Source organism: Emys orbicularis, chromosome 7 (assembly GCF_028017835.1).
Source record: "Emys orbicularis isolate rEmyOrb1 chromosome 7, rEmyOrb1.hap1, whole genome shotgun sequence".
Taxonomy (NCBI): domain Eukaryota; kingdom Metazoa; phylum Chordata; order Testudines; family Emydidae; genus Emys; species Emys orbicularis.
In genome coordinates, this window is record NC_088689.1 from 131,508,269 (window position 1) to 131,579,941 (window position 71,673).

Below are 71,673 nucleotides of genomic sequence, written 5' to 3' on the forward strand. Positions count from 1 at the left end.
GACAGCACAGAGGCTAAGTGACTTGTCCAAGGTGTCACAGGAAGATTTGAGAGAGCAGGGAAATGAATCCAGGTCTCCCAGTACCCTAACCACTGAACCATCCATCCCGCTCCAAGTTATGAACCACTAAATCTAAGTACTTAAGCTTAGAATTTCAGGATTTTTGTACATTTATGATTTCCAGAACAATGTTCACTAGAACATATTGCACAATCTATTCTATAAGGTTCACAGCTGCAAATGTTAGTGATAAAGTTATGTACAAATTTCCAATGTAACTTGTTTTCACTTTCTGAAAATTCCTCCTTTGGGGGCTATAACTTTTCAATCTTGATCTCAGCCCTTAGAAGAAGTTTTAAAAAAAATCCCTTTAGCCACTTTCAAGAGTAAAGGAAAATTATAACCCTACTCCAATAACTGAAAATTGGCTGAACAAAAAATCTCCAGACTTGCCACACAGTTCATCCTCCAAGAGGAAGAATGCATCTTTGATAATTACAGAAAAAAATTAGAAACTGGGAGCAGCTGAAAAATTGTTTCTTCAGCATGCTCAGTGGGAATTAGCTAAGATTTCAGCAGCTTAATAAGCCCCACCCCTTTGTAACTCAGTGAGGAGGCCAGGCAAACTGCATATTCTCCCTGCTCAGTAGGGACAGGAGTTGCTGCTAGGAAGACTTGCTGTAGGAATACTGGAAAAGTGCCACTGAAAGAGCAAATTCCTGCAAAACAGCAACTTCAGCAAGGAAAGGAGAAAACTGAAGACATGAAAAATTGTAGATTCCACAATTTCTAGGTGTCTAATTTTTGCTGCATTCCAGTTACCTGCAAATTCTAATATTTCATTTTTTAAAAGTTCCCTTTTCCCATTGTCAAGATACTTTCTGATGTAAACAGTGTCACTGCCATATTACCCCAGACTTGTACTGTCTACAAATGAAATAACAAGCAGCAAAGGTGCTACAAACTAACTGCTGCCACATCCTATTCCTTTAAATGAAGCATGAACTTTAAAGTCTATATTAGCCTAATAACCATATGTAAAAGACCAAAAAAATTAAATACAAAAGTTGTTAATGTAATATGTTTATTTAATGGTGAATAAGTGAAGACAGAACTGTTAAGGTTTTCATATTAATCATTTGCCCATATCATACGTGTATTTATTTAAATATATATTCATTACTTGCTCACAATACTGATTATGTTACTACTATAAAAACCTTCATACTTATATCCTGATTTGTGTACTAAAAACTTATAATCTTAATATTTCATTAGCATATTTTACGTATATTAAGTTATGCATTTAACAACTCAAAGAATGAGTCCAATGTGCATGCACAGGAGCAGAATAACTTTTCGTGAACCTTGACTTTTGAATTTCCTGAACTTTGTGCATTTGTTATGTTTGTATTACCACAGCGCCTTAAAGGAACACCGTTCAAGATATTTAAAATCCACATTTTTGTCTACTATCACATTAAAAAAATAAATATTTTTAAAAAGTTGACTTGCTGCATTTCTCTCAGCTGGGACACTAAAGACAGACAAGTCAGTCTGTCAATTTCATTTTCCGGTTATCATGCACTAAACCTCAGTATTTCAGCTACAGAAAGTGCAGGGGAATGTTTGTATTTTAAAAAAACCTGTTTCCACTGGAAATACTTGCATATTTCATGTAATATTTCTACTAATCTGAAATTTTCTAAGGGTTTGTTTTTAAAGAGCATAAACAGGGTGAAATCTGATCCAACAGTATCTCTTTAATATTGCACTAATGAGCTTTTTTCTAACTTAGCTTGAATGAAAACAATGCCTCTCAAAATGAGAGTTGGCTGCAAATGACAGCTAAGTATATGTAAAATGAGGTCATGCCATCTTGGACTGTAATCTCAGATATCATTAGCTAATCAGTATTACATTCAGGTCAGGACAACTCCAACAAATCCCAGGGTGGTCTAGAAAGTGTTATCAGTTATGTCTTCCCACTGAGTCAGCAGTGAATTAATGCCCCATTTATTGTGTTGGGGGCACTGCAAAATAAAGGCTGACTTGCAACTAGTGAAGATCCCTTTATACTTTTTACACGAGCAAGGAAGTAAGACCTGGTGCCCTGGCGAAATTCTAAATCGGGTAATTACTGCTGTCCTGTTGTAGTGTACTATTAAATAACTGCCACGTTCCACCCACAAGGTGGCTGCATTTCAGTTGTACGTGCAGAGATTACTCTAAGTTTACTTTCTAAAATACTGTGGAATCTACATCTCAAATATAAGATGTTGTGCACCAATTATATTGTTTTGGAATAAGAAAATGATTCCTGACAGTCAAGCAAATTTATTACAAACATTAGTTCAGATAAAATGTACAGTTAATCAGAAAACTACAAACTAACATGATATTTTATGAAAAAAGCCTAGTAGTTATATTTTGTTAGCACAAACCAGATGGGTGTTTGCAAAGACTATGACTGTTTTAAAACACTTGGGTACACTTGTTTTACATATTGCTTTATCATTTTGTTACATGAATTATGTATACAAATTTCAAGTTTTCAGATGTACTAATTTTTAAAATATATTTTTAATCGGGGATATATTTTTATCGGTTATTCAACATGGTACAGACAATGTCCAACACAAGATGTATCTCAAAAAGTAGAGTAGTTAGATTTAAATAGTTTTTTAAAAGTCAATTATTTCTCCTAAAAAGGAAATCTCTATTAAAACCAATTAGACAGTCCACTGCAGTGTGGTGCCTGCCAGCTGCTCTTCACACAATACACAGTCGTGGCAAAAATGGCCCTTTGCCACAGATCCTGCAAATTGTTGCTAAATTAAATATTGGAGGCAGAGTGACATGTTTGCAGAGGTGGCATTTGCCATATATTTCACTATCTACAGCAGGGAAAATGGCTCAGTAACCGAGGGAAAGTATTTCCTACATCTTTTGGTAGGCATCCAAATGCAGAAGAGGCTATATGCTATACATTTTGCTGTGCGGGTACAGCAAAAGGGGGAAAGTTCTTTAGACTGTGTTTTGTTGTTAGTTCCAAAGTTGAGCTGGGCCACTATTTTGACTGTTCTCTGCTCTGTGAATGGAAAATCCCCTCTCAGCAGCAGCAGGCTGGTGTCTGCAGCACACACCCACTGCACACAGCAGAAATTCCAGTCAATAAGGCAAATGGGGCCCAGCCGATGGAAGGGGAGGAAGGAGACATACGAACAATAAGGAAAGCATCTGGCTGTATGACTAACTGGAAAGGAGACTGGAGTCAGATGTAGATTGCAGTCCCAGATCCAAGGCTACAACTGTCTCTCTTGCTATAGGAAAAGAATATCAATTCTCACTGTCCTAATTTTGCATAGAGAGAGACAAGATGGGTGAGGTAATACCTTTTACTAGACAACTTTCAAGCTCCATCGAACTCTTCAGTTCTCTGGAGCACAAAAGCTTGTCTCTTATTGGACCAACTTCTGTTGGTGAAATAAAAGATATTACTTCACCCACCTTGTGTGTCTCATATCCTGGGACCAACACAGCTACAACAAAGTGGAAACTAGTTTTGAACAGACTGGAAACAACTAAAAAAGCCAGCTCAGGGTTTCCAGCCCACATCCTACTGCAATTCTATGAACCAAACAATGAAATCCAGCCTGTAGTTTTATCCAGCTGGAGCAAGATTTACACACTTCTGCTTCAGAGCTGTGGATGCAAAAGCAAAGCCCTTTCTCCGAACAGGAACCAGCCATCTCCTAAGCACAGTACTAATGGAGGCTGCTCTGCTGTCCTTCCCTGGAGACAGCAGCCAACACTACTGAAGCTTCTCACGTAGCAACCAGAGCTCCCGAGCCAACTGCAGCTGCTGTCACTGCCTTGAACACTTACCCACAGGATCCACAGCAAAGCAACACCCTCCTTACTTCCTTCACCTTTGTGCTTCAAGCCAGAAGGCTGGAAACAAAATGACTTCCTGGGCCAGTTACAGAAAAATTCCTAGTACCTCCTTCATAGGTGAAAAGGGAAACTCCTACTCCCTATTAAGGAAATACTGAACTCTTTGTCTAGCCTTAGATTTTTGCTTTTAACAGCAGCACCTCCAAAGTGTCAATTTGGAATTAAAAAAAAAAAAATGCTGCCAAAATCATGGGTTTTGCAACAATAGTCCCATCCCCCACAAGATAATATTAATTCACTCTCCTGCCCACAACCTCTGCCTGAGTGAACCTTAAACACTCCAATTACATAATGGGACAGAGAGAGACTGCAGGAGGCCACTGCAAGGCCTGCAAAGAGCTATTATCTCCTTAAAGCATCATTGGCCTCTGCAGAGAGCTGGAAGAATCCCAATGGTATATTTTAATCACTGTACAATAAAATCCCAGGACCCCTCTGCACAACAGACTATCTGCTGCCTGTTGAGAATCCCCTTCATTACATCAATTTTCCCTGCTTAGAAGCACAAGGAACCACATCTCAGTTCCTTCCTTCTGTCAGAGAACAGGAACGTGAAGTTCTTCCCAGAGCCACTTTCCAGCTTAGAGAGCCAAGCCCAACATTTTACAAGACATATGACATACAACAAAGGAGCTCTGTTTGAACAGTAGGCCATTGGCATCCAAGGACGAGCTGCTGGAGACACAGGTGACCTTGTCACAGTTGTATGCTGTTAAAAACATGAACTGTGTTTTAGTTAGGTCCTGAGCCTAAACAGCCAGGTAGGGAGGCTGGGAATCCACCCAGCAGGAGAAACACGACAGACAACCAAATGCAGGAAAATCCGTGCTGCAGCCTCCAGCACAAGGCAAGAAAAGAGGAGAGGATTATTAGTGAGCACACTGTACAGGCACCATGAGAAAGCAGAAAATGCAGGTCAAACACCTCCTCCCCCATACCCTGAAGGGACCAGCAGCTCAGAGCTGACAGCAGGGACAGGAAAGGAAACAGCAGCCCAGAGCAAGCTGCTTCAAGACAGAGGGTGATCCTCTCATTCCTGTGAAGCAATAATCTTGGAGTGGAAGTGATTAGCACAAAAGGGGGCTTTCCCACAATAGTGACTTTCCCCTCTCCTCTCTACAAGCAGCTCAAAGGCAACTGACAAAGCTCCACTGTACCGACCACCACCCACACAGAGACTTGCCTGGGAACCAAAACAAACTGAATTAATCAGAATCTCTCTCTCTCTCTCCCATGATAGCCACAACTCTGCCCTCCCAAGACAGGCAGATGCACACACGGAGGAGAAACGCCATGATTCCCTCTGGCAATTAGCTAGGAGTCCCCGTCCTCACCAACCCCAGAGCTGGGTAGTCCCCAATACCCTGGCTGGGGCTCCCATCTGTACAAACACCTCCCCACATCCAGACGAGACACTCCTCCCACTTGTTCCCCCACCCTCCTCAGGGCTTAGCCAGGGCTCCCCCCCACACGCATTCGTTTCCACCCCAAGGGCTCGTGTCCCCCCCCGGGGCTCGGCCAGCCCCCCCGCCCCACTCGGTCCCCTCAGACTCGGATAGGGGTCCCGCGGACTCGTCCTCCTCCCCGCGCTCGGCTAAGGGACCCCACCCCCCCTCGGCTAGGCTGCGGGTCCCCCGCGGCCCTCCCCGTTCATCACCGCCCCCTTCCCATCCCAGGCCCGGCTGCGAGGGCCCCGTGCGCCGAGTTTCTCTCGCGCAGTCCCCTGGGAACGGAGACCAGGCAGCGAGCGGCGGCAAGAGCGATCCCTGGGCCGAGAAGAGAGGCAGGTAGGGAGCGGCTGCAGCCGGCCGGCACCCGTGAGGTGCTGCCGGGGACGCAGGCCGCGGGCCCGTCACCCCGCGGGGCGCCCCGGGGCTCCCTTCCCCCAGAGCCCGCCCCCTACCTGGCCGGCCCGTTGCCCGGGCCCCCGCGCGACACTAGGCCCGGCTCGGCGCCACGGCGTTTCCTGGGCAGCAGACGGGACCGAGACCCTCTGCGGCGGCGGCAGCCTCGGCCCCTCCCCCTCAGCACCACTGGCTGCGCCTCTTCCACGGGCCTGGCGGAAACAGCACTGAGCGCACGGGGCGCCCCAGCGCTGGCGCCAGGGGCTATCCGGACACGCCCACCGCCACTCCCCATTGGCTGCACCGTCGCCTGGCTCCACCCATTTCAACCATATCCTGGCAGCAGCACCCCTTCGAGCCTCACCTATTCACACTTTCGATTGGCCCCTGGTCGAGCAGGCCACGCCCATGCCCACATCGCATTGGCTACAATTGGCCCGCCCAGTCGCTCTCGCCACAGAGGCGGCTTCCTATTAGTGTCCCAAGCTGCCACTGCGAATGGAGTAGCGACGACAGAGAAGACGCGCGAGCGGCTGCCTTACGGCTAGTACAGGAGCCCCGCTGCAACTTCGAGGGCGGCTCCTATTGGCTATAGGGTGTATCAGGCCGTCTTGAAAATATGCTCTGGTTGGCCGATCCTCCCGTCAGTTAGGGACAAGTATCGGCGTTGGGCATGGAGTTAGCCGCTCTACGTGACCGGGGGCGGAGCCGGCCTATGATTGGTTCGGCGCCGCTTGCACCACGTGGGGGCGCCTCTCTGCCGGGGTGTAACTCCCGCCTCGGGACACGTGGCAGACAGAAGGGGTGGGGCTGCTTGCGAACCGGAGTCCTGGCGCTCGCAGGGCACGCGCACGCAGCCTTCCGTCCAGCCGAGGAAGGGGGGCCGCGCCACCCGAGGAATGCCCCCTGAGGGCTCCCGTAGGGCGCACGGCTGTGCCGGGCCTGGCTGCAGGTCACGCGCTGGTCTGCGGCGCCGCCGCGAGCCCGAGGCCCTGGGACGCGCCCAGCGCTGCGGTGATGCAGCGGCCGAACTCACCTGACTGCTGCACTGAGAAACGCCCCCAGCATCTCTCCCGGCTCGCGCCGAGACCCGGCCTTCAGCACCGGCCAAACGGCTAGACTCGATCCAGTCAGCCCAGCAGCGGCCACTACCCGGTGCAAGAACGAGTGGGGGGGAGGCTAAGAAACCCCCGGAAGCAAAAGGCTTCGTGCCTTTTTAAACCTTTTACATAACTGTGGATATTCTTAGGCAGAAGAACATCCAATCCTTCTTTCAATCTTGCTAACATTCTTGGCCTCAACAACATCCCCGGGCCAAGAGTTCCAAGCTGAGAGTAGTCCTGAAAAAAGCTTGGCAGCAGATGATTCACTGTTAAACTCCTCATTTAGTGAAGCACATACTAACTGAAGGTTAGTTGCTGGCCCTTTATTTATTTTTTTACACCATGATTGTGATAAGGAGAGTGTGACAAATTTGTTTGCCCCTCTAAAAAAAGGAATGACCTGTCCTAGGCAAACAATTTTCCAAGACTGGCACAAGGCAATGATTTGCTCATGGGCCTCTGCATGAGGAAGTCAGCTCACAGAGGGAAAGGCACATGCACCTGTTGACTAGGCTATGCCCTCTAAACTCAGTCTCCTCTTGCTGTAGGAAAGTGAACACTAATTCCTTGATGCTTTGAGGGAGCCTAATTATAACATAAAGTGTGCTAGGGTCACCTCCTTGCACCTACAATTAGTCTCATTCCTAGCTGCAGCTGAAGGATGAGTCTGGTTGAAGCATGTTCCTCACTGACTTCTCAACTGAAAAAATGGCCTCATCTACCCCAAGGTCTTTGTGGTGGTGTCTCTAGTACAAGCTACCTTTTCATGTTACTTTTACTGAACATTGTAGCATAGAATATCAGGGTTGGAAGGGACCTCAGGAGGTCATCTAGTCCAACCCCCTGCTCAAAGCAGGACTAATCCCCAGACTGAAATTTGCCCCAGATCCCTAAATGACCCCCCTCAAGGATTGAACTCACAACCCTGGGTTTAGTAGGCCAATGCTCAAACCACTGAGCTATCCCTCCCCCCTTTGTTGGCAATGCATTTTTTCCTCATGGCTTTGTTCCTGTGCCAAATGGAGAACATCTAATAGCTGTGCAGCCAGCATGCTTCCTGTCACTTTAGTCATTGCACTAATCTCAAAGATGTCAGCACAAGGCTAGAAAAATTTTTATTAAAAAACTCAAGCCTGATTCACTTACAATTAGGCATATAATGCAACAGCCTAACTCCTCCCATCCTCTTGCAGGATCTAGAGAACATAAAGAACTGATGTAGCTTCCGAGTCTGATCTGAAATACAATCGAGGGCCATCTTGTGGAGGAAATGCAGTATCTGCACACACTGTAGGACAAGATACATATTGTAAAGAAGTCATTTTGGGCACTTAGGGCACAGCAGGAAGTGGCATCTTACTCCCCTCTATACTGCAACAAGTCTATTATGTTCTTTAATTCAGAGTTTATTCAAGCTTTGCCTTGACCCTTAGGATTCTCAGTGAGTCAACTCATGCTCAGCACTCTCCAGTGAAATCCGCATCTCCACTACAGCAGGCACCCTGCCCCATTTTCCAGTCTAGCTACCTTCACTCTAAGGGGATACTGCCCTGGCCTGCTCTCCCCATGACACTTTCAAATGCCATCTCCCCACCCACACCTGGCCCACAACAGACAGTCTCAATATCTTCACCTACCTACTGCCTCTTTAGCAAAGTTGCTGTGGCAAAGGGTTTTCCACCTCATCACTACTGCTGCTTTGAAGATCTCTCTGTTGCTGCATCCACTGAGAGTAGCAGACAGGACACAACAGGAGTGCCACCTAGAGCAGCAGGAGCCAGATGAGACTCTGGGGTGAGATTGTCTGCAATCTCTCCCACCTCTCTGGTGCAGTGCCCTGCCAAAAAATCTAGGGAAACTCTGGAAGTTGGAAGGTTTCCTAAGCATTAAAATTCTCTAGCTGCATCATCATGTGATGTCACGTGGAACAGTCTCAAACTCTGGAAGGAGACACAGTCTGGCACTGAATATCTTGAACTGCTGTGGGCCACATGTCCTCCTGGTTTTACCTAGAGCACAAGGGTGACTATGCAGAGCTTTCAGCATCTCATCTGATGGTTCTTCCAAAGCAGATGTTGTAACCAAATCATACCCGACAGCTGTGCTCACATTTTACCCAGGAAAAGCCTAAACAAATCTGATATCAGCAGGCAAGAATTCAAGTGCACTTTTTTCTTATCAGATATGTTCAAAACAGGCAGTCATTCAAATTATCATTCAACATGCAACTGCTTCAGGACCCCACTGAACTAGTGGGTTCTCTCCTTTTCCCAGAGTCTTAGCCAAAGCAAATGGAGAATCTACCACAAGAGCATTTCCTGTACTACCCCCGAGTCATACATCAAAGGGAGTGCTGAATAAGCCAGGCAACTATAGGAACCACTCTCCCTTCCCCCATGAAAAGGGAAGTGGAAGAAGGAAAGCAGCAGTGGAATATTCTATTCTCTTCCTGAAGGCAAATAAACAAATTGTAACCAAGCCAAACCTGAACAGTACAACAATCAGGAAATACCTCTTTTGGGGCAGGGACTCTATCAGGTTTGTACCGCACCGGGCATAATGAGGAGCTGCTGAGAGCCTCTGGCCACTAGTGCAATGTAAGTTGCACGGTTGTTCTGCAGCATCGCTTTGTAAATCTAGGTACTTTTACACCCTCTATTTCTATAGATAGTGAGCAAACAAACAGGGAGAAAGTGGCAGAACCAGGCACTGGATCCAGATGTCTTGAGTCCTGGTCTAGTGCTTAAATTGTAATGCTATTCTACCACTCTAAAGGGCACCTCCAACTCTTACAGGTGGAGTATCTTATTCAGATTGCACCCATCAGTTCCCATTCACAAACCTTCGATCTTCCCTCCTTAAATGAACATATGATGCAGAACACAGATCTACCAGTTGTTAGGCAGCTACAGTTAACTATAAATATCCAACGTTACTTATGTACTCAATAATTGTGTGCTTAACAGCATTGTTTCCATTAAAAGTCATCCCTGACTTCAGGGAGTTTGTGACTGCCATAAAAATTCTGTGTCACCTCTACTCCAGCAAAGGATCTTAATACCATAACAGCTTGCGTGTTCTACTGCAATCTGCAACATGGGCACATGCCTACAATTTGATGAAAAGTCTTAAATTTGCTATGCAGGTGAAGTACAAACAGATAATAAGTGCTGTTAGTGAACTTTAAGCACCTACACTACCAGAAGCTGGGAATGGGTGACGGGGGATGGATCACTTGATGATTACCTGTTGTGTTCATTCCTTTTTGGCCACTGTCGGAAGACAGGATACTGGGCTGAATGGACCTTTGGTCTGACCCAGTATGGCCATTCTTATGTTCTAACACCGACACTACAGACAAGCATGAGGATTTACCCCCAAGAAACTATTCAGGCACGTCAACACCTTGCTTATTAACAAGCATCCAAGTTTAACGTGGAGACCATATCCTGTAAGCCAAAAGCCTCTCCATAGGAATACAGGAGGTCTGAGCAGGTTCTGGTCACAAGCCTAATGACAAAGCAACGCCTCTGCTTCTTTCCCCCCTCAGTACATGTAACATTTAAAAACAAGGTGTCTTGGAAGTTCAGGCCACAGGTATTAAGATCCAGTTCATGGGACAGCCAGTTTCACCTCTTCCCATTCCGGAACCGTGTGTACGGTGTACTGGGAATGGAGGTGTTATGGGAGGAGAAAAAAAAAAAAGAACCCATTATTGAACCATGCAAACTTGGATGCTGCCGCCATGGGCCAGTACCTACAGACAGACACAATCAGCCAAGCCTACACATAACTAAAAGCCATTACTGTCGCCCAAAACACCCAGGGCTATTTTCTACCAACTGGATTGAATAAAGTTCACTAGAAATTCCACCTAAGCACATGTGCTACAAAACCACAACCAAGACCTAAAAGCAGGATGTTAGGGCTGGGGGGGGAAAATTACCTCCCTCCCCTCTTGAATGTGAAATATTAACCCTAATTTAATGCCCATTTTCCTCACCTAGAGTAATTATTTCAACAGTACATTTCATAATGAGATCAAGCCTGCATCCGTGCCACTGTTCAGTTTATACTGCCAGAATAGTCTTTAGAAGGATAGGAATTGCCAAACCAAGGGTCTATTTAGTCCTATATCCTCTCTGACAATGGCCAGTCTCAGATACGTAAGTGCAAGAAATTCCTGTAGAAGGCAATTATGGAATAACCTGCCCATAAGGGAAATTTCTTCCCAGCTCTGAAACAGGAGGGTTTATTCTCCCTTCAGATCTAGCTGACCCCCATAAACCTACCTAGTACAACTGGGTATGTTCTTAGTCATTTAATCATCCAATATTTGAAACCCATTTTTATGCAAGAGATTAAAGGACATACACCTCCCTCCACAAAAATAAAAAGCCCTCCCATCCTAAGCATGGCAGTGCACATTCCCTGGATTTCAATAAAACTCTAGAATTTCAGGGTGTATCAACAGTGGGAATGAACAGAGCCACAAGCTCACCACAGAGACTTCAAGGAAAGGCAAGGTATCTGTCAGAATTTCATCTTGTTCATAAGCATGTTTCAGAAAATACAAGCCTTGTTTTTCCAAGACAATTTCTAGGGAAGCTAGAGGTAGAAATGTGCAGCAGTCTCTCTAATCCACCTGCAGTAGAGCAGCAATACTACCTCTCACAGTCCTGGTCTAGCAAGACAGACTCCTTCAAATGGAAGGAAGAGTGCTGCCTCCTCACCCTAGCATCATGCTTCCCCTGCAGCTTCAGCAGGCAGAAAGGGGAGTAGCTGTCTGGTTCCCATGACTCGATGAAGGACCTGAGATGCTGTTAACAGGTGCTTCTTTCTCCACATTGCATATAGGTTGCTTGCAAATTCCACGGCATGTAGTCAGGTACAGCACAAAATAATAGGCTTTGGTGCTGCTCTCAGTTCAACAGCCTCAGCTTCCCAGTCACCTGATTCACTATTTCTTCTTCTCCGATAATGGCAAGGACAGTGTAAGATCCAGCTGGAACCTACAGTGGAAAGATAAGCATGCACTTCAGATGATGGTAAACATTCGGTTTTGATTTAAAGACTTCAAATGAGAGTCCACCATGTCCATAAGTTGTTCCAATGATTAATCATCCTCATTGTTAAGAATTTGCACCCTATCTAGTCTGAATTGTCTAGCTTCAGTTTCCAGCCATAGAATCTTGTCTTGCCTTGGTCTGACAGGAGTCCTCCACCATCAAATCTTCTCCCTGTGTAGGTACTTATAGATCAGGGTGGGCAAACTATAGCCCGCAGGCTGGATCCGGCCCGCCAGCCATTTTAATCCAGCCCTCGAGCTCCCGCTGGAGAGCAGGGTCTGAGGCTTGCCCCTCTCCAGTGCTCCAGCTGGGGCGGGGGCCGCTCCACATGGCTCACGGAAGCAGCGGCATGGTCCCCCTCCGGCTCCAACACATACGGGCAGCCAGGGGGCTCCACTCTGCACACTGCCCTGCCCCAAGTGCCACCCCCGCAACTTCCATTGGCCAGGAACCTTGGCTGATGGGAGCTGCAGGGGTGGTGCCTGTGGACAGGGCAGTGTGCAGAGCCGCCTGACCACGCTTCCGCGTAGGAGCCGGAGAAGGGACATGCTGCTGCTTCTGGGAGCCGCTTGAAGTAAGTGCCGCCCAGAACCTGCGCCCCTGAGCCTCCTCCTGCCCTCCAAACCCCTTGATCCAAGCCTAGAGCACCCTCCTGCACCCCAAACCTCTCATCCCCAGCCCCACTCCAGAGCCTGTGCCCCAGCACAGAGCCTCCTCCCACTCTTAACTTTTCATTTCTGGCCCCACCCCGGAGCCTGCACTCCCAACCAGAGCCCTCACCCCCTCCCGCACCAACCCCAATTTTGTGAGCTTTCATGGCCCGCCATACAATTTCTATTCCCAGATGTGGCCCTCGGGTCAAAAAGTTTGCCCACCCCTGTTATAGATTGATCAAGTCACTTCAACTTCCTGGATAAGCTAAATAGATTTAACTTTTTTAGTCTGGCAAGTACACACAGTAAGAACGCAAATCGTTCTTGGGGATCTTGTTGGAACCCTTTCCAACATGTTTTTAGAGTGTTGGCACCAGAACTGGACATAGTATTCCAATAGTCTCCTTAATGCTGTATATAAAGTTAATACCACCTCCCTACTTTTGCATCATCCAAGGATCACATTAGCTCAACCACAACATTGCAATGGACCTCACATTCAGCTGATTTCCACCCTGGTCCCTAAGTCACTATCAGCGTCAGTGCTTTCCAGGACGCAGTCCTCCAGCCTACAAGTGGGTCCAGCCAGCTGGCCCGACGAGGCCAGGGCCAATGGTTAAGGTTCGGTTAACTGTAAGCTTAATGCTTAGCAGTTAACCTTTTACATCCCTAGGACCTACATTCCTGGATCCTAGATGTATGACCTTGTGTTTGACATAGAATATCAGGGTTGGAAGGGACCTCAAGAGGTCATCTAGTCCAACCCCCTGCTCAAAGCAGGACCAATCCCCAGACAGATTTTTGCCCCAGACCCCTAAATGGCCCTCTCCAGAATTGAACTCACAACCCTGGGTTTAGCAGGCCAATGCTCAAACCAGGCATGCTCACTCACAGGCACACACACACTCTTCCTCACCTTCCCCCCAGTGATTCCAGGTTACCACACACTCCACATTGCTCTGTTCTGGAGCAGTCCTCATTATACTGAAACTGACATCTGCAAACTTGACCAACAATGATTTTATATTTTCTTCTAAATCATTGGTAATGACAGTACATAACATTGACCCAGGAACAGATTCCTGCAATATCCAAACAGAAACATCTCTATTGGATAACAATTCCCCAATTTAAATTTATTATTCACTTCATGATTTTGCAGATATATATTTTCAGACAGTCATGAGTACTAAGGCATTTGACTTACAGAAGTCTAAGTACATGGTGTTAACAATTATCTTTATAAACTTGGTTGATAACCTCAAATTTTATCAAGTTTGTCTGACAAGACACATTTTCCATAAAGCCATGTTGATTGGTATTAACTATATTACCATCCTTCAAGTCTTTACTGAATGCACCCCAGATCAGCTGTTCCATTATTTTATATGGGAGCAATGTCAGGCTATGTGGCCTGAAGTTACTCAGGTTATCCTTTTAAAATATTGGCAGAAAGAAGAACATTGTGCCAATCTTGTAGAACTTCCAGAGTGTTCCAAGATTTAACTATCAGCATCAATGGCTCAGAGAGTTCTTCCACCAACTCTTTTAGGACCCATGGGTGCAAGATATCTGTAAATGTTTAATTTTAGCAGTTGCTGTTTAACACCCTGTTTAGTTACTGTCAGAGTAGTAGGTTTTCCATCACCATGGTAGGATGTAAAGTCATCCAGCTTCTTTCCAAATATCAAGCAAATATTTATTGAACACTTCTGCTTTTTTGCATAATTGTTGGCATCACAAGCTAAATGAGTGAAGAGTGTAACACTGTTGCAAAAAAAGTAAAGATCATTCTGGCATGACTTAGCAGGAACGTTGTAAGCAAGACACGAGAAGTAATTATTCCGCTCTATGCCGCGCTGATTAGGCCTCAACTGGAGTATCGTGTCTAGTTCTGGGCGCCACATTTCAGGAAAGATGTGGATAAATTGGAGAAAGTCCAGAGAAGAGCAACAAAGATGATTAAAGGTCTAGAAAGCATGCCCTATGTGGGAAGATTGAAGAAATTGGGTTTGTTTAGTCTGGAGAAGAGAAGACGGGGGCATATGATAACAGTTTTCGAGTCCATAAAAGGTTGTTATAAGGCAGAGGGAGAAAAAAATTGTTCTCATTAACCTCTGAGGATACTCGAAGAAGCAATGGGCTTAAATTGCAGCAAGGGCTGTATAGGTTGGACATTAGAAAAAGCTTCCTAACTGTCAGAGTGGTTAAGCACTTGGATAAATTATCTAAAGTGGTTGTAGAATCTCCATCATTGGACATTTTTAAGAGCAGGTTAGACAAACACCTGTCAGGGATGGTCTAGATAATACTTATGAGTGCAGGGGACTGGACTAGATGACCTCTTGAGGCCCCTTCCAGTCCCACGATTCTATGATTTTACCATCCCTATCCAACAACAGACTTACATCATTGCTAGAATTTCTTTTGTTTTGGATATTTGAAAAAAAATCCTTTTTATTGTCCTTAGCCTTACAAGCTACAGGTTTCTTTTTATTGATTTCTTTGGCTTCCCTTTTCAATGTCTTCATTTTATAACTGCTAATTTGTTGTCATTGCTACCAGTGTCTACTTTCCCCTTCCAGCTTTTTTTATTTTTTTAAATGTTATCACTTCTTTCAAATCCCTTAACTAGAACAAGGTAACTGAAGAATCATTTAATAATTACTGAATTATGGGGTTTTTAAGACATCTAGTAAAGTTTTCTTAGACTGACTTCCAATTATTATTCATAGTGTTTTAAATTCTTCCTCCCAATCAGTTTTGCTCACAATTGTTTTCAAGCTCTGGGACATTGGCCCTTTTAAAGTGCCGAATGTATTGTATTAGTTACACACATGCACTCAATTCCTAGCTTGGTTACCTGTGTTCTCCCTGCATCCTGCACCAAGTATGTTGGCAGCTCCAGGCTCAAAGCCAATGCTTGCAAATCCATCAGGTGGGCAGTGTTTGATCCTTGAACTACAACCTTCTTCGCACTAACAAGGAAAAAGCAAGTGATCAGAAAGACCTCATACTATCCCGTGACCTCTTATCACAGGCTGCTTGGCTAGGGGAGCAGTGTACAAGCTAAGGAAGTCATTGGCCTAACAAAAGAGTTAGAGATCCATCTCCCATTCATCTAGCAACTGCAAACCCACCTGCTTCAGATATGAGCATAACAGTTATTCTAGATTAATTTATCTGAAATTTAACTTATCTACAAGAGACACAAAAAGCCCAGATCAGAAAGGGTCCTCCCTCCTTTGGCCCTTTCAACTACCAAGTAGAATGAGAACATTCTGAGGTCTACTTATCTTTATCTGTTTAACCCATTTCAGACAACTGCTTGAAGAACCATTTAGACTGAATGCTAAATGAGTGAAAGGGGAGATTAAGAGGGACAACCAAGGGGAATGCAGTGAAGTGCTGTGAAAGCTCTGCTGCTGCTGCCCCTCAAGCTTAGTCTTTGATATTGCCTGTTATTTCAATCCTTCACCCTCCCTCCCAACAAGGAAGCCTGACCAACATGAGTCAGTGCGCTCCGTTTTCTCTCTGAATTTTACAACATATATTCAATAGGGTGGCTGGACACGTGTCTATCACGCACACACTACCATCTTACCCATATTCATCCCACTGACAGATCATCTCCCTCCCAGTGGATTTTTCCTGTATTAACTGGTACAGGCCAACAGCTGCATGTCCGACCTGGGCTGCTATCTGTAAGGGGAAACATTACATCTGAACAGGTGAGCCACTGAAGCTCCTCCTCCCACTGGTGTGATAATAGGGGCACAAGTCCTCTGCATTCACGTACAGCCTTCAGCAGGAGGCAGTCCCATCACCTCCCCAGATTGGGGGGGGGGGGGGGGAGAGAAAGACAAGATCATTTTCCCCTCCATAACAAAATGCTTATTCAGGTCTCAGTGGTGTGTGCAACCCAAGGCAACTGGGCAGAGCAGCACAGGGAGGCCAGGTCCTTCTTTACAGGGCCACGCAATGAGCTGGCACCCAGCTCTTTTCACAGGTGGCTCAGCAGCCTGGGCAAGGCGGGCGACCACCCCCGGCACCGCAGCTTGGCCGGCCAGAATCTGGGCTTCCCGGCTGCTCGGCACTTTACCTTCCCGACGCCCATGGCGAGCTCCGTGTTCACCACAAACACCATCTTGTAGCAGCCGCCGCCATCCGCCTGCTCCTGAAAAAGAAACCTGGGCATGGGCCGCCGGGGCCGGGCTCCGCCGCGCGGGGAGGGGAGGGGGGGGAGAAGAGGGGGAACAGCCGGGGCCGGGCTCCGCCGCGCGGGGAGGGGAGGGGGGGGAGAGAAGAGAAGAGGAAGAACGGCCGGGGCCGGGCTCCGCCGCGCGGGGAGGGGAGGGGGAGAAGAGGGGGAACAGCCGGGGCCGGGCTCCGCCGCGCGGGGAGGGGAGGGGGGGGGAGAAGAGGGGGAACAGCCGGGGCCGGGCTCCGCCGCGCGGGGAGGGGAGGGGGGGGAGAGAAGAGGGGGAACGGCCGGGGCCGGGCTCCGCCGCGCGGGGAGGGGAGGGGGGGGAGAAGAGGGGGAACAGCCGGGGCCGGGCTCCGCCGCGCGGGGAGGGGAGGGGGGGGGAGAAGAGGGGGAACAGCCGGGGCCGGGCTCCGCCGCGCGGGGAGGGGAGGGGGGGGGGAAGAGAAGAGGGGGAACGGCCGGGCTCCGCGCGGGGAGCGGGGCCTACCTGCGTCTCCAGGCCACCGAAGTAGAGCTGCGCCGCCGCCTCCGCGGACACATTCCCGGTCAGGGCCAGCGCCTGGGGGGGGGGGGGGAAGAGAAGAGAGCGGCGTGAGCCCGGCCCCGGCTCACCCGGCCCCCCCAGCCCCGGCTCACCCGGCCCCTAGCCACGCCCCGCCCTGGCTCACCCGGCGCGCCGCCGCCTCAGGCACCCCCAGCTCCCGCAGCGGCACCAGCAGCGCCTCATCTGCCTCCATCCCACAGGCGCGACCTGCAGCCGGCTCCACTCTCCTATTGGCTGCGCCCTGCATGGCCCGGCCAATCCGATTTGTTCTTCGCTTCCATGTGATTCCCGGCCACGCCCACACCCCTGCAACGAATCCGCCCCGTCATCCGCTATCCTCCCTCCCCCCCCCCCCCCCCCCCCGCGCGCAGCCCCACAGGTCTGAGAGTCGCCCCCGCCCCCCCCCGCTGGGCAGCTCCCCCCGCCCTGGCACGGGCTCCTCAGGCCTCACCGTCACCCACCGCCCAGCCCCAGCCAGGGCCACAGGCCTGAGCGTCACCCACCGCCTGCCCAGCCCCTGGCACGGGCTCCTCAGGCCCCCGTGCCTGAGCCGGGAGAGGAAACACAGCACCCGTGTGAATCGGACCCACACCGGCATTGTAATGCTCAGACACAGCATTGGCACGTGGGACTCAGTCACAGGCTATAATTGAAGTCAGAAAGATACGAACAATGATGGGTAACATGCACGTCCGCCGTTACATTAAACAGGATTAAAAAGGAATAGTCTGTAAACCGTCCAGCCTCAGGCCCTGAGCCAACTGCCAACTCAACAGGTTTAAGAAGAAATTTCCCCTATGGGGAGGTTGCTGCATAATTGTCCATTATGAGGTTTCATTCACCTCTCTCTGCAACATGAAGTACTGGCCAATATCTGAGAAAGGATACTAGTCTAGACAGACTACTGGAGGAATTGCCAAACTTAATCCAGGGTCCCTACAGGTATTACTGTATTTAGTGTGTTTACCCTTCAGTTCCCAAGATCCATCTAAGTGTGGTATTTACATATGCTTACAAACCATTCAGGAATAAAGGGATTAATTAAACTGAAGCCTTTTCAGAATTAGGCCTGTTTAAGGTAAAGAACATAAGAACATAAAGATGCATCTTAGAATAAGACACTGCAGCCAAAACAGCTGGAATATCCTTTGATGCAGTATTTGACTAAGAAATCTTCAGCAAATGCAATGGTACCTGGATGGCCAGTGAGATAGAAGCATCCACAGATGTGGTACCTGGGCTGTGGAAATGGCATCAGGGAGTGCAGTACTGGGATCAGATAACGGGAGAGGAGAAGGTAGTTCTCTTCTCCTCCTCCATCCTACCTGTAATCCCAGAGGAGCCGAGTAATATTGATAAAATGATCAGCACGGAAATAGTTAACAGTGTTGACATGCAACTCACCATCATTAGACTCAGAGTTAACACCCATCAAAATGTACTAGATCACCGGTTCTCAAACTTTAGCAACCCGAGGACCCCCATTTTGATTTAAAACTTTTCATAGACCCCGAAGCTGGCTTCTAATTTTCCCCAGGGTGCTCAACCCCTGCCCAGCCCCAGGCCCCGCCCCCACTCCACCCTTTCCCCCAAGGCCCCACCCCATCTTCCCACCCCCACTCTACCCCTCCCCCTCCTCTTCCCGCCCCCTTCCCCAAGCAAGCCCTATCCCCACTCCTCCCCAGCACCTCCTGCACACCACTGAACAGCTGTTCTGCGGCCTGCAGGAGGTACTGGGAGGAAGGGGGAGGAGTTGATTGGCGGGGCTGGTGGTCCTGGACATAACTCCTGGACCCCCTGGAGTATCCTCGCGGACTCCAGTTTGAGAACCTGTACTAGATAGTTCACACTAAAGACTTGCTGGTCCCCTCTCTTCCTCGTTCCTGCCCCAAGCAAAAGGGCTTTTCTCACAGAATTTAAGATTTATGGGGAAAGAAATCCTTCCCAGAGCCTGGCAGCTTCTCCACATCTAGAGTAACTGATGGAGCCCATGAACATTCCCTACTTGGTTAGGGAGCTAGGCCTAAAGATCTGCTTCCGTTCCAGCAGTACCACTACCAGACAATGAAACCCCTTTGTGGAGCCTCCTCGCACAGCTTGTAGTCTGATTCAGAGAAACTACAGTGGGCTTAGCTCTTCTATACCTGCTGAAGGATTAGCTATTTGTGACTTTCCACATTTAGCGGGCAGCAGGTTAGAGATCTCTGCACAGAGGACTAGAAACCTAACTTTTCTTTGAATGTAAGTCTAGCTTCTGCAGAAACCAATATGGAAGTTGAGTTGTGCCATCTCCGTAGACAGATTGATGGCAAGTGCATAGATGTGGCAATAAATGGGAAAGTAATGGAGTAAAAGCACCTAGGTTCAGGAACAGAGGAGATGGATCCATTGTAACAGACAACAAGCTGCTGAGGAAGGAGAGTGAGACTCAATCAGGCTACTTGGATTATGGTGTTAAGGGAATGGAGCCTGGTGAAAGGACAGGAACATAGTGGGAGAGAAAAAGGCTGCCAATGCTTGAATTCCACTATGAATTCTATGGCCTGCATCTTCAACAGATTTGCCATCTGGTATAGTTCTATGTCCTGTGGAATAAACTTATTTTCTGTGTTCCATCTCCAGAGAAAGAGAGTCACAAGGCTGATCTGGACACTGGGTACTCAGCCATGGGTGTTGGAGGCATTTCACTGCTGTTGTCCGTTTGGCTGGTGTGTATTCCAGCATTGGCAGAAGGAAGCTAGTAAATGGAGCGGCCTCATGCTTTGTCCAGTTGTATCTGTCCATTAGGGTGCTGTACAGAGTGCAGGGGAAAAGCCTGGAAATCCGTAGGAGAGCACCTACCAAAGATGACATAAGCACAATACTTCACCATTGAGTATAAAAGCCTCCTAAATCCCTCTCCTCTTGCTGCTTTATTACACACCACCTCCTCCTGGATTCTCCCCATACCACCTTAAATAATTCTCCTGCTCTTCGCTCTTTATACTTATTCAATACCTGTAAGGTGCCACCTGTCAGCCAGTTGTGCTGATCTTTGAACTCCCCCCACTATGTCAACATTGCTCTGGTGATAATATGCCCAAAAGTGAATTAAATATTTTAGATGCAGTCACACCAGGGGCCATAAAGTCAGAGACCATCACCTCCCTGCTCCGTGATACCTCTGTGAATGCAGCCCAAAAATGCATTGGCCCTTTTTCGTTGCCATATCTCACTGCAAACTCATGTATAATTTCTTTATTATGATTATTGCTTTTACAGGCCCAGAAGTCTGGTAGACACTTAACAGAAGACAGAAGACACAGTCCTTGCCCAGAGAGCATGCAGTAAGTCAGGTTAGGCTGACCAGTACCCAATGGGTCAATTAAATTTACAAATATACACAATTAATGAGAAAAATATCAATAATGACTATCTTTTGACTCGCTTCTTGTTGGCACCATGGAAGGAAAAAACGGTTACCTACCTTTTTGTAACGGTTGTTCTTCGAGATGTGTTGCTCATCTCTATTCCATTCTAGGTGTGCGCGTGCCCATGTGCGCGGTTGTTGGAGATTTTTGCCTTAGTGGTATCCGTAGGGTCAGCAGCTAAGTTTCCTGTAAGCTGCGCAGCCGCAACCTACTTAGCGCCATGTAAGCGCTTAGAGAACCTGCACGGGGTCCTGCCGCAGCCGGGAGAGGGACGCCCCTCCCCCAGACCCCGCCTAGCCCGGCTGCCAACCTGCTGCGGCCGGGGCAGCCCAGACCTGCCGTGGCCGGGGAACCCTTCCTCCGGCCCCAACTCCGCTGCGGCCAAGACCTGCCGGGGCGGGCTGGCCTGGCCCAGGACCCAGGCGCGGCCATGCTGGGACCGGGGGAGAGGCATCTATCCTGCAGTCCCAGCCCCGGAGCTGTTGCGGTGGGGAGAGATGCCTCTTCCCCCAGCCCAGGTGCTACTGCGGGGAGTCTGCTCTCCCTGCCGGAGCATCCTCCTGTACCCCAGACCCTTCATCCGCGGCCCCACCCCAGAGCCCACACCCCCAGTCGGAGCCCTCACCCCATGCACCAAGCCCCAGCCCTGAGCCCTTCATGCCCGGACCCACCCCAGAGCCCACACCCCCAGCCAGAGCCCTCACCCCATGCACCAAGCCCCAGCCCTGAGCCCCTCATGCCTGGCCCCAGCCCAGAGCCCACACCCCCAGCCGGAGCCCTCACAAACCTTCACCCCAACCCTCTGTCCCAGCCCTGAGCTCCCTCCCACTCTCCGAACCCCTCGGTCCCACAACCACCACATGAATTTTGTTATGTGCACCAATGTGAAGGTGATGTGTCACACATCACCTCCATAGCACATAACAAAATTAATTCCACACATGGGTGGGAAAAATTAGAGGGAACACTGGTCGGCAATGGCGCCCCCGTGAGTGCCGCACTCATGCGCCGGTATATCAGGCCCTACGCCCCCTCAGTTCCTTCTTGCCAGCAACTCCAACAGCGGGGCAGGAGGGTGGGTCATGGAATAAATAAATTAATTAATGGAGATCTCCTATCTCTGGAAGGGACCTTGAAAGGTCATCGAGTCCAGCCCCCTGCCTTCACTAGCAGGACCAAGTACTGATTTTGCCCCAGATCCCTAAGTGGCCCCCTCAAGGATTGAACTCACAACCCTGGGTTTAGCAGGCCAATGCTCAAACCACTGAGCTAACCCTCCCCAACACATCTCAAAGAACAACAGTTACGAAAAGGTAGGTAACCGTTTTTTCTTCTTCGAGTGCTTGCTCGTGTCAATTCCGTTCTAGGTGACTCATAAGCAGTGCCAATGGAGAAGGGCTCAGAGTTCATGGTCTTGCAGCTTGCAGCACTGCTCTGCCGAAGCCAGCATTGTCCCGGGCCTGCTGGGTAAGAGCACAATGGGATGTAAATGTGTGGACAGATGACCAGGTAGCAGCTCTACAGGTCTCTTAGATGGGTACCTGAGCCAAGAAGGCCACTGATGACGCTTGCACTCTAGTTGAGTGTGCCGTGACTATTGCCGGTGGAGGCACTTGCACCAGCTTGTAGCAGTATCGGATGCAGGCTGTGATCCAAGATGAAATCCTTTGAGCAGACATTGGGCGACCTTTCATCCTGTCTGCCATTGCAACGAACAGCTGCGTTGACTTGCAAAATGGCCTTGTCCTGTTGATATAGAAGGCCAGCGCCCTCCCGACATCCAGGGCATTCCTTTTCCGATTTATGAGGCTTCAGGAAGAAGACAGGCAAGTATATGTCCTGGCCGGTATGAAACTGGGAAACTACTTTGGGCAGGAACGCCGAGTGCAGTCACAGCTGGACCTTATTCTGGTAGAATATGTAGGGCGGTTCTGAAATAAGAGCCCTGATCTCAGACACCCTGCGGGCAGACATTACTGCAACCAGGAATGAAATCTTCCAGGAGAGAAGGAGAAGAGAGCAGGAAGCCAGAGGTTCAAAGAGAGGCCCCATGAGCCTCGACAGCGCGAGATTCAAGTCCCAGGAAGGACAGGCTCCCAGACATGAGGGTAGAGACGCTCCAGACCTTTCAAAAACTGGACTGTCATGTCGTGAGCGAAGACTGACCTGCCTTGGAATGGAGGGTGGAAAGCCAAAATAGTGGCCAGGTGGACCCTGACTGATGACAGGGACAAGCCCTGGAGCTTGAGGTGCAGAAGATAATCCAGAATAACCTGCAGCAAGGCCGGTTGTTCTGAAGCCCAGCACGTGAACCTTTTCCACTTGGCCAAGTAAGTCGCTCTGGTGGAGGGTTTTCTGCTACCCAGCAAGACCTGTTGAACCCGGGCCGAGCATTCCTGCTCTTCCACATTCAGCCATGCAGTAGCCATGCTGTCAAATGCAACACCACCAAGTTCGGGAGACTCAACTGTTGAGTCTTTCACTGTTGCACCACATGCTTCTAGCCAGTCAGTTGAGTTTCTTGCAGAAAGATAGTGAGCATTTGCTGGTCTTCTTCGGAACCAGTGTTCAACTTCAGGATGAACAAGTGACAATGCACTTAACATTGGCCTCCAGTTTGTAGTGTGTGGTATTTTTTGCTTAAATAGAAAGTATGATGCCAGAGCCATGTTTGTTCGCATGAACTGTGTTGTGTCTCCAGCATTCTTAACAGCCTCATTAACACTCACCGGTGTTGTCCTTGGTCAGTGGAGACTCAGAGTTCAGAGCTGCTTTCACATGAGTTCACCTCCCAGGTGGGGGGGCAAGATGGCACCTTGCTTGTTCCTCCAGCTGCTCACTGTTTGCTCTGGCCACTGTTGTTTGTTGTGCCACCGTTCACTCCATCGCTCTGTTGCCAATGGCCCTGCGCAGTCACCTTCTGCTGCCACCTGCCACTGTGACCGCTGCGAGTTGGTCTCTTGAGGTTCCACCCAGCTCTCAGTGATTTCAGCTGAGCTCTCAGTGGGGGAATCTCGCTGCTAGTGCAGACTGGGCCATCTCTTCCACAGAAACACTGTCCCACAGCAGGTCTCAGCACTTAGACCTGATTTCAGCTGTAGCGGTCACTTAACAAAACAAAAGACTATCTATGGAGCCTAATCAGCTCTGTCTTTAAACAGTGGAGAGGGACAGGTCCCCACCCTCTCTCGTGATGCCCTCAATCAGCACAGGCTAGGTACAGTTCTACTGCCCTTTACTCATACAATAAGAACAACAACATTACATTACCCCCCACCCCACATTCAAGTGATTTGTAACCCAAACCCAGCCAAAATCTATCCCTTGGGCAGCACAGCTGTTTGCTGGATACCTAGGTAGATTAGGTGTGAATGTAAATACAATCTGGTCCTGAAGCCCTTTCCCCCAGCCCCTAGCTCATCACTAGCTGTCAGGGAGAGCTCATTTAGACTTTGCTTACAAATCATAATTTGAATTTATTAGGTTGGCCAATGTCCCCGAAATGAATGCACTGACATTGTCATAAAAAACAGCAGCTGTATAAGGAAGCTAGTCTGTTTATACTTTTCAAATCTATTATACGTTTTCAGATACACATATTTTATCATACACTGTATATACTTTTAAAGTATGTATTAATGTTTCAATTTCAATTCAAATTTCCAAACAATCACTAAACTGGCAACACTGCATGTAACTAGTTCACAAAAATGGGGGGGGGGGGGTGTTGGGGATATTCGGCGGGTGAGGTGGGGAAATCCCTGTTTGAGGCTGTTTCACTGGCTGAGTGGAGAAAGGAACATAGTAAGAGACTAAGTGGGAAAGTGGGGAGGGAGAGTGCTAGGTAGGGCCTTGGAGTCAAGGACAAAATGTTTAAACTTGATGAGCCAAGGGAGAGGCAGCAAAGAGATTCAAAGAGAGGAGATGCACATTTTAGACAGACTGGGCTGGAGGCAAAGGCGGCGGAGTTGGGAAGAGAATGTGCTTGTCCTCTGTCAGCATAATACCCGAATTTCAGGCTTCTTCCAGCTTGACTCTCATTTAGTTATTTTCATCCCACATTTCTACTCTCTATCTAGGTCCTTTTGGGATATTTCTTAGTCCTCACTGACTAAGAAACTCCTACCAACTTTAGAATTTTGTACTGGCATCCATCTCCTGAGTAACTCTCAAGTCAATAGGTTGGCATAGCAAGGTCCTAGAGGACTTCATGGAGTCTTCAGCTCTCCTCCCTGCTTACAGAGAGCTTTGCTTAAGATAGCTTTTTGTTTGTTTTTCAAAGAGCAAGTTATTTAGGGGTGGGTCAGAGATCTGCACCTTTCTGCACAGGTGGCGACTTTCCATTGTGCTGGGGGGTGCTTGACCCCCCGGTTCTGCCCCAGGCCCTGCCCTCACTCCACCCCTTCCCACAAGGCCACACCCCTGCCCCGCCCTGCATCTTCTCACCCCCGCTCCGCCCCTTCCCACCCTGTTCCGCCCCCTCCCCCGAGTGTGCCGCATCCTCGCTCCTCCCCTCCCCCCCAGCCTCCTGCACGCCGCGGAACAGCTGATTGCGGTGGGCAGGAGGGAGAAGCGCTGATTGGCGGGGCCTGCTATTGGGCAGGAGGCACTGGGGGGGGAGGGGGAGGTGCTGATAGGGGGGCTGCTGGTGGGTGCTCAGCACCCACCATTTTTTCCCCATGGGTGCTCCAGCCCCAGAGCACCCATGGAGTCAGCGCCTATGCCTTTCTGGATAACTCCCCAGCTCCTATTTTCACCTTGTCTGCTGAAGAATTTTGACGACTGTTTCCAGGAGAAAATAATTTTAGGAGGAATTCTTCCCAGGAGTTCAATGATACGAGCAACATGATCTAGAGAGAGCGAGAGAGAGAGAGAAAGAGAATGGGGGAAAACAAGAAGCTGGATATTTAGATTTTATGATCCTTTCATCAATGAAGTCACTGAAGATGACAGAATCCTACCATCATCTCTGGAGAAATATTTCCCGGCCTCGGGTTCAAAAAGGCACTCGCCGGTCACCATTTCAAATGCCTGGAAATGAAATAGCCTATTAATCCACTCAGTGCCCAAGCCAGACAGTCAAGAGAGTCATTCTTCACCAGTCCCTCCATTCCCTCAGCACCACCCCATTTTTCACTTCTCCAATACTCCATGACACAGGAGTGTTCCTAAGATAAGGAAACACCTGCAGGTGCCGACAGTCCCTGCTCTGCCACCACAGACATCACATTCCCCTTTGCCTGGGTAAATCTCAGTGTGTATCTGGTTCAGTTTGACATAGGTTAGGTTCCATATATAGGGTATTAATTGCCTTGTAATCAATATAGGGACAAGACAATTAAGAGGAGGTTTATCTGCAGTACAACTTTGAACAGAAGTTGGTATTTGCAGCGTGCTTATTTTTATCACATGACTTCTTCAGACAAGACTCGTCTTACTCCCAAATGCAGTAAGATCAACTGATGGCTGAGGACAGATATTCTCACAGGGTTGCTGGTGTGTCATTCATGTTCACATCTGTGGTGCACTGCAATCACCAAGTCCATTGGGCTGAGAGTCCCTACCAGGCAGGCTGTGCTCCAGATATCTGCAGGAGTGCTGTAATCTAACCCAAGAAGAACTTCCAGGGCTCGGTATGGCTGGGTCTGGATCTCTTTGGAAAGGGGCTTGTACTGAAACAGAAAGGACGGACTATGGCTAGTGGTTCACAACTGATTAAAAACAAAGAAAATCACAGCAAAGTCCAGGACATAGTGGTACAGACCATGGATGGAACATGCTGAATGCATATACCCAATCTCATGCAGGATACAGCAGATCTACATGCTGAGCCCCACAACACCTGGGGTGATTTCCCTTCATTCTCCTCATGATTAGACATTTCTACTGGACTAAAACAACGAGGAGGCACCTTAGAGACTAACACATTTATTTGGGCAAAAGCTTTTGTGGGCTAGAACCCACTTCATCAGATGCATGGAGTGGAAAATACAAGAGCAGGTATAAATATGAAAGGATGGGAGTTGCCTTACCAAGTGTGAGGTCAGTCTAATGAGACAATTAATTTAACAGCAGGATACCAAGGGAGGAAAAATAAATAAAGTGGCCCATATCAGACAGTTGACAAGAAGGTGTGATCACTTTGGTCACTCAATAACAGACCTAAAAGTGGCAATTCTTCAACAAAAAAACTTCAAAAACAGACTCCAACATGAAACTGCAGAACTGGAATTAATTTGCAAACTGGACATCATCAGATTAGGCCTGAATAAGGACTGGCAGTGGTTGGGTCATTACAAAACCTAAACCTAATTTCCCCAGTACTAATTTCCCCCTACCGTTACTCATATCTTCTTGTCAACTGTCTGAAATGGGCCACTCTCATTATCACTTCAAAAGTTATTTTTCATCCCTTGGTATCCTGCTGTTAAATGATTTGTCTCGTTAGACTGACCTCATACTTGGTAAGGCAACTCCCATCCTTTCATGTATTTATATCTGCTCCTGTATTTTCCACTCCATGCATCTGATGAAGTGGGTTCTAGCCCACGAAAGCTTATGCCCAAATAAATTTGTTAGTCTCTAAGGTGCCACAAGGACTCCTCATTGTTTTTGCTGATACAGACTAACACGGCTACCACTCTGAAACCTTCTACTGGACTGACATTGTTTGACATTTCTAGTTGTAGAAGCTAACTGTATGCACATACAAGCTTGTCCAAAGCGTGCAGCATGGCCCAGAGTACAGAGGTCAGCTCTGAGCTGGGAGTGCAGAGGACAAACACACATTACAAGATGAAATCAATCTCTCTTTCACAGCACAATAAAACTTTTCAAGGAGATGTACAATGATGGACAGACACTAAGATCAGAGTCAGGAAAGAGAGAACAGGCTCCTTCATCCTGGGGGGTGAGAGCAGTGGCGTAGCCAGCTTCTAAGAGGAGAGGGAGCAAACATAAAAAAGGCGCCCCCCCATTGGCTCCTCCTCTGGCCGCTCCGCGCCCCCCCCCATGGCTCCTCCTCTGGCCGCACTGCCCCTCCCCCCCCATGGCTCCTCCGGCCCTGCCGTGCCCCCCCTGCGCCCCCCCTCGCTCCTCTGGCCGCAGCTGCCGGCCGCGCTGTGGGCCGCCAGCCTGCGCCCCCCCTCGCTCCTCCGGCCACTTTTGGAAAGGCGCCGCTTATGGAAGCGGCTGCTTCCCCTGCACCCCGCTAGCTACACTACTAGGTGAGAGCTGAAACTGACTCACGGTCCAGCATGCGCTGCCTAGGTCTGCAATTTTCACTCCCATTTTCATTATATTGCAATGATCCAATTGATTGGCAAGAATTCCTGTATGAAAGGGAAAAAACAGAGCTTAAATTCACAATTTTTCTAGATACAAAAAATTATGGTTTTAAGAGACACTGGATTTATGGATTATTATAACAATCTGTAACCCACTAATCCCCCTTTTGTCCTATTACTACAGGGGTGTTATCCGGCCACTTCACTTTGAATGATCCCTTAGAATATGTGCTAAGCACTTAAGCTAAACTATCTGATTGATCTTGTATTTAGCTGTGACACCCTGAGTACCTTTCCCAGACCTTAGGAAAAGCTCTCTGTAGCTCCAAAGCTTGTCTCTCTCACCAACAGAAGTTGGTCCAATAAAAGATATTACCTCACCCCTCTTGTCTCTCTGTCTCCAAACTAACAGGTATATAATTCAACACAGATCATTCATGTATGGTTTTGCCTTTATCTAATGCCTTTCAGCCCAAAGGATCCTACAGTGCTTTACAGAGAGGTGATTCCTCTTTACCCACTGCTGAAACTTCTATATGCTTATCCAGTTAGATTGGCAAGAGGATTTTAGAAGAACAGCCTGTAATTGTCTGAAGCGGAGCATTGGGGTCAGCACCAACTCAGAGGGAAGAGTGCCCCTTATTCAGTCACTCACCCCACGATGCATCACAGTTCCCTTAGCACCAAGCCGGGGCACTGGGGCCAACACTGACTCAGGAAAGAGCACTTCCTACTGAGTCCCTCAGATCACAGCGATAGCACTGGCTTTTCTCCTCTGACAACATCAGCAAGAGGAAATGTGACCCCTGCAGGGTACTGACATCTGGCAGACAGAATCTGCTCTGAACATTGAAAGGTGACCAGCTCCCTTTTGATTTTTATCTTGGAAATAGGGTGACCAGATGTCCCGATTTTATAGGGACAGTCCCGATTTTTGGGTCTTTTTCTTATATAGGCTCCTATTACCTCCCACCCCCGTCCCGATTTTTCACATTTGCTATCTGGTCACCCTACTTGGAAAAGACATCCCTTTCCCTCAAATATCTTCCAGATTATGTTACTTTACAATGAAGTGCTTGTCAATATATGTCATACACTATCATGCAAGCCTGATTCAAGCAAAAATCTGTCAGTAATTTAGTGTCACCATTCACCCCAAAACATTAGGTCCATGAAACAGCAGCACCAAGGGTACGTCTATACTTACCTCCGGGTCCGGCGGTAAGCAATTGATCTTCTGGGATCGATTTATCACGTCTTGTCTAGACGCGATAAATCGATCCCGGAAGTGCTCGCCGTCGACGTCGGTACTCCTGCTTCGCGAGAGGAGTACGCGGAGTCGACGGGGGAGCCTGCCTGCCGCGTCTGGACCCGCGGTAAGTTCGAACTAAGGTACTTCGACTTCAGCTACGTTATTATCAGCTGTTATTAACGTAGCTGAAGTTGCGTATCTTAGTTTGAAGTGGGGGGTTAGTGTGGACCAGGCCCAAGAGACAAGCTCTAGAGTGACCAGACAGCAAATGTGAAAAATCGGGACAGAGGGTGGGGGGTAATAGGAGCCTATATAAGAAAAAGACCCAAAAATCGTGACTGTCCCTATAAAATTGGGACATCTGGTCACCCTAGACAAGCTCTGACATAAAATGTGTTACATCTCCCAAATCATTCCTAAAAGGTGAGGAATATCTCTGGTGCAAAGACTCAGAATACAAGTGCTGGTGTTGTGTTTAAATTACAGAAAGGAAATAGCGTTCTCAGAATAAGAACCTAAATAGAACAGAATAGAATGGAGTAGTTTAACACACTGAGAACATGAACTAGATGTTCTCCTCTGAAGATTTCTTGTCAAATGTGACTGTCTGGACCACAAGTGAGGACTAGTTTGCAGTGATAGAGCTGTGTATATGTGTGGGCAGGACTAAAGGGCATCAGCAGATCTGTAGGAGGGAGTGGGGGAAATGCTGCAGGGCTGGATTGAGGGGCATCAACAGAGTCAGAATAGCAGGGGGAGCTGCGTGTCCATCTCATCATGATGTCCCCATGAATTGCATAGTTTTGAGGCTGCTGCTACCTTTCAGCAGATCAGATTTGTTTCCATTCCTGTGCAAATACAATCCCCCTCTCTGATTCTGGTTGTCAGACATGGTTCTCAGATCTATGGTGATAAATTTAACTGGGCAAAGAGTGGCTGGATAGGAATTCCTACTTCGTAAATTTTGCTGTGACTAATGGAAAGCAACTGGGCCTTGCTGGTGCCCCAGTCAGGCAAGGACATTTATTGGGATAACTGTACTCTCTTAGACACGAGAGCCTGTCCCAGCAGCTCTCGATGCCAGGACATTGAGCTTTGTGAAACTGGAGTTTGATCTTGACTGTGGCTGTTGTTAAACTGTCTTGGAGAAAATAGAAGTCACAAATGAGAATGTTTTATTTTAAAGTCACAGAAGCCAGTGCATAAAGCAAACAAACAAACAAACAAACAAAAACCAAGGGAGGGTTTTATTTTCCAGCCTAGGCTCTTTATGAAGGCTGTTGGTCTGGCTGCACTGACTCCAGGCCGCGCAGACTGCCCCAGGTGAAAGAGGACACAGGAAAGACATTAGCCCATTGAGTAACGTTGCATAGGTACTATCCACAACCAGAGGAAGCACTGAGATGAAGAGACCCTGAGAAGTCATTGCAATGCCTATATAAGCCTGAAGAAGAGCAGTAAACACAGGTCTCCTTTAAACATCAGATACTGGAGATGGGCCTTTGCATGGTTAAAACAAAGTACTTTGGGTTACAATTAGCATGAAAAGTGCTATACAAGGTGGAGCTGTATTGTACTGTAAGGCTGTGAGTAACTGCTCAGAAGTGATGGAAAGGTATCAGCAAATGCTCATAATTTTCCAGTTGTTCCTACACACAAACCCATCTGCAGCAGCATGTCTATACACAAACAGACCTAGACTGGGGTTTAAGTGGTTGGTATATGAAACAGATGGGCTTACTCCTGGAAGCAAGAAATGGAAAAGGCCTACCAATACAGGGTCATCTAGGCCAATGGCCTCTCACCAGCCAATGCAGGAATTTATCCTACTGTATATTTACCCTTGGTATGAAGTCTCCATAGGCTGAGGTTGGGGTGCAGTAAGCAGGAATGTTCTTGTTCCTCACAGGAATCCTAGCACCTGTGTGAGTCCCACTTAGAATCACAGAATCATAGAATATCAGGGTTGGAAGGGATCTCAGGAGGTCATCTAGTCCAACCCCCTGCTCAAAGCAGGACCAATTCCCAACTAAATCATCCCAGCCAGGGCTTTGTCAAGCCGGGCCTTAAAAACCTCCAAGGAAGGAGATTCCACCACCTCCCTAGGTAACGTATTCCAGTGCTTCACCACCCTCCTAGTGAAATAGTGTTTCCTAATATCCAACCTAGACCTCCCCCACTGCAACTTGAGACCATTGCTCCTTGTTCTGTCATCTGCCACCACTGAGAACAGCCGAGCTCCATCCTCTTTGGAACCCCCCTTCAGGTAGTTGAAGGCTGTTATCAAATCCCCCCTCATTCTTCTCTTCTGGAGACTAAACAATCCCAGTTCCCTCAGCCTCTCCTCATAAGTCATGCGCTCCAGCCCCCTCATCATTTTTGTTGCCCTCCGCTGGACTCTTTCCAATTTTTCCACATCCTTCTTGTAGTGTGGGGCCCAAAACTGGACACAGTACTCCAGATGAGGCCTCACCAATGTCGAATAAAGGGGAACGATCACGTCCCTGGATCTGCTGGCAATGCACTTCCCGTACTAAACTCTGCAAATCTTTACCCTTTCTACCTACCTGGTTTCTTTAGGCCCAGATTTATACTTTGGCTCCAGGCAGCTGTGTCATGCAGAAGCTTCTGGAGACTCTCCTCATCCAACTGCAGCAAGATATTCTCTGGCTTGATGTCTGTATGGATAATCCGACAATTTGTATGCAGGAACTGTAGCCCTGCCAGTACCTGTGTGAACCAGAGACAGTGATTAACAATCAGGAATGCAGAGACCATTCCTAGGAGCAGCTTTAGATGATGTCACAAGAGAAAGAGTCCAACATAATAGACTTGGTGTTTCACACATATTCTGATGTTTATGAAGAATGAGACACAGATGACATTGAAAATTCTGTAGGAGGCCATCCCTATATAGGGAATCCCATGCATCTGCTTGGAGTCAGCATCTGTGACAGGGTGCTGAGTGAGAAACACTTACTCAGCCCCTGCCACTCCAGCCCCAATCAAGGGGAATGGAATGGGGCTGGGTGAATAGCCCTGTGTCTGCCTGGTAACAGGCAGCACCTGCCAGCCTCATTAGCCATGGCTATAAAGGCTGGGAGGAAGCCAGAGGAAGGGGGGAAGAGAAAGGCCAAGCACAGAGGGAGGTGGGAGTCTTCTGGTCTGTTGCTGGCCAGGCCTGCACTTGGCAAAATTGGCTGCGAAACCTGTACATAGGTGGAAAGTGGTGGCGGGAAAACAACTGTAAATAAAGAACACTGGTGTTGCATCAAGCTGAGGTGTTCCTGACTGATTGGAGAGGGCAACAGGGGCCTAAACCAAAGGGGCCCAGTGTGCACCTCGCTACACGTGGGGGCTTGTCCAGGATCTGAAGCCAGTGCAAGATCTTGGTGGCCAGAGATGGAGGGAACCCTGCAGTGACTAGCAAAGCAACAGGAGGAGATGCAGAAGGCACTGCAAGCCTTCCAGCAATCCCACCAGCTAGAGAGGCAGGCCTTATTCACCTGGCAGGCGGAGCAACAGAAAACTCCCCAGGAATTTATAAAGGAACAGGCCAAAGTGCAGCAGCAGCTCCTACAAAGGTGGGAAGTGAGGGCACCCGCACGACGGTGTTAGGCCTATGTAAGATGGGCCCTGCTGATGACCCGGACACCTTTCTTTGTACCTTTGAGCAGGTAGCCACAGGTGCCAGATGGGATAGGGAAACCTGGGCCCTATAACTGGCTCCCTATCTGGCCAGCAAGGCTCAAGCCACCTATATGGCACTGAGCAACGACCAGGCCAAGGACTACGAGGTGGTGAAGGCAGCTGTCCTAGACCGCATAGGGCTGTCAGCAGAGAAATACTGGCAGAAGTTTCAGTCTTACCTTACCTACCTTGACTGGCTAGAGGGGCATTATGGGAGCAAGTGGTGTGATACAACTCTCGTCCCCTAGTGCCCCTCCTCTACTTGCGCTACATTGATGACATCTTCATCATATGGACCCACGGAAAGGAGGCCCTTGAAGAATTCCACCTCGACTTCAACAATTTCCACCCCACCATCAACCTCAGCCTGGACCAGTCCACACAAGAGATCCACTTCCTGGACACTACAGTGCAAATAAGCGATGGTCACATAAACACCACCCTATACCGGAAACCTACTGACCGCTATACGTACCTACATGCCTCCAGCTTCCATCTAAGACACATCACACGATCCATTGTCTATAGCCAAGCCCAAAGATACAACCGAATTTGCTCCAACCCCTCAGACAGAGACAAACACCTACAAGATCTTTATCAAGCATACGTAAAACTACAATACCCACCTGGGGAAGTGAGGAAACAGATTGACAGAGCAAGACGGGTACCCAGAAATCACCTACTACAGGACAGGCCCAACAAGGACAATAACAGAACACCACTGGCCATCACATACAGCCCCCAGCTAAAACCTCTCCAGCGCATTATCCACGATCTACAACCTATCCTGGAAAATGATCCTTCACTCTCACAGACCTTGGGAGGCAGGCCAGTCCTCGCTTACAGACAACCCCCCAACCTGAAGCAAATACTCACCAGCAACTACACACCACACCACAGAAACACCAACCCAGGAACCAATCCCTGTAGCAAACCTCGTTGCCTACTCTGTCCCCATATCTACTCTGGCGACACCATCAGAGGACCCAACCACATCAGCCACACCATCAAGGGCTCATTCACCTGCACATCCACTAATGTTATATATGCCATCATGTGCCAGCAATGCCTCTCTGCCATGTACATTGGCCAAACTGGACAGTCCCTCCGCAAAAGAATAAATGGACACAAATCGGACATCAGGAATGGTAACATACATAAGCCTGTAAGTGAACACTTCAATCTCCCTGGTCATTCTATTACAGATTTAAAAGTCACTATCATTGAACAAAAAAACTTCAGAAACAGACTTCAAAGAGAAACAGCAGAACTAAAATTCATTTGCAAATTTAACACCATTAATCTGGGCTTGAATAAGGACTGGGAGTGGCTGGCTCATTACAGAAGCAGCTTTTCCTCTCCTGGAATTGACACCTCCTCATCTATTATTGGGAGTGGTCTACATCCACCCTGATTGAATTGGCCCTGTCAACACTGGTTCTCCACTTGTGAAGTAACTCCCTGCTCTCCATGTGTCAGTATATAATGCTTACATCTGTAACTTTCACTCTATGCATCCGAAGAAGTGAGGTTTTTACCTACGAAAGCTTATGCCCAAATAAATCTGTTAGTCTTTAAGGTGCCACCAGACTTCTGGTCTAAGGGGTTGTTCACTCTTGGGACTGAGAGGGACCAGACATCAATCCAGGTTCTCCCCATCTTTCTAAACAAGTCTCTCATATTTCAAACTTGTAAGTAAAAAAGCCAGGCAAGGCATCTTAGTTTTACTTTGTTTTCTCAACTTGTAAATGTACCTTTTACTAGAGTGTTTATCTTTGTTTGCTGTACTTTGAACCTAAGACAGAGGGGGGTCCTCTGAGCTCTTTAAGTTTGATTACCCTGTAAAGTTATTTTCCATACTGATTTTACAGAGATGATTTTTACCTTTTTCTTTAATTAAAAGCCTTCTTTTTAAGAACCTGATTGATTTCTCCTTGTTTTAAGATCCAAGGGGGTTTGGATCTGTATTCACCAGGAGTTGGTGAAAGGAAGGAGGGGGGAAGGGTCAATTTCTCCTTGTTTTAAGATCCAAGGGGGTTTGGATCTGTATTCACCAGGAGTTGGTGAAAGGAAGGAGGGGGGAAGGGTCAATTTCTCCTTGTTTAAGATCCAAGGAGTTTGGATCTGTATTCACCAGGGAATTGGTGAAAAAGTTCTCAAAGCTTCCCAGGGTAGGGAATGGTGGCAGCGGACCAGAACTAAGCTGGTAGTTAAGCTTAGAAGTCCTCATGCAGGCCCCCACACTTGTACCCTAAAGTTCAAAGTGGGGATACAGCCTTGACACCCCCTCTGGTCTAAGTCTAAGCTGACTTAGAACAACGCTTCCTTAGCTCTCGTCCCCTAACGCCCCTACTCTACTTGCGCTACATTGATGACATCTTCATCATCTGGACCCATGGAAAAGAAGCCCTTGAGGAATTCCACCATGATTTCAATAATTTCCATCCCACCATCAACCTCAGCCTAGATCAATCCACACAAGCGGTCCATTTCCTGGACACTACTGTGCTAATAAGCGATGGTCACATAAATACCACCCTATACTGGAAACCTACTGACCGCTACACTTACCTACATGCCTCTAGCTTCCATCCAGGACACACCACACGATCCATTGTCTACAGCCAAGCTCTAAAATATAACCGCATTTGCTCCAATCCCTCAGATAGAGACAAGCACCTACAAGATCGCTATCAAGCATTCTTAAAACTACAATACCCACCTGCTGAAGTGAAAAAACAGATTGACAGAGCCAGACGAGTACCCAGAAGTCACCTCCTACAAGACAGGGCCAACAAAGAAAATAACAGAACACCACTAGCTGTCACCTTCAGCCCCCAACTAAAACCTCTCCAGCGCATCATCAGAGATCTACAACCTATCCTGAAAGATGATCCTTTACTCTCACAGATCTTGGGAGACAGACCTGTCCTCGCTTACAGACAACCCCCCAACCTAAAGCAAATACTCACCAGCAACCACACATCACTGAACAAAAACACTGACCCAGGAACCTATCCTTGTAACAAAGCCCGATGCCAACTCTGTCCACATATCTATTCAAGTGACATCATCATAGGGCCTAATCACATCAGCCATACCATCAGGAGCTCGTTCACCTGCACATCTACCAATGTGATATATGCCATCATGTGCCAGCAATGCCCCTCTGCCATGTACATTGGCCAAACCGGACAGTCTCTACGCAAAAGAATTAATGGACACAAATCTGACATCAGGAATCATAATACTCAAAAACCAGTGGGAGAACACTTTAACCTGTCTGGCCATTCTATGACAGACCTGCGGGTGGCTATCTTAAAACAGAAAAACTTCAAAAACAGACTCCAACGAGAGACTGCTGAGCTGGAATTGATATGCAAACTAGACACAATCAATACAGGATTAAATAAAGACTGGGAATGGCTGAGCCATTACAAACATTGAATCTATCTCCCCTTGTAAGTATTTTCACACTTGCTTCTTATCAAACTGTCTGTACTGAGCCATCTTGATTATCACTTCAAAAGTTTTTTTTCTCTTACTTAATTGGCCTCTCAGAGTTGGTAAAACAACTCCCACCTGTTCATGCTCTCTGTATGTGTGTGTATATATATCTCCTCAATATATGTTTCACTCTATATGCATCCGAAGAAGTGGGTTGTAGCCCACGAAAGCTTATGCTCTAATAAATTTGTTAGTCTCTAAGGTGCCACAAGTACTCCTGTTCTTTTTGCGGATACAGACTAACACGGCTGCTACTCTGAAACCTGTCACCGGACTCCTTGTTGTTTTTGTAGATACAGACTAACACGGCTACCCCCTGATTCAAGATCTTACAGTCTTAAGTAGACAAAGGATGGAGGATGGGATACAATGAGAAGCAACGTTTGAGTGAAGTTGAGCACACAGCTTGTTAGTTCCAAGACGTTCAGATGAATTTTCCCCTGAGGGCAGGAGTTAATTCAGAGTAAGATGGCCTGTTAATTCCCACCTGTAGAGGGTTTCAGATGCTATTTGAGAAACAGGCTAAAGGAGGAAGAGTCCACTTCATCTACACCAAGCCTCTGGAGGAGGCTTGGGGTGCAGGACTGCACACCCAATCTGCCCACTTGTCAAGATGTTCCTCTGACATCTTGACAAGTGGATCAGCAAAGAGCTGTTGAAAAACTCAGAGTTCTGAGATGTACCATGTGATTATAACAGAACTTTGAGATCTCTGTTAGCCTTTTCCATTCCCTAGCAGCTCATGGACACTGTGTAAGAAATGCTGTTTCTGGCATGTTTGTTTAAGTAAAATGTCAAGACTATGCAGCGGATGGAGAAAGATTGTGGTTCCGATCAGAGCATGAATGAAAACATCATTCAGCCATGGCACTTGCTGCAGCTCAGGCCTCTGGTCGTGTTGCGTGGAAGGAAAGAGAGAGAGCTATGAAGCAAAGTGCTAGCAATTTGTAATACCATGAAGAAAGCTATATAGACAAACCTCACAGCCAAACTGGAGCCAACTCAAGACTGTTTAACTAAGTGGTCTTCCTGAATATCTTGCTTTCAGTGCTGGCTATGACTGCACACTGAAGCCAGCTTGTCAACAGCAGATTTTTTAATTGTGGAGGGAGGAAAAAAGAATTTTCCATGATGTTGTCAAAGCTACCGCAGCCGGATGGAGGTTCTTATGTCAACAGACAGTATGGATGACAGGCAGATTTGTTTCATGTGTCCCTGTGGACAGCAGATTAATTTTCAAGAGTTGCTCAGTGAAGTAACACTCCATAATACTGACTATTCTGAGCTGAACCAACTTTCTAAATATGTCATTTTGCAACTTGTAACCTCAACAATATCAGTAGTGAATTTCCCAGGCACAGGTCTACAAAAGGCCACTGAAATCTGAACAAGCAGCTCTTTTAAAATTCCAGTAAAATTAGGGGCTAGGCTAGGCAACCCAAAGGTCACATAAGGACATTGATGACTCTTTCACCGTATGCATTTTAAGATTAGGTACTGCCACACAATTCAGTTTAAAACATATACTTGTATTTCCTGTTAGCTATCAGCTTTTTAGTTATTTCATCATTTTGGTATTTTTTGTTAACTAATTTGGTAATATCTTAAAAATATATTGGATTTTTATTGACTTTTCATAGCAAAAAGTCCTGATGCGTTTGAGAAATAAATCTAGACAGAGCTTACTTCTGCCACTGAAGTGCAGGCACCTCTGGAGCAAGATGAGGAAGTTGTTTCGTAGTGCACAGTAACAGCACACATCAGTTTAATACATAAAGTAAAGAAGTGCCTCAGTAGTGCCTCAGGGTCTGTTTCTGCAACCTGATGCTGCTTAGTTTATGAGATCTGGCAGGTTGATATGGCTTTATTGGGTTTGAAGAATAGCAAATGGTCCAGATATCCCAAGAGATGAGACCCAGGCACAGCTTTTGCTCTATTTGTTCTTTCTTGGATTTATGTCACATTTTTATTTTTTGCTTTCTTTCATGAAGGGACAACTGGCCAGTATTTCCTTGTAATAAGTTTGACCCCTTTGATCTGTTCCTCTGTGGATTTATTTTAATCACACTGGAATAAACTGCAGACAAACCCATCCAGTATATAGCTAGCTATTCCAGTCCTCTTCACTGGAAGATAAAAACACACTAGCCTAAGAGGTGTAAGTGAGAGGGCAGATGTGTAATTGGGTAGGGAAATGATCTCCATCTCACAGGAACTGTATTTAAATTTGGGACAAAACCACATTTGGATTTTATGCTTTAGTAAAATAATCCTGAGTGTTCTAAAAGATTCCTCCACTGCACACCCAATCTGCCCAGCTATCCTCTCTACCCCGCAGGCCTCGCCCGCCCCTCCGTGTCCTCACCCTTCCAGTGCTCTGAGCTCTCACCTGCTGTAAGGCTTTTTTCACAAAGGGCAAGGGGAGACCCTGGGTTCCATGGCTCCTCATCAGACATCGCAGAGAAGGGCCCAGCAACTCAAACACCAAGCACACATGTAGGAAAGTCAGGGATTCACTGAGAGAGAGAGAGAATGCTATCCCCATTCACTTTGATGTTAACTAGACAAGCCACAGACATCCCTCGCTCCCAGCCACCATTCTATGCCCCACTCCCCAGGCCGGCCCCTCGCTCCCACTCCCAGCCACCATCCTATGCCCCCCCACCAGACTGGCCCCTAGCTCCCGCTCCCAGCCGCATCCTATGCCCCCCAGACTAGCCCCCGCTCTCAGCTGCCATCCTACGCCCCATCGGCCAGTCCTTCACTCCCACTCCCAGCCGCCATCCCACACCCCCATCCCCCAGTCCAGCCCCTTTCTCCCACTCCCAGCTGCCATTCTACATACCCCACGCTGGCCCCTTGCTCCCAATTCCAGGCCCGCCCCTCTCACAGGGACACAGCCAGTCTTTTCAACAGCATAGCATTCTGTCTGGCTGATGGCATTGCAAACAGAGAAAGCCACTATTCATAGCTGAAGGATATGGAAGCCATTTGCTCCAATCATTTTAAAGTCATGTAAACAATGGACAATATTCTCCCCTGCCCGGTCCTTCTTCTTCATGCTGCTCACCTGAGAGTGGTCAAAAAAAACTCTTATTTAGTGGAATACATGTATCGGATCTCGCGCTCTGCATTTTACCCTGCCATCCACCACCACAATATCTGAGCCTCTTCCATGTAAAAATCAATAGCAAGGTCCCTAGTGGATTCTATAGTAAGTCTCTCCACTTTTTGGGGCTAATAGCTCTGCTTGGGGTATTTCGTTAGTGGATAGTTGCTTAATTTGGATGCTTTCATGTATGTTTTATTGGTGAAACCCAACAATGAGGGAATTGAACAAACCCAACTCCAATTACATTAGCGGAGTCCGATCCCCTATGGTGAATTCCCTCACAATTATCCAGCCGTATCCCAGGTGAAGGGTAGACACAATTCCCCATAAATAGCCTAGCTGTGTCTGATCAGCTCAAATATTTCCTGACAATCCCCCTCTGGGGGTACTTGCCACCACTAAACCCATCACATCTGACTCCCTTCCAAGGGTATTTCCCACATATATGGAAAGGTTGTTCTTCCACATGGCCACAGCTTATCATGCTCATAAGAATTGTCTCATTGTTTCCTTGTGCACCCCCATCCAGTTGTTCTCTCTTGGCTTATGTTTATATTGTAAGCTCGTTGGGGCAGGGGCCATCTCTTTGCTGTTTGTTTGTACAGCACCTAGCACAACGAGGATGAGATCTAGACACTACTGCAGTGCAGGTAACAAATAACAACAATGGTATCACTTTGAGAACCTGAAGATTAGAATTTTTGGCCCATCATCTGATATAACAAATTCTATTGGCCAGTGAAAAATATGTCAGCATGTTGGCATGTTTCCTTTTAGAAACTTATAGCTCCCTTAAATAATTTATTGTAATTAGGGCTGTCAAGCGATTAAAAGAATTAATCGCGATTAATCGTGCAATTAAAAAGATTAATCGTGATTAATTGCACTGTTAAACAACAATAGAATACCATTTAATTTTTTGATGTTTTCTACATTTTCAAATATATTGATTTCAATTACAACACAGAATACAAAGTCTACAGTAGCTCACTTTATATTTATTTTTGATTACAAGTATTCGCACTGTAAACAAAAATAGTATTTTTCAATTCACCTAATACAAGTACTGAAGTGCAAGCTCTTTATCATGAAAGTTGAACTTACAAATGTAGAATTATGTACAAAAAAATCTGCATTCAAAAATAAAACAATGTAAAACTTTAGAGCCTACAAGTCCAATCAATCCTACTTCTTGTTCAGCCAATGCAACACATTCCAAACATCCTTCCTCCTCATCTAGCCATGCAGCACCCACTTCATGAGATGAAGAGGGTGACTGCTGGATGCAAAACTTGATCATAGTGCTGAGTCAGTAGATCGGGATGAAGAGGCAGTGATATGGGAGGTCAAACCGATAGACCAGTAGGTCGGAGAGCCAACATTGCCTGAGCCAAGCTATAGCAATGAGAATAGGTTTGGTATGATTCAACTTTAGTGTGAGAATGACCTCTGGGATTAGAGAGAAGGCGCACCTCAAAGCAGACCCCTGCATTTGAGGTGGAAGGTGTCACTTAGGGAATCTGTATTGCGACCAACTTGAGAGCAAAATTGGTGGCACTCCTTGTTGTCTCTCATCGCAAACAGATTGATAGTTGGAATGCCCCATTCTGCAAAGATGGACTCAGCACCCTCAACTTCAGAGACTAAATGTGATTGTGGGAGAAATTCCTGCTGAGGTGATCAGCCAAGTGAGTCTGGACCCCAGGTAAGTGAGCTGCTGTGGGAACAATGCTCTCCATGATGCAGAACTGTCGTAACTTTATTGCTTCCTGACACAGCTGGTTGGAGGAGGTTCCTCCCTGCTTGTTCATATAGTATTGCGGTGGTAGCGTTAGTGAGTATATGAGCCAGTGTGCCCCATGTGTGATCCCGAAAAGCTTGGCAGGCATTGTAGGTGGCCCAGAGCTCCAGAATGTTGATTTGGAGGGAAACTTTCTGTTTTGACCACAAGCCAAGAACTTTTAACACCGCTAGATGTGCTCCCCAACCTACTGAGGTGGCATTGGTGACTACAGTCCTGGCTGGGGGAGGATGCACAAAGGGACCACCCTGGCATATGTTGCTCTGAACTGTCCAGTACCATTAGGATCTTCAGAGGAACTCAGACAAACCTGTCCAAAGAATGACAAGTTAGGCGATAGACCAATTTCAACCACACCTGAAGAGGGCGAAGGTGCAGTCTTGTATGCTGGATGATGTAAGTACATGCAGCCATATGACCTAGTAACTTCAGGCATACATGGACCATAGCTGAAGGTTGAGATTGTAGTGCCAGACATAGATGCTGAATTGTTTGAAATCATTCATTCAGCAGAAACACTCTCAAATTCGTAGAATCTAATAGGGCCCCAAAGAACAATTTTATGTTGTGTGAAGAAGTACTTCCATGTTTGTTTTAAACCTGCTACCTATTATTTCATCAGGTACCCCAGTTCATGTGTTATGTGAATTAGTAAACAACACTTCCTTGTTCACTTTCTCCACACCAGTCCCGATTGTATAGACCTCTTTCATATCCCCCTCAGTCATTTCTTTTACAAGCTGAACAGTCCAGGTCTTTTTAATCTCTCCTCATATGGAAGTTGGTCCATACCCCTGATAATTTTTGTTGCTCTTCTTTGTACTTTTTCCAATTCTAACGTATCTTTTTGGAGATGTTGCGAACTGTACTCAGTATTCAGGGTATGGACGTACCATGAATTTATATAGCAGCATTATTATATTTTCTGTCTTATTATCTATCCCTTTCTTAATGGTTCCTAACATTCTATTAGATGTAGTGTGAATTGGGAGAACACATGTTCTCTGAACTTATCTCTCAGTAATCTATAGTCGAGGTACAGGAAAATATTAATTCCTCTTTTTCTGAGGTATGCTGACACTACAGTCAGTCATGTATTTTTTAAAAATGTGAGGTGCTGAAATGAAGCACAGTGTACGGATAGTGTTTCCCCACCATACCATACCTCAGAAATCTCCTGTGGCTCAGGAAAATCGCCATATGGAAATAAGCATCCTGAAGGTTCAGGGTAGCAAATCAGTCATTGTGGTTCAATCCAGGAAAGATAGTTGCTAGGGTGACCATATGGATTCCTACATATCTAGTGTATTTGCTGAGGCTGCGGAGGTCAATAATAGGTCTCGTCCCTCCTTTGAATTTGGGGACCAGGAAATACCAGGAAAAGAACCCCTTTTTCTGATGCTGTAGCGGAACCTCCTCTATAGCTCCATGTGCAAGCACACTCTGGACCTGCTGCAGGAGCAGTGACTCATGAGAGGGGTCCCTGCAGAGGGATGGAGTAGAGGGCAATGGCCGATCACTTGGAACTTAGGACCCCTTTGTCTACGGTAAGCCTATCCCAAGCACTGTACAAGTGAGACAGCCCGTCTCTGAACTAGGAGACATAGATGGAGAGGTCAAAACTAGAATGCTGCCCTGGACAGGCCAGTCAAACTCGAGGCTTGCTGGACACTGGAGGAGGATGACTATCTGTCTGGTGGAAATTCCACCCAGAAGACCTCTTCCTCTGCGATCTTATGACCCTTCCTGGAAAAATCTGCTGTTTCTCAGGAAAGGATGAATGGCAGCAAAAATGCTGTGAGTAGTAGTGCTACTGCCTCCCCTAGCGGTGCCTCTTTGTGGCTGGGGTATAAATATCCAAGGAATGCAAAGTAGCCCAGGAGCGCTTAAACAAATGTCAAGTGTTGTCAATTTCTGAAAACAAAAATGACCATCAAGATAAGTCTTCTATGATCCGTTGAGCATCACAAGCTATGCTGGAGTTCTGCAATGACACGGCCTTCCTCATGGTCACAGCTGATGCCATAATTCCAACCGAAGCATCTGCCACGTCCAGAGATGACTGCAAAAGCCCTAAATTCCTCCCGGGAGGCTTTTGTCAACTTCTCTGTGAATCTGGACATAGCATCCCAATTAAGAAAGTCATAGCTGGATAATAGAGCCTGCTGATTTCCAGTGCTCATCTGCGTTGATGAAGTCATATACGTTTTCCTCCCAATCAAGTCTAACCTCTCAGACTCACAAGTCCACTCCAAAGGATAGGATCTCCCCTATTGTGATCTCTCATTTACTGCTATCACCACAAGAGAGTTAGGAGTTGGAAGAGAGTAAAAACACTTGAAGTCCTGTATGGGGACATAATACCACTTTTCACACCGCTTAGCTGCAGGCGGTAACAACGCTGGGGTATTCCCAAGGGACCTAGCAGGCTCCAAAAGGATTTCATTTATTGAGAGAGCCATTCTCCCCAGAGCTGAGGACTAGAGGATATCCAGCAACTTATGCCTGTTCTTTTGCCTGTATTCAGCCTGGATCTCCAAGGTGGAAGCTGTATGCCTGAGAAGGTCCCGGTATGACAAAGTCCTCAGGCACCAGTGAGGAAGAATCCAGTATTGCAGAGTCACCCAGAGGAGAAGAAGAAGAGTGCAGGGCCAATGGAGACTGTTGGGGATGGGGGCAGCTCCTACATAAGAGGTTCAGTCTGGGCTAGCTCAAGAAGAATAACCTCTGACTGCACTTGCAATAGAAGTGGCTCATGGATAGAAACTGCTGCTTGGAATTACTGATCTTGACCTGGACGGCATCAAAGAGCAGGATCTCCCAGACCAAGGCACCCAAGGGTTCCGTGGAGGCCACTGGAACAACAAGGGTAAGGCATTGATGGCCAATAGGTTGTAGCCCAGGATCCCTATTCCTACTGCAAGAACAGTGCTGATCCTGGTACCACTGGTGATCCAAGGATCAAGAAGAGTGCTTCAAAGGTGAGGGGGAAGTAGAAGTAGTCATCCCCACACCAGAACTTGAGGAGCCCTGGGAGTCATCCGGTGGGAATGGAGCATCCCACCCCTGAGAGATCAAACAAACTATCAGCCTTGTCCAGAACCAAACATGAAGAAATCGTTGGTGTTGAGGATGCATGAGTGGTTGGTACCAGGAGAGGCATCACCCTTGTAGCTGGCACAGGAGCACACGAGGGAGCTGGAAGCGAGTCAGTACTGAATCCAGTGAAGGGGTCTGTAGCAAGGACAGCATCGGTGCTGAAGACAGCATCCATGTCAATATGCCCCTCACGACCACAAAGGATGATGGCTGCAACTCTGCAGTCCAAGCCCCGGAGAGTGCGGAATGCAGCAGCCAACCCCACCAGACGGCGCCAACAGGGCAGCAGAAGACGACGATGTAGAAGGCACAGCAACTGACAGCCCCTGAACTCTAGGGGAATCAGGAATGGAAAGGCAGAGCAGGTCTAACGCTGCCCAATATGCCAATGGTGTGGAGATGGTTGAAGGAAAAGGCCAGGCAGGGACCATCGAATCGTGGAAGTAAATGCATGGCTATGCAAGTGGTGTGAGCAAGAGGGTTTTGGCTTCTTTGACAACAAGCTGATGTTCCAGGAATGAGGATTACTGTGCTAGGATGAGCTCCATCTACCAAATACTGGGAAGAGCATCTTTGGACATTGTCTGGCTAACTTGATAAGGAGAGCTTTAAACTAGGTCTTATGGGGGATGGTGACAAAAATACAGGCAATGCACATCTAGGCTCAAGTAACAAAGAAAAGGGGAAGCGGCTAATTTCAGCAGAAGGATCTAGAAATCACAACTGCATTAAAAAGGAAAAAAGAAAAGCAACAGGGCAATCCGCAAAATATCTTTGATGCCTGTTCACAAATGCAAGGAGTATGGACAACAATCAGGATGAACTGGAAGTCATGGTATATGAAGAAAATTATGACTTAATTGGCATCACAGAGACTTGGTGGGACAACTTGCACAATTGGCGTACCGGCATTGAGGGCTATTGTTTGTTCCAAAAGGATAGGTATGGGGAAAAAGGAGGCGGCGTTGTGCTGTACGTCAAGAATGTATACACTAGTTCTCAGGTCCAAGGGGACGTGAGCAACAGACCCACTGAGAGTTTCTGGGTGAGGAGAACAAGGGAAAAGAACAGTTATAGTGAGGGTCCATTATAGACCACCAAATCAGGAAGAGGAAGTGGATGAGTCATTCTACAAGTAGATAAGATTAGCTAACTCACATGAGCTAGTATTAATGGGGGATTTTAACTTCCCTGATATCTGTTGGAAGACTATTGCAGCAAAACATAATACGTCCTTCAAATTCTTAGCGCGTGTAGGGGACAGCTTTCTGATTCAGAAAGTTGAGGAAACAACTAGGGGGTCTCCATTTTGGATCTGGTTTTGACCAACAGGGATGAATTAGTTGAGAACGTGAAGGTGGTTGGGAACTTGGGAGGAAGTGATCATGATCTGATAAAATTCAAGATTCTATGGAAAGGAGGATGTGAGAACAGCAAAACAAGGACACTGGACCTCAGAGTTGAAATCTGCCTTTGACTCAGAGAAATAGTAGGCAAGGTCACATGGAAAGACCAATTAGGAAGAAAAGAAGTCAAAGGGGGCTGGCAGTTCTTAAAAGATGTAATACTAGAGGCTCAACATCTTGCAGAGGAAACACAAGAAAAGCCACAGGAGGCCAATGTGATTGCACAAGGAGCTTTGTAGATATCTAAACCCCCAAAGGGATAAATACAGGAAATGGAAGGAGGGGCATGGAAGATGATACGAAGGCAAAACTGCTCAATGCCTACTTTGCGTCAGTTTTCTCACAAAAAAATAAAGAGTGACCAGACGATTAGCAAAAGTTACCACAAACAATGAAGAGGAAGGGATGCAGATTGGGATGAGTAAAGGACATGTCAGAGATCTTCTGACCAATTTGAATGAATTCAAATCAGCGGGGCCTGATGCTATTAACCCAAGCGTACAGAAGGAATTAGCTGAAGAAATTGTGGAGCCCCTGGCAATAATATTTACAAACTCATGGATGACAGGAGAGGTCCTAGAAGACTGGAGAAGGGCTAACGTTGTGCCCATCTTTTAAAAAGGGGGGAAAGGAGGAGCTGGGGAACTATAGACCAGTCAATCTGACTTTGATACTTGGGAAGCTACAAGAGCAATGTATAAAACATTCCATTTGTGAATACCTGAAGGACAGAGGGGTGATCACCAGCAGCCAGCATTGATTTACCAAGAACAAATCATGCCAAACAAGCTTGATTTCCTTCTTTGACAGGGTGACTGGTTTGGTGAATGGGGGAATGCAGTGGACATAATATACCTGGACATCAGCAAGGCTTTGGACACAGTCCCACATGACATTCTGATAAGTAAGCTGGAGAAAAGCAGGCTCGACAGAACTACCGTTAAGTGGATACATAATTAGTTAAACAACCGCAAACAAAGAGTAACTATTAATGGAATGATGTCGGGTTGGTGGGAGGTCTCAACTGGGGTTCTACAGGGATCTGTTCTGGGTCTGGTGTTGTTAACATCTTTATTAATGACCTAGATGCAGATATAGAGAGCAGACTGATCAAGTTTGTAGATGACACAAAGCTGGCGGGGGTGGGGGGAGGTTGCCAATACTTTGGAGGATAGATCTTAAAATTCAGAGGGATCTTGATAAATTGGAGAACTGGGCTATAGACAACAAAATGAAATTCAACAAAGACAAATGTGAGGTGCTACGCTTAGGGAAGAAAAAACAAATGTACAAATACAGACTGGGGGAAAACTGGCTTGTCAGCAGCACTGCTGAGAAGGATCTGGGAGTTGTGGTGGATCAAAGCCTCAACATGAGTCAACAGTGCAATGCTGTTGCCAAAAAAAAAAAAAAAGGGCAAATGCAATTTTAGGTTGCATTAACAGAAGCATAGCATGCAAGTCACGGGAGGTGGTAGTATCCTTCTATTCAGCGCTGGTTAGACCTCAGCTGGAGTAGTGGTGTTTAACTTTGGTCACCAATGCATAGAAAGGATGTACAGAAATTGGAAAGGATCCAGAGGCGAGCGACAAAGATGATCAAAGGGATGGAATGCAGCCATACGAGCAAAGGCTGAAGGAACTGGGTATGGTTAGTTTGGAAAAGAGGAAATTAAAGGGGGGGTGGGGAAATCTGACAGTGGTCTTCAGATACTTGAAAGGCTGCCACAAAAAAAATGGAGAAAAGTTGTTCTCTTTTGCTACCAAGGGCAGAACAAGAAGCAATGAGTTCAAACCATAGCATAGCAGATTTAGATTAAAGCACAGAAAAAAATTCCTAACTATAAGAACAGTAGGACAGTGGAACAGAGGCCTCGGGAGGTCGTGGAAGCTCCTTCACTGGAGGTTTCCCAAAGGAGGCTGGAGCCACCTGTCTTGGATGGTTTAACACAACAAATCCTGCACCTTGGCAGGGGGTTAGACTAGATGACTGTTGCCGTCCCTTCTAGTCCTATGGTTCTATATTGCCGATGCTGCCATCATCAATACCAGACTCAACAGATGCCCCATGGCCAAAACCAGAGGCAGTTAGATGGCCTGGCACCAGGAGTCCAGAAGGAGCTGCTCGTTAGCACTTAAAAGGGCTATTTAACACGTTGAAATGCTGGGTGAGGGGAAGATCAAAAAAGGACTCATCTGCAACACTACACCTCCCTGCCAGGTGACCACGCTGGGTCAGACTGGAATGGTGCCAGCACTACTAAGTTACATTAACAATGAACTATATACAATAAATTCCTAGAGAAACTGAGGAAAAAACATGTAAAGTAAAGCACCACAGAATGCTCAAACTCTAGCCAGAGGCAGTGAGAAGGAACAGAGAGGGGTCAGGGCGTCGCTATCCTTAAATAGCTAGGGGAAAGGCAAGAGCCACAAGGCATGAGCACCGCCCATAGGTACCGTTAGGCAAAGTTCTCCAGCTTCAGTGCACTGGGCGCATGCACACCTGAGTGGAATACATGTCTGCTCCCACTCAAAGAAGAACAGAATGATCACTAAACATACCAGAAATAGAACCCCTGGGGTGGAAGGCTGTTTCAGAAGCAAATGCTGGACCTGAGGCTCTTTTCTACATAGAGTTTGATGTGTTCTCCCTGCTGCCAGGCAGGCTCCCATCAGGCTGAGACCTGTTAGAGGAGGTGGACTAGTACTGCAGAGTTCTGAAAACAGCTGCAATCCCCACAGTGCAGAAACCAAATGAGCCAACACGCTCCCTGGAGTGCAGCCAGGGAAGGTACATACACACTGGAGGAGAGAGATTTCATCCTGGGCAGCCTCAGCAAAGCTCTCCCCACCCTTGGCCACCTTCACAGCTACACGCCTCTTCTCTCTGTGAAAGGAATCACACCAGCAGACCAGTGCACAAAAGTTCTGTCCAGCCCAGTTTCCCATCATACAGCCTGGAGGAGTCTCCATGTCTTTCCTTTCCCTGTAGTGACCCACCCTAATGCCTGTGCTCTGTACTGAGAGAGGCTGCCCTACACCTCTCCTCTGCCTCTAACATCCCCACCCTCATACCTTCCACACACAGCAGGGTGGAGACCTGTATTCATCTCCCTCTGGCAACTATTACTTTAATCTTAGAGCTCCATCGCCCTCTGGGAGCAGGAGAGGTCTGGCCAGGCTGAGATAGAGCATATTATAAATCAGAAAAGTAAATATAAAGGAAGACCTGTCCCCTTCAGGGCCAAACACGAATCCAGTAGGGTTTCCTGCAGGCACAGCTCAGCACCGCAGACTACAAAGCATTCCACCCACCAATGTCATCTCCCTTCTCTCTAACCTAGGCTGTTTGCCTAGTGTTCAAGCACCAGCTCCCTTCCTAGAGACCCTTCCCCTCTGATTCTTGCTGTCAGACTCACTCCAATGGAGCCCTCTTGTCATGGCTGCTTGGGAAATAATGCCTCACAGCTGACCTAGCTCTGCTGATCCCCCCCCCCCCCCCAAACACCCACATCCCTGCCTTCAGGGCGGGCTATTCCTCTGGGCTGTTCCTTCCTCTGCCCAGATAGAGAGGGTCAATTCCTCCCCTTTCCCCCCTGGATGGACTCTGAACATCCCTTTACAGCCCCATTCTACAGAGTTCCCCTCCCTTTGGAATAGTCTCTATTGTGCTACTCACACCATGTCCTGACACAACCAGACTGTAGAGAAGTAGCCACAGCCCAGCTTGTGCACCACCTGGTATCTTCCACTCAATGTGTCTCCCTTCTGCACAGGGTAGTAGCCTCCTACAGAGATGGATCACCAATAGCCCCATTAGTGGGACAGGTCTTCAAAACATTACCAAACAGAAAGAAGGACTGACCTCAACAATTCAGCCCAGAGTCTACAAATCTCCCAGGCTGAATGGCAAGGAGGTTTGGGTACCAAACTGGTAACACTCCCTGGGACTCACCTGCACAGTACTCTGCAGGGTCCTCCTGGCATCCCCACCCCTCCATGCCAGAGGCTTGCTGCAGTCCTCAGGATGAGCAGGTGAGGGGGAACAGGGATCTGACACTTGGAGCAGACACAGCACGATCTTCAGCATTTTACTCCTGTAAATAGAGTTATGTATGTGCATACCTGTTGGTATTTCAGCCAAGCACCCGTGCCCTCCCCTCTGCAGCTTACCTAGTCTTCCTTTCAGATCTCATCTTTATCCCCTCTCCCTCTCCCTCTACATCCCTTGTTCCTTCCCCTCGGTTTCCTCAGCATTGGATCTGGGTGATGAACATTTCTGGCATTTCCTGAGGGATTAGAGATTATTTTAAGATTTCAAAATAGGGACATTGAGATGTCTCAAGCTGAGCAGAGCTCCTTGCTGGGTGCAGCTAGAACAGAGAGAGGCAGGAGTCTCAGGTTTCTTGCTGCCTTGCTCGGATTTCCAGAGGATTAGTGGGGATTGAAGGAAAGGGCCAGGCATTCCCTCTGACAGGCTACAGTGCTGGCCTGGCCTCCTGCAGAGAGCGCACAGATCAAGCTCAGCAGAGGGAGGGGGCAGGTCTCTAATGTGCACACAGTCTAATTGAGCTGCAGATTCTCACATTCTATTTTAGTATTAAATAGTCTCTATGCATTGGAAACTCCAGTACTCTGCAGCCCAGCCCAGGACAAAAGCTAATTGGCTATAACACAGATTATTTTGAAATAATGCTCCAAAACTCTGCGAGACCACTGTTTTTGGCACACTAGGAGTCAACCATTTTAAAAATAACACCCAACGTAGCAATTCATGCTAAGGATTTGTCTGTGTAGTGGCCATCTGGCAATTTTCACTAACTCGAATCCTAACAAAAGTGATATTAGTTAGTCTGATTAGATTATTAGTATGTTAGAAATATTGCCCTTAAATTCTGAGGAGTTAGTTGGTGAAACCCAAGGGCTAATCTACACTTGAAATGTACTAGACTAGTAAGAGTGTCCATATGAGAATTTATCTGGAATAACTATTTTAGAATAATTACTGTATTCCAGAATAGCTATTCTGGTATTACCAAGGGTAGGCAAGCAATAAGAGCATTTCCCCAGCAACTCTGGAATGGAATTGTGGCTTCTTCTGTCATTTTTGGTTCTTCAGCTAAGAGCGTTTACCACCTCCTGCTCTTCCTTTGTTAGCAACAAAGCTGCCTTTAAGGACTAAACCTTACAAGGTGTAGCTGCATTTCTTGTTGATGCTGGGTGAGCGTGGGGTATGAGCAGATTCCCTGGCCTGTGGCTACACTTCTGTAAAGGGAGTCTGGGACTGCAAAAGTCTCCACTGCTCTATTTTCCCCTACCTGAGGCTGAAGCAAGGAAGAACAGGTTAGAATGCAGCATGAAAAGGGACTGTGGCTGCCTCTAACCCACTTCCCTTCTTAGTTCTGTAACTGAAGCGTAATGCATTACCTCAAGCCTCTGTCTCTTTTTAGGTACAAAGTTCCAGAAGCCCCCATCCTTCACTTGTCACTCTCTTGTAAATAACTTTCCATGACCAGATTCATACCAATGTAACACTGAAATCACTGGAGTGATCCCTAGTTTGCACTGGGGTGAGTAGAGTGGGCCTGTTCAATCTACTGCCATGCCCGTAGAGCAGCACAGAACCCTGCCATCTATCTCCTACCACTCTGATAGGGCATTAAGGAGCAACTACCAGAATTATTTGACGTCTGGAAACCATGCCTTATAGATGAAGATTCTCACATATCTCACTATTTACATCACTAAAAAAAAGGTTAAGAGGTACGCAATGCTCTAGTAACAAGCCCTACACCGGGTAGATGTTGCTGATAGTAATCTCTAATCTAGCAGAAAAAGGGATAACAAGATCCAGTGGTTGGAAGCTGAAACTAGTCAAATTCAGACCAGAAATAATGAGGCACATTTTGAATAGTGAGAGTAATTAACCATTGGAACATCACCTAGGGCTGTGGTGGCTTCTCCAGCACTCAAAGTGTTTAAATCTAGACTACGTATCTTTTTACAAAGAGATGTTATAACTCAAACACATGTTATGGGATAAATGCAGAAATCACTGGGTGAGGTTTTCTTGACTGTGTTATGCAGAAGGTCAGACTAGATCAGGGGTGAGCAAACTACGGCCCATGGGTGACATCTGGCCGACCAGCCGATTTTATCTGGCCCTCGAGCTCCCACTGGGGAGCAGGGTCTGGGGCTTGCCCTGCTCCCGCACTCGAGCCGGGGCGGGGAGGTGGCGCTCAGCGCGTGCCACAGCTCTGTGCAGCTCCCAGAAGCAGCGGCATCTCCCCACTCTGGCTCCTATACGTAGGGGCAGCCAGGGGGCTCCGCATGCTGCCCCTGCCCCAAGCACTGCCCCGCAGCTCCCATTGGCCGGGAACTGCGGCCAATGGGAGCTGCAGGGGCGGCACCTGCGGATGGGGCAGCACGCAGAGCCGCCTGGCCGCACCTCTGCGTAGGAGCTGGAGGGGGGACATGCTGCTGCTTCTGGGAGCTGCTTGAGGTAAGCGCTGTCTGTAGCCTGCACCCCCGCCCCCGTCTCGGGCCTCAATCCCCTGCCCCAGCCCTGATCCCCCTCCCGCCCTCCGAACCCCTCTGTCCCAGACTGGAGCACCCTGTTACACCCCAAACCCCTCATCCCCAGCCTCATCCCAGAGCCCGCAGTTCCAGCCGGAGCCCTCACCCGCCCTGCACCCCAACCCTCTGCCCCAGCCCGGAGCCCCTCCTGCACCTTGAACTCCTCATTTCTGGCCCCACCCTGGAGCCCACACCCCCAGCCAGAGCCCTCATCCCTTCCTGCACCCCAACCCCAATTTTGTGAGCATTCATGGCCCACCATACAATTTCCATATCCAGATGTGGCCCTTGGGACAAAAAGTTTGCCCACCCTTGGACTAGATGATTATATTGGTCCTTTCTAGCTTAAAAAATAATCTACAAAAGGAGCAGCAGTGCTACATTGCTGGAGATGCTGTCCTGCACAAGCCAACAAGCTCCATCTTCCAGTGTCCCAGAGTGGCTCTAGGGGCAAGCAGCCCTTCTCCTGGGTTTGCGCCATCTGCAGGCACCCCTGTGAGGTACACAAGGATCCCTGGCATACTCAGTTTGGGAAGATGGTTGTAGAGAGTAAAGCAGTTGAACCCACAGAGAGCAGTAGATTCTTCTTTCATGTGTGAAAGAGACATATGCCAGGACACAATTGGGCAGGGCTTTCTAAGTAAGCATCCCTGCAAGCCTTGGCACATGCAGTAAAAGCAGCCCCTTGCGGATCTAAATACCATTGGTTCTTGAGAGACTTACCATGTAGTAGCTCATGGAGGCAGAGCTCATGGCTCTACTTGAGACCTGGGGCGTTCAGGAGCTCCTGGAAGTGCGATACCAAGAGCTCCTGCTTTCCTTTTTAGTCTGGTTTAGATGGGAGGGGTGTCCTTGAGTGGAGCGAGTTCCTCTGCACCACCGGAGGTATGTGGTGAAGAAAGGGACATGGGATCAGATCACAGCAAGGCCCCTGGAAACAGCACTGGCTTCAGAATAGTTAGAAGACCTTGGACAGCTTGGGATAGGGTCATTTTACTGTACTCATAATTTTGCACCTGTTTTAACAGTTTCCTGCTTCTAACTCTCTCCTAGCAGCAAGTCTATCCAGCCACAAAGTAAACCCTTTGAAAGCTCCCTGGAGGCTATTTATAGATAGGGTGACCATATTTTCCTATGCTGAATATGGGACACCTGGTAAAATTACTTCTATTCAAGCGAGTTCAACGGCAATCAATCAGAACTATGCAGTACAAACATTCAAATTAACATCAAGTTGACTGAGCCTGTTAAAAAGAAATACTGCATAGTTGGATTCTTTTTATTTATCTTATCTTTAAGGCTTTAGGGTTCATATGGGGAGGGGTGACACACACACTCCTACCCCCCCCCACACACACACCCCAACACACAGAGGGTGGGTGACCGACTGACCCTCCCCTCCCTGCCTGGTGCTCTCCACTCTCCATGCTTGGCTGGGCCCCCGGTATGGACTCTCCTATCCCGGTACCTGGTGCAGCGTCTTCCCAAGGCAACACATGGGGGGGGGGGGGGGCACGCAGAGTCTCTTGCCCCCCGCTCTCCAGATTTCTGCCAGGGTTCACATCAAAATGTGGCCAACAGCAGCCTTTTGGCACTGTGCCGGAGGGAAGGGATGGGAGCTGCTTCCAGCTGCAGGGGAGGTGGGGGAAGAAATTACCTGGCCCATGTCTTTGCAGAGCTCATCTCCCCCCCTCCCCCCCCCCCCCAGCCCGTGTGGCTAGAAGCAGGTGGGCCCTTCCTGCCTGCACAGTGTCGAAAGGCAGCTAACACCTCCAGGCTGCTGCTGGCCACCGACATAACCCAACCGCCTCCTGTCCCCTGGCTAAGCACAGGCAAGAAGGGGTTAATCCCAAAACCATGGACCATGGCCCAGGGAACCTGACTGCAGGGGTTTCAGCGAACCCAGCCAGAGAGGTGGCTCAGCAGGGGAGAGTGTCTAGGGGATGGAGCAGCCCTGCGCTCCATGGGACAGGACCTGGGGCAGTTGAAGAGGGTGCTAAGCCCCTGCCCTGGGGGCTGCTGTGGAGCATGAAGATTCAGGGCGTGAACAGGCTGGAAATCGCTCCTCCCTGCCACTCCAGAGCTTAGCTGAGGGGTGGTGCGGCGTCCCCTTTGGCACATGCAGGGCTCAGCACCTCCTGGCCAGCGACCCGGGCCAGAGGGTCTTGGGCTTTCCTGGGGCGTTAGCCCAGCCAGAGGCAGTGGGGGAAGGAAGGCGCCTGCCGGCCAGGCCGAACACTCCAACCAGGGGCTAGTTCTCTGCACAGTGCTGGGAGCTGGACGAGACCCACTGGGGGGGATGTGGAGGAGCAGCGGGGCTGCAGGAGTGAAGGAGCGTAGCAGGGAGAGGACAGGAAGAGGGGGAACACATAAAGGGCCAATGGGTGGGCAGCAGAGGCGACACGTAACTGGCCACCGCCTGGCGCCTACTCACACTCATCAGCCACCGCAGCTTGCAGTGCGCAGCCAGTGCCGGCCGGAAACAGGACAGGGGAGGGGGGACAGGGCCCTGCTGGCTGAGAACTGGCACGCAGCGGGGGCTGCGCTGACAGACCAGCAGGGGAGCGGCTGGTCCTGCGCGCTGCATCTTCACCCCGCCACCAGCCTTGCACCCCCACCCCCATCGGTGGCCACTGGACCACCCCCACCCCCGGCCATGGGTGGGTGGGCGGATGGCGAGCAAGGTCCCGACCAGCAGCAGGACCCACCAGTTCTGATGGGGGGGAGACAGAAAATACGGGACAATTTGCCAATTTTTAAGAAAAAGTCGGGACATCTGCAGTAGGGCTTAAATTCAGGACTGTCCCTTTAAAAGTGGGATGTCTGGTCACCCTATTTATAGAACAAAGTTTACAGCTTAGCTGAGATGGAAATACAAAATCTTTCCTCAACGCTGAACAGCTCAACCCCAGGGGTCATAACACACACAGCTCAACGGCAGTCCTAGTGCGCACAATGAGCAGCAGACACGGCCTTTCTAGTAGGCCCCTCTCTGCGTTTTGCCTTGCCCCTCCTTTCTCTGTGTGGGGCCAGCACTCTCTGGCATATGCAGCTCAGGAAACATAGGCGCCAACTCTGTGGGTGCTCTGGAGCTGCAGCACCCACGGGGAAAAATTGGTGGGTGCTGTGCACCCACCAGCAGCTCCCCGCCCCGCCGCCCCAGTTCACCTCTGCTTCCGCCTCGCCTTCGCCTCCTCCCCTGAGCGCGCTGTCCCCGCTTCTCCTCCCAGCACTTGCAGCCGCGAAACAACACGCTTTGGGAGGGGGGAAAGAGTGGGAACGCGGCGTGATCAGGAGAGGAGGCAGGGAAGAGGCGGGGCCGGGGATTTGGGGAAGGAGTCCAATAGGGGCAGGGAGGGGGCGGAGTTGGGGTGGGGAATTTGGGAAAGGGGTTGGAATGGGGGTGGGGCAGGGGTGGAGTCAGGGCAGGGCCGAGGGGGCACGAGCACCCACCGGCACCAGGAGAAGTTGGCGTCTATGCCAGGAAATGTGAATGGAATTGTCTGTGCAATCACTACCGTACACATCCCAGAACCACACTCCCATTTGCACTTATGTGCATGCACAAAAAGCTGGTTATGCAGTGTTCCAGCAGTGGCTCTGCATCTTTTCTCTACCACACCCTCTCTTTCAAGTTTTGCAGGACTTTCCCCCCTGGTGTATCAAGAGATTGTGCTTTTAGATGTTCTTGTAGCACCTTGCAGAAAAATCTTGGAAGGGGTTTATAATTGCCATAAAATTCACTTCCCCCAATTGAAATAATTAGAGTGGTAACAGTATCAGGACCCTTTGGGCTGCATAAAAGAGTAATTAGTTTTAAGATAAAGGCTTGAATTAAGTAGAAATGAAAGATAATTTAAATTGAGAAAAATCCAACATGGCTGACCAAAATGATGGATATAGGGAAAGGGTAAGGGAAGATTCCATCTCTGAGAGATACAGTGTGAGGTAGTAGGAAATTCCATTTCCTGTGACATACTAGGAAATTCCACTTCCTGTATGGAATGACTCAGCAAAAAGCCCTAAAATCCAAGATGGCGTCAGGAGAGGAGCTTAAAGATGATGTCCAAAGAGGATGATCTACAGGTACATGTGACTAGGAGGGGCTTAAAGCTAACATCACAAAGGAGGGACTGGGGAGGAGCTAGAAAGCTGATTGGCTGAAAGGATTGAACCGTGAGAGAGCACACAGTATATAAGGGCAGCAGCCAATAGGCTGAGCTGGTAGTAGTGGGTTCAGAGCTTAAAGAACAGAAGCTGCAGCCACCTGCAAGCAGCAGCAAGAGAACCCTGAGGTTGCCTAGGCAAGTACTACCATAAGCAACTCAGCCAGCAGCTACCAAACCGCCTCAGCAACCAGCAGGCAGCATTCGCCTCTGCAGCCGCCTTTACCTCAATGGCAGTTGCCACCGCAGCCAGCAGCTCCTGCTGAAGCACCCACCTGTACCAGAGCAGCAGATCACCATTACTCTCAAAACCAACAGACTCCTTGACAGGACAGAAGGACCTCTTAGACCAGAGGTTCTCAAACTGTGCTCCGAGCTCCATTCAGGTGGTCTGTGGAGAGTTCCCTCTAAGGTGCGCGCCTGGGCGGCCGCACACAAGAAAATGAAGGGCCACCTACCTAATTAGTGGAGCCGCGCAGGTGTGGCTTCACTAATTAGGTGCCTGGACCCTGGAGAAGGCTCACATGTAAGGTAAAGTGGTGGCCTTGGGGGGGGGGGGAACAGGGGGTAGGTGGGAGTGGGCAGTGGGGTGAGAAGAAGGAGTGGGGGGAATTTGGGATGTGCAGGGCTGCGGCAGCCAGAGAAAGAGGCGACTTTCCTCAGCTCCAGGGCTGCGGTTGCCGGGGAGAGACCCTCCCCCTCCTTCCTAGCCCCAGCTCAGGGGCTGCTGTGGTGGGGGAGAGAGGGCACATCCATCGCATTAGAAAGGTAAGACTACTGATATTAAAATATGAGTTTTGTGCTTTTATTTGTAGAACAAACGTTTTTTTAATAGCGCTTTTATCCAAAGAGCTTTACAATAGTTAACGAACGGTACAAACAACACTTGGAAAGATCATTAAGTGGTCCGCCGAGACCCTCAGCAATTTTCAAGTGGTCTGTGGGGGAAAAAAAAAGTTTGAGAACTACTGTCTTAGACGATCAGAGGGAATTGTGGTGTCTGTGTAAGCCTAATCTTCTATTTACTATCCAAGAATGTATGGGTTTCACCTGTAAATAAAGATGACTGCCTGTGGTTTGAGTGAGATCTTCCCCTACTACCCATCTGATAACCGCCTGGCCAGCGCTTACTGGATGTTAAATGTTAGGATGTTAAGGGTTAAGTGTGAATAGTTAAATGTTAATCAAATGTTAAATGTCTAATGATAGGTATTAATGTGGATGTCAAGTAATTGCTTTTAACTGTGACTGTACTCATAGGTGTATATAGAGGCCACGCATATTTCATTGTATTAAGTATTGTATTACTAGAATGAAAAACTCTTGTATATGAGGAATCTCTCTCTCTCTCTCTCTCATTTATTTATTTATTCATATATATATGCTACGTTGAAACTGTTATATTTATTTTAGGTGTGTGTTTTCTTATATAGTCTGTCTTTTATTTTGCTGCGCCATTATATTACATGTAATCCTATTGTGTTTCCTTATGTTCTATGCCTTCTGTCTTCCTTTATTAAATTTCCTGTAACTTATCTCCTTTTTAATAAAGATTATTTCTGTTTTCAAAGAACTACTGTTTGTGGGCCTCTCCTTGAGCAGAGGGCTGTACCCATGTCCTTTCAGGGGTCAGCAAGACTAGCTTGCTCTGCGGAGCCCTCTGCAGGTCAGAGACAAGCTCCCTGGTAATACTCTGGCAATTCCTTTAGGGCAGAACACAACCTTGGTTACCCTTTTTGGGAAATTAAAAGCGCTATTGTAGGTAATGTAATTGGCTTTTGAAATCTTAGGGTAAGACTAGGAGCTCTCCACTCCTCCTAGACCCTCAGTTTTTGTATTATTCAGCACGTAAATCTTAGATTATGCAGCAAAACTCCTTATTTCAGTGAGTGGGCTACAATGAGCTCTGCAGTACTAGGCAGCAATATTAACTGCGAAGTCATTCAATAAGCTGTGCTGTTCCTAAAAGGGAGAAGTAGGGGGCAGGCACTGTCATGAGAGGCAGTGGGGGCATCTTAAGAGGCTGGCAGGGAGAGCAGTGCATTAAGAGATGTACAGCTGGGGATGGTATCTGACATGGCCCTTAGCTGGCCAGAGTTCAGGCCTAAAGAGTTTCAAGTGTCAGCCACCTCACACTTTCTTGGAGGAAACAGGATCAGCCCCCTCTACTCCATGCTGTTGCAGGTCCCCCTGCTCTTCAGCCAGCTACAGTTTTCCCCTCCTGCAAGCTCCTATACAACAGCCGACAAGCTGAGGGCTGGAAAATGGATTTGGTTTTATGCACCATCCTGGCAGAAAGAAATTGTGGGGCCCTTTATACAGTTGCATAATCACATTATAGAGGGCCCTGCTCTGAGTCCTGGGAGACCCACATCCCTTTACGCCCTACCTATTCCCCCAGGTCCTATAGCAGCTAGTATTTGCAACAGGAATAATTGCAAACAAGGGTATTAAAATGACATCATACACCTTCCTCCCCCATTGTGCACTGCCTCCTTTCAGTAAAGCTGGGCATTCTTTGGGTCCTTCTCTCTTCCAGGGACCCGTACCTGGATCTTATTCCTAAATATGTCTTGCTAATGCTGCACAAGCTGACTTGCTATCTGTTGGGGAAGTCACGGGGGAGGGGTTATCACCTCCTAAAATTAGATCTTCCAGCTAAGCCACAACATTGCACGGGGAGGTCAGGCTGTGAGTTAGAGAGTAGGTCTTCTCTCCCCCCCCCCCCCCCCCGCAGCTGCTGTTCCCTGACCTCTAACCCTTCTTCCTCCAGCATTAAGAATAACTGCCAATGAAGATAGAGAGTACAGTGAGGAAAATCCCTATGGGGACTGGCTCACTCCAACCCCACTAGAGAAATCCTCATTCCTAATTTGGAGCTGGGCCTTGCCAAAGAGCCAAACATCCTGGACTGGCTACACCCACAAGGGGCACACAGACAGGCCTGCAGTTGTGATAGAGAGCCCCCCACCATGTGACTCAGATGAGGAAGGTCACTGAGGCAGGGGGCAGAGCTCCCCCACCTTCTGGCTTGTGTTTTCTTAAACACTCAGGCAGCTTTTGCCTGTATTTTAGTTTGAATGAGGACACAGTCACACCCCATGGCTCTCTGCACCAGCCAGCCACACCCCTAACAGTCCCCACCTCCTGTCAGCACTAGATTGGCTCCAGGGCACTGTTTATTATCAATTAGTTGCAAAAATTTTACAGTATTTACATAAAAGTCAGGCTCTGCCCCTGACCCAGCTCTGTGGCCAAGACAGGCTATGAAGACTCAGATCACATGTCCTGGTTGTACTGACATTTGGTCCAGGCTCTGCCCAGGGATCTGAGGCAGCCTTAATACAGGGAAATCAGATCCAGTGAACCCAACAGGTACTGGCACACTATGGGCTAGACTTCCAAAAGGGCTCCCCACCCAGAAGCTCTGATTCTCCTCAATGGAGCAGGGACAGAGGGTCACCATTGTTTTCCATAGGAGCTGAAAATCTGGCCTTATGGAGAGTGGGCTGGAATTGATTCTTCTGTCCTCTACGCACACTTCATGGAAAACAAGCTGCCTGACTCAAGTAAGCAAGTAACGTGGGAGGGGAGTAAGGACAGGAGGCAGAAACTAATGGAAGTGCAGCAAGTGACAGGAGGTGAGAATGTGGTGGCAGTGAAGTGAGGGACATAAGTCAAAGGGGCATGTAAAAACAAATCCAGCTGCTGCAGATCAGTAGGGGATGGCAATGGGTCAATGACCACCTTCCTCCCTGCCTTGAATCACCGGTGCTCCGATACTATAGTACCTGAGCAGGTAGATGGAATGGAGAATCACAGCAACTCCCCAGTGCCTTCCTTTGGGGCCAGACAGTATTTTGACAGTAAAAGGTCTGACTGCAGGTAGGAGCCTGTATGCACATTTTTGTTCCTATAACACTTGTCAAACTCATACCTGAACGAGAAACGGAGGGAGAGGAGCCGCTTCTCCCCTTCTCTCCTCCTGGCCGAGACCAGCTCTCTGATTCCTGCTGTAGCAGGTTACCTAGCAAGCTCTTCAGGGCAGGAGACAGAGCTCTGCTCTCCTCAGAATGCACCCTGGAGCTACAGGCATGTTCCAGAGTAAGAATCACCAGCAGTCTCCACAGACAGCAGCCTCTGACCCGTTCCAGGATGGGGCTCAGATTAGGCCACAGAAAGGTAAGATGACAACACAAAATCCATCTCTCTTGTGGCTTTGAGGAGCTGACGACTGAAAAGATGAAACAGTGTTGGCTCCTCTCCCCACTGTCACTTTGTCCTTGTGGGTACAGGTGTAGACTGGCCAGACTTCCCGCAGCTACAGGTCATCCTGCAGAACAAGATCTTCATACATAAGGTAGCGCTTCAGTGGGGGTGGGAGATCAAATCCCCCAATGGCTTCAAGCCTCTGATGCCCAAGGGCGGTTCGGATACGCAGGCGGCTGAGGTGTTTCAGGGAGCGCGGCTGTCGGCAGCAGGATTCGATCCAGGATATCAGTGCAGTTTGTGAGACCAGACGCTTAGGGGGGGGCTCCTGTCTTCTGAGATAGAAAGAAAGCAGCTGGGGTCAGGCTTTGTTCTGGATGAACATCATCTGATAAACAAACTGAGGGAGGAGAGTGGGGCTAGAGGGTGAGGGCAGGTGCTTGTGGAGCACAGCTGAGGTAGGGAAGGTGGGGTGGAGCTGAGGGGTGAGGAAGGCCAGGGGGTAATTAAGGGCTGGTGCTGTGAGAGGCCACATGAGGTCGAGTGAGCGAAGTCAGCGTTTAGAGTGAATAAATACTCAAGCAGAAGGGTCTCAGCCTGCTTGCTTTGACTAGCAGGGAGGGGGTTAAAGCCTAAGCACAGCACGCTGGGAAAGGGTGGGGTGGGGTGAAGGGAGTTGCTGGGGGCAGAGGACGACTGTGCATGTGAGGGGAGTCGCTGGGACATCGCATGCCGAGAGGGAGGGGGCAGGGGACGACTGCATGTCCGAGAGGAGTTGCTGTGATGTCCCACGCTCAGAAGAGGGGTGGGGGACGACTGCACATGTGAGGGGAGTTGCTGGGACCATTGAACTTTGTGAATTTCAGCATGAATTCACACTAAAACGCAAAAGGAACACCCTGGAATAAACTTACTGGGGGAATATTGGTAACAATAGTAGGTACAACATATTTTTCAGATAGAAATGTGATTCTTCAAATGAATTATGTCATTGTAACAAGGTAGGTAAAGTCCTTTGGGATGGAAGGTGCTGTAGTAGTGTTGGATGATGGAACAATTTAACAAGTCTTGATTTGGTCCTAAGGGGAGCACATGATCTGGTCCAAGAGGTGAATATAGCTGGACTGCTCGGTAATACACTTCTACCCCGATATAACGCTGTCCTCGGGAGCCAAAAATCTTACTGTGTTATAGGTGAAACCGCGTTATATCGAACTTGCTTTGATCCACCAGAGTGCGCAGCCCTGCCCCCCCCGGAGAGCTGCTTTACCGCGTTATATCCGAATTCGTGTTATATCGGGTCACGTTATATAGTGGTAGAGGTGTAGTGACCGTAATGTAATTAAATGTAACATCCCTGTGGCGGGGAAAACACCACAGCAGTCCAACACTGTAGCATTTAATTTCAGAAAAGGGAACTACACAAAAGGAGGAAGTTAGTTAAACAGAAATTAAAAGGTACAGTACCAAAAGTGAAATCCCTGCAAGCTGCATGGAAACTTTTTAAAGACATCATAATAGAGGCTCAACTTAAATGTATACCCCAAATTAAAAAACAGCAGGAGAACCAAAGAAGTGCCACCGTGGCTAAACAACAAAGGAAAAGAAGCAGTGAGAGGCAAAAAGGCATCCTTTAAAAAGTGGAAGTTAAATCCTAGTGAGGAAAATAGAAAGGAGCATAAACTCTGGCAAGTGAAGTGTAAAAATATAATTAGGAAGGCCAAAAAAAGAATTTGAAGAACAGTTAGCCAAAGACTCAAAAAGTAATAGCAAAAATTATTTTAAGTACATCAGAAGCATTTGTCTGGGGATGTAGCTCCATGGTAGAGCACATGCTTTGCATGTATGAGGCCCTGGGTTCATTCCCCAGCATCGCCAGGTTTTAATGTTTTAGTTGGCGTTGGTCCTGCTTTGAGCAGGGGGTTGGACTAGATGACCTCCTGAAGTCCCTTCCAACCCTGATATTCTATGATTCTATGAAGCAGGAAGCCTGCTAAGCAACCAGTGGGGCCACTGGACGATCGAGATGATAAAGGAGCACTCAAGGATGAGAAGGCCATTGAGGAGAAACTAAATGAATTCTTTGCATCGGTCTTCACGGCTGAGGATGTGAGGGAGATTCCCAAACCGGAGCCATTCTTTTTAGGTGACAAATCTGAGGAACTGTCCCAGACTGAGGTGTCATTAGAGGAAGTTTTGGAACAAATTGATAAATTAAACAGTAGTAAGTCACCAGGACCAGATGGTATTCACCCAAGAGTTCTGAAGGAACTCAAATGTGAAACTGCAGAACTACTAACTATGGTTTGTAACCTAGCATTTAAAACAGCTTCTGTACCAAATGAGTGGGGGATAGCAAAGTGACGCCAATTTTAAAAAAGAGCTCCAGAGATGATACTGGCAATTACAGGCCGGTAAGCCTGACTTCAATACCGAGCAAAATGGTTGAAACTATAATAAAGAACAAAATTGTCAGACACATAGATGAACATAATTTGTTGAGGAAGAGTCAACATGTTTTTTGTAAAGGGAAATCATGCCTCACCAGTCTACTAGAATTCTTTGAGGGGATCAACAAGCATGTGGACAAGGGGGATCCAGTGTACTTAGATTTTCAGAAAGCCTTTGACAAGATCCCTCACCAAAGGCTCATAAGCAAAGTAAGCTGTCATGGGATAAGAGGGAAGATCCTCTCATGGATTGGTAACAGGCTAAAAGATAGGAAACAAAGGGTAGGAATAAATGGTCAGTTTTCAGAATGGAGAGAGGTAAATAGTGGTGTCCCCCAGGGGTCTGTACTGGGACCAGTCCTATTCAACATACTCATAAATGATCTGGGAAAAGGGGTAAACGGTGAGGTGGCAAAATTTGCAGATGATACAAAACTACTCAAGATAGTTAAGTCCAAAGCAGATTGCGAAGAGCTACAAAGGGATCTCACAAAACTGGGTGACTGGGCAACAAAATGGCAGATGAAATTCAGTGTTGATAAATACAAAGTAATGCACATTGGAAGACATAACCCCGACTATACATATAAAATGATGGGGTCTAAATAAGCTGTTACCGCACAAGAGAGAGCTCTTGGAATCATTTATCAGGGGGTAGCCGTGTTAGTCTGTATCTACAAAAACAACAAGGAGTCTGGTGGCACCTTAAAGACTAACAGATTTATTTGGGCATAAGCTTTCGTGGGTAAAAACCTCACTTCTTTGGATGCGAGAAGTGAGGTTTTTACCCACGAAAGCTTATGCCCAAATAAATCTGTTAGTCTTTAAGGTGCCACCAGACTCCTTGTTGTCTTGGAATCATTGTGGATAGTTCTCTGAAAACATCCACTCAATGTGCAGCGGCAGTCAAAAAAGCAAACAGAATATTGGGAATCATTAGGAAAACGACAGAATATGACAGAAAATATCATATTGCCTCTATATAAATCCATGGTACGCCCACATCTTGAATACTGCATGCAGATGTGGTTGCCCCATCTCAAAAAAGATGTATTGGAATTGGAAAAGGTTCAGAAAAGGGCAACAAAAATGATTAGGGGTATGGAACAGCTTCCGTATGACGAGAGATTAATCACGATTGGGACTTTTCAGCTTGGAAAAGAGACGATTAAGGGGGGATATGATAGAGGTCTATAAAATCATGACTGGTGTAGATAAAGTAAATAAGGAAGTGTTATTTATTCCTTCTCCTAACACAAGAACTAGGGGTCACCAATGAAATTAATAAGCAGCAGATTTAAAACAAACAAAAGGAAGTATTTCTTCACACAATGCACAGTCAACCTGTGGAACTCTTTGCCAGAGGATGTTGTGAAGGCCAAAATTCAAAGGGTTCAAAAAAGAACTAGATAAGTTCATGGAGGATAGGTCCATCAATGGCTATTAGCCAGGATGGGCAGGGATGGTGTCCCTAGCCTCTGTTTGCCAGAAGCTGGGAATGGGCGACAGGCGATGGATCACTTGATGATTACCTGTTCTATTCATTCCCTCTGGGGCACCTGGCACTGGCCACTGTCAGTAGACAGGATACTGGGCTAGATGGACCTTTGGTCTGACCCAGTATGGCCATTCCTTTGTTTCTTAATCTTTTACATTTTTAGAGCACCTTCCATCTCAAGGCACTTTACAACTATTTATACAGCTTTACAGACACCCATGAGAAGTGGGGGCTGGAAAACCCAGCAGCATAAAGCAACAGTACAAATCAGTTTATATTAGGAAGTGAAGAATCCCATATCCAATTGAAACTGCAGGGGAAATCTAGGGAGGTAGAATGTAATAATCCACGTGGGCACTGGGGCTAACACTCCAGCTCTTGTCAAAATCTCCATGTAACCTTTACTGATAACAGACAGCCAGGACCTTGCTTTTTGTTCTCATATGGAAGCTGGCACCTCCAGCACCATGTTGGGGCATCGCTTCAGAGATGACTGAGGGAAAAGTGCCACTTACTGACACGTCCCATAGCATGTAGGTGTTCCTATGGTAATCTCCCCCCTGAGTACCAACCAAACCCAATTGTGCTCAGATTGTGAACATGGAAAAGAGCCCAGCTCATGGTGGGGCAGTTACAGACCAGGTTTAGAGCATCTCATGTGCCTTTGTGAATGTCTCACTGAAAAACTTAAATACCTTGTTCTTGTAAGTGATGTCAGCGCCAGCCTGCACCAGAAGCCAGATACACTCTATCTGCCCACTGCAAGCTGCCAGGTACATGGGAGTCACTCCCCAGTTATCCTGAAGGTTCACATCAGCACCATGCTGAGGGAAGGGGAGAAAACAACTCCATTTTAAAATTACGTACATGTCTGAATTACCAAAAAGCTGCAATAATCAGCCCAGGTGGCCAGACATACAGGCACCCCCATCCCTGCCCTACAATGGTCATTGAGTCCTGAAATTAATGTTGGTGCTAAAGATCACACACAAAGGCATATAGCATATACTGCAGGCCTGAGCAGGCAGAAAAGTGAGCAAGCCCTGAGTGACTGAGTGAGAGAGACAGCTCAGAAGAAAACTGGGGTTCTCAAACTGGGGTCGTGACTACTCAGGGGATTGCGAGGTTATTACGTGGGGGGTCACAAGCTGTCAGCCTCCACCCCAAAACCCTGCTTCGTCTCCAGCATTTATAATAATGTTAAATATTTAAAAAGTGTTTTTAATTCTTAAGGGGGGGGGGGTCGCACTCAGAGGCTTGCTGTGTAAAAGGGGTCACCAGTACAAAAGTTTGAGAATCATTGGCCTAGTAGCAGGGAAGGTCTTTGGGTTTCCTTGCTGGAGACAGAAATAGTCCTTGAGTTGCTCTATTTCCTTCTCCCAGCCCCAGCTCCACAAGTCACTAACTGTTTTGTATCTTTCCCATCTGCTGCCTGTATAATCAGATCCCCTTCAGATGCACAGGGAGCTGCTGCTACTCGCCCACAGTGTAACATGGGCAGTAGATCTGAGACATTCATAGGGACAGATTATAAAACAACTGCTTATTTTGGCATTCTTGCACATTCCTATGAAGCATTTGATGCTGACCACTGTCAGAGACAAGAGACTGGACTAGGTGGACCCTAGGTCCAATCCAGTGTGGCAATTCCTACATTCAGACATCAGGACACAACCCAAACTAGGTCAGAGTTCTGCAACTCTCTTTAGTTATAAGCCCAGTCTGCCACATACTCTGTGTGTCTGATTGCACAGTAGAGGGTCCCCAAACCAAATAGGGCAGCCTCAGAACTTCAGGGGACATATGAGTTATTGTAGAAGGGTTATTACAGAAGGACTCATGAGCAGGACCTGCCTTGGTCTCTCATTAGCTTTTTGGAAACTTCCCATCATTCTGTTTCATTATTTAAATAAAAACAATTGCTTTAATATTTGTTTCCCATCCCTGCAAACAAGAGACTCATCCCATCTATCTCAGTGGGACACTGACGAGTAAGAATTACAAGCATCTAGCACAGAAAGAGGATTCACACAGGTTACTGATGTCTCTAATGCAGTGATACTCAGACCCCAGTGGGTCACGAGCCAAATTAGTGATCAACATTACCCAAAAGAGCCACAGAAGTGATAATTCATTGAAAGCATCCTGACTGGTTAATAATTAAATCACATTGTGTTTTAATATAATGTGCTGCAAAGAGCCACAGGAGACACATTAAAGAGCCACTTGCAGCCCCCAAATGTCAGCCTGAGTGTCACTGCTCTACTGTGATAAATCCTCTCCTATTAGCACTCTGAGACCAGCTTTACTATATTTACTAGGTGTTATTTTTACTTCAAGGAAGGGCTCCACATTTCTTTGCTAGAGATGGGGGAAGGGGAGGAAAGCTTCACTTGACCCACTTTTCCTTGCTGAGGTGTCCTGGATCTGACCCCCCCATCCAGATGTTCAAGGCCACTGCTGAGATGTGGACTGTCACGTGCAGCTGTAGCTGCAAACACTTAATACATTATAAAAGGCTGCTCCTTGAAAAAGGGGGAAGGATTTTAAGGTGAACCTTCTTTGATCACAAATAGCTTCCTAGCATGGTTGGAAACTCTGTTCTCCAAGATACAAATTAGACATGTGGCCCAGGGTGGAGGATGGGCAACAAGCTTAGGCTCAAATTTCCTAAAGTGAGTGCTGATTTTGTGTACTTGCAGTTTTGGATGTCTAATTGTAAACACCTAAGGCCTTATTTTCAGGTGCAGCTCCCTTGGACTTCACTTGGAGTTGTGGGTGCTCAGCACCCTGAGAAAAATCAGGCCCCTATATTCTTAAATTGAATATCTCAAAATTGAGATACCTATTATTAGTAGCTCCTTTTGCACAACAGGGGCCTTGAATTGGGCTGTTTTAGGTGCTGCCCAGTTAGAAGATTTTCCACATTTGAGTTCAGAGACAGTCTGAGAATCGCAACAGGTGCCACATCATATGGTGATTAGGTGGCGGTGGATTCAAAACACCTGACCTGTATCAGCAACAGAGTGCAGTCTGGGAAGAGGCCAATGGCTGCATGAAGGGGCGTTCCTCCATGTTTACAGCACGTGTTCACACTGGCTCCATGTTGCAGCAGTAACTCCATGGAAAGCTTCTGCCCTTTATACGCCTCCCAGTAGAGTGGAGTCTTGCCATAGTAATCCTTCCTGTCAACCAGCTCCCTGTCTGAAAACCAAAGGGACATCATCAGCAAGCTCACAGGGAAGCTGCCTCTAGCACAGAGAACTGACCATGATGGTCTGGCTAGAGGCTGGCTTAAACTAGGGTATTTGAATCTTAAACCTTTAAACAGCAGAGACAAGAGACACTTTTCCTCTTAAATAACTAGTACCAGTCACTGATAGACTGGACACTATACTAGATGGACCATCGTTCTGATCCAGTCTAGCAACTCTTATGTCCCTATGGGAATGTTTGCATTCACTATAACACCAGTAGCCAGGAAGGGCTCTCTCACGCCTGCCCTGCTTTAGGAGAATGACATACCTGAGGTCACTAGGAGTCGTTGCAGTTTCTCCATGTTGCCCCTGCTAGCCTCGTAGTGAAGATCTGTCCATCTGTAATTGTAGCTTGGAGCCACCTGATAATGTCTTGGGGATGACTGGGAGTCCAGGTGTGCTTTGCTGCAGGCGGCTCTAGACAAGGAGCTGATGTAGAAGCCCATCTCCTTCACCTGAAGAAATCTCTCTCAATAAGCACCATCCACCTATACTAACAAAGAGAAAATAGGGCACACTCAGGAGAAAGTATGTCCAGCTCTCACATTCTCCACCTCCCTCCATCACACCATGTGGGGTAGATTCAGGTTAATAGGATTTCATGGCTTTAGACATTAGCTAGCAAAAGAAATAAGGCATCTACAAGAATGACAAGAGACAAAGGGGGAATTTAATTAGACTTCAGTACAATGGCCTCAGCCTCCCTCAAAAGCCCTTAATAGTTTGGGAACATGTGTAATTCTGTGGGTAAGTTAATGACAGAAAAGTATGGAAGGTGTCACTTGTTTTGTAAATATCTACAGAATCATAATTTCAGTGGTATCACCCTTTGTGCTGTGGCAGGGGGACTCACTGTCCCCCTTCTTCCCTGGCTCCAGATCCTCCAGTTGGTAGAAATTTTGATAATACAACATTGTTGGAAATGGATCAAGTTGGGGTCTCATTCAAAAGCCCTTTCTCAGATGAACACAATGATACCAAACATGACAAACCTAGAACAATTATAACAGGTTATGTAGACAGACAGTTGAGAAAATGTTTTTAAATCATTTTTTTAACTACGCTTTAACACAGGCATGTCAAACGTGCAGCCCTAACAAAGTTAATTTGTGGCCTTCGACTGACAGTACTGTGTTATAGTTAATGCTCACAACATGATACCTGATTAATGTTTTTAATGTTACAATTACTATAAATGGAAGGAGTGCTTCAACTTGATTTACCATCATTGACAAAAAAGAACCAGTTCAGTGGTATTTATCAGCTTTCTTTATTGTGCAAAAAGAGTTACAATGAGGCTCTGGGTTGTCAAATTGTCTGGAGTGGTTCACGGCCAATATCAGGGCAGACTGTCTAAAAGCAGGGCAGACGTGCCAAACTCGTTATATGCTCAAAAATTAGACTTCACTAACCTAGTCACAAATGTGAACTCCCGAAGCACTATAAACAGTCTAACCATGGAGTCACAAACAGTCCCCTTGGGCACTCCAGTCTATCTTGCCACCCAGGCAAGCTGGACTTAGCGACAGTTGGTTGCCATATACCAGGGGTCGGCAACCTTTGAGAAGTGGTGTGTCAAGTCTTCATTTATTTACTGTAATGTAAGGTTTCGCGTGCCAGTAACACATTTTACATTTGCAGGAGCCGGTGGATGGAACCCCAGACTGGCAGTGGGCTCAGTTCCGACAGCTCCTGCCAGCCGGGGTCCCGTTCCTCCAGGCAGGCAGCGGGCTAAGTGGGGCTGGCGGCTGGGACCCCGGCTGGCAGTAGAGTGCCACTAAAAATCAGCTCGCGTGCCGCCTTTGGCACGCGTGTCGCAGGTTGCCGAACCCTGCCATATACCAAAGGTCACAAAAGATTCAGGTTGCTTCCAGTCCCAAGAGACCAGTCACTTATCCCAGGTCAATTTGTACCTCAGCTCTCACACCAAAGCTTGTAGCCAATTCTATAGTAAACTAACTAAAGATTTATTAACTAGGAACAAGAAATATGAGAGTTATTTACAGGTTAAAGCAGACAACATATACATGAGTTACAATCCATGGTCCAAAAGGTGACAGAGTTGTAGTAATCTGTCAGCACTGAATGTCTTTTAGGGTTAACCCAGGTTGACTCTTGGGATCTCTGCTTTTGTTTCCTAACTCCAGCCTTCTGAGAGCACAAACAGCAAAGAGATAAAGAATTTTCCTGTCAGCTATTTTTATTTCCTTCTTCCAGAATTCAAGCTGATGAGACGAGCTTTCTTGCACATACCACCTTCATGGGTGTGAGAGAGCCATTAACCTAGTCTTTGTATCGTGATGTTCCACAATGGCCCACTTAGTTTTGATAGTTTCTCTGGATGGATGGGGGAAACCACTCCTCCTCTACCTGGGTTCACAAGTCCAGAGATGAAGCAACAGAGAGTCCTGTGGCACCTTTAAGACTAACAGATGTTTGGAGCATAAGCTTTCGTGGGTGAATGCCCACTTTGTCGGATGCATGAAGGTGCCACAGGGGAGACTGTTGCTTTTTACAGATCCAGACTAACACGGCTACCCCTCTGATACTTAAGTCCAGAGATGGCATTTTTACTGTTATAAAGCAAAACTTACATACTACCTTATAGCATGGGATACAGACATTACAAGAAAGATTAATGCATGCAGCAACTTACAAGCATTTTACAGAGTCTAAACCAGGGCTTGGCAACCTACGGCACGCGAGCCGATTTTGAGTGGCATGCAGCTCCCTGCCACAGTCCCGACCCCCAGCCCCACTCAGCCCCCCCGCCCACTGCTCTCCCCTGAGGGGGCAGGAGGCAGAAGCTTGGTTCTGTGGTAGCCAAGCTTCCCCCCTCCCCCGCTTCTTCCTCCAGCGTGGTGCTTTCCGGCCCCGCCTCCTCTCCGTCCCTGGCCAATCAGCTGATGGCCCTAGCGAGGGGGAGGGGGAAGAGCGGCAGCGTGCACACAGCTCCCTAGAGGAGGCAGAGAGAGGTAGGGACGGAGCCTGGGGGAAGGGGGTGGAACAGGGCATATCCCTTCCAGCCCCCGCCATGAGCCGCTCAGGGCAGGGGGCTGGGAGCACCCCCACGAGCCAAGCACCCCAGCCTTCTGCCCTGCACCCCCCACCCCTCTGCCCTGAACCCCCCCACCCCACACACCCATCCCTCTGCCCTGCACCCCCCATACCCCCCAGCCTTCTGCCCTGAACACCCCACACACCCCAGCCTTCTGCCCTGAACCCCACACACACCCCAGCCCCCTGCCCTGAACCCCCCCATCACAACACACACCCAGCCTTCTGCCCTGCACCCCCCACACACACTCAGCCTACTGCCCTCCACCCCCCACACCCCTCTGCCCTGAACCCCCCCACACCCCAACACACACCCAGCCTTCTGCCCTGCACCCCCCCCACACCCCAACACACACCCAGCCTTCTGCCCTGCACCCCCCACACACCCCAGCCCCCTGCCCTGAACCCCCCCACCACAACACACACCCAGCCTTCTGCCCTGCACCCCCTACACCCCCCAGCCCTCTGCCCTGAACCCCCATCCCAACACACACCCAGCCTTCTGCCCTGCACCCACC

General features: G+C 47.8%; 2 protein-coding genes across 2 annotated transcripts; both read right to left on the reverse strand.

The window, feature by feature from the left end:
- Positions 1-11,434: 11,434 nt before the first annotated feature.
- On the reverse strand, positions 11,435-17,624 carry LOC135881623 (probable peptidyl-tRNA hydrolase 2). Its single transcript, XM_065408280.1, has 6 exons — positions 17,502-17,624; positions 17,321-17,440; positions 16,729-16,803; positions 16,231-16,328; positions 15,490-15,604; positions 11,435-11,916 (listed from the first exon to the last, which is right to left on the reverse strand). Exons 1-6 carry the CDS (start codon positions 17,622-17,624, stop codon positions 11,827-11,829), a joined length of 621 nt encoding a protein of 206 aa, XP_065264352.1. The 3' UTR covers positions 11,435-11,826.
- A 2,351-nt stretch (positions 17,625-19,975) lies between these two features.
- Positions 19,976-49,943, reverse strand: LOC135881624 (SRSF protein kinase 1-like). Its single transcript, XM_065408281.1, has 11 exons — positions 49,898-49,943; positions 49,622-49,730; positions 48,742-48,829; positions 39,505-39,592; positions 38,912-39,018; positions 31,893-32,055; positions 28,036-28,118; positions 26,352-26,459; positions 25,749-25,818; positions 25,545-25,637; positions 19,976-20,214 (listed from the first exon to the last, which is right to left on the reverse strand). Exons 1-11 carry the CDS (start codon positions 49,941-49,943, stop codon positions 19,976-19,978), a joined length of 1,194 nt encoding a protein of 397 aa, XP_065264353.1.
- Positions 49,944-71,673: the final 21,730 nt, after the last annotated feature.

Coding starts and splice junctions, on each gene's coding strand:
- LOC135881624 (XM_065408281.1), bottom strand. CDS start 49,943: ATGGAGGGGTGGGGATGCCAGGAGGACCCTGCAGAGTACTGTGCAG. Junction 39,593..48,741: donor AAATCTCTCTCCTCCAGTGT/GTATGTACCTTC, acceptor GACCACTCTCAG/GTGAGCAGCATGAAGAAGAA. Junction 25,819..26,351: donor TCTGGAGCACAGCCTGCCTG/GTAGGGACTCTC, acceptor TTTCATTTCCAG/GCATTTGAAATGGTGACCGG.
- LOC135881623 (XM_065408280.1), bottom strand. CDS start 17,624: ATGCAGGGCGCAGCCAATAGGAGAGTGGAGCCGGCTGCAGGTCGCGCC. Junction 17,441..17,501: donor CTGAGGCGGCGGCGCGCCGG/GTGAGCCAGGGC, acceptor GGGCCGGGTGAG/CCGGGGCCGGGCTCACGCCG. Junction 16,329..16,728: donor TCGCCATGGGCGTCGGGAAG/GTAAAGTGCCGA, acceptor TTCCCCTTACAG/ATAGCAGCCCAGGTCGGACA.